This window comes from Gossypium hirsutum, chromosome D06 (genome assembly GCF_007990345.1).
Source record: "Gossypium hirsutum isolate 1008001.06 chromosome D06, Gossypium_hirsutum_v2.1, whole genome shotgun sequence".
Classification (NCBI taxonomy): Eukaryota; Viridiplantae; Streptophyta; class Magnoliopsida; order Malvales; family Malvaceae; genus Gossypium; species Gossypium hirsutum.
In genome coordinates this window covers 8,813,897-8,885,717 of record NC_053442.1, presented here as the reverse complement: position 1 = coordinate 8,885,717, position 71,821 = coordinate 8,813,897, and the positions used below count along the sequence as shown (strand labels likewise).

Genomic DNA, 71,821 nt, shown 5'->3' with positions numbered 1-71,821 from the left:
AGAATCTGGATACCAAGAGTTATCAGCAACTGTTTCTGGAGTTGCCAAATATGCTTGAGACTGTGTTGCACCAGGGACTGGCGTGAAACCTTGTGTACTCCATTGTGCACTTGGCGAGAAGGGAGGCCATGTTGTCACAGAAGGACCGGCCATGCACATATTGACTTGTGGGGGAGGCCTGTAATTATTGCTCTTGTAAGTGGAATCAAACCGATGATAACACCGATCAACAAGATGACCAGGTTTTCCACATAATTGACACTGAATTTTTGAGTTGGAATAACGTCCTCGACCACGCCCCCGAGTTGCATTTGTTGGTCGATAAGCAGGCATAGAACCATTAGAAGCAACAGTTTCAGAAGGTTGGTGAGACACAAGATTCGCAGAGCCAGAGATATCACTACTAACCACCTGTTGTCGAGTCTCAGCATCAAGAAGCATTGACACCACTCCTTGTACTGTGTAGGGCAATTGACTGGCGTAACAATAGAGATAACAAATTCGTATTCGGGAGGAAGACCATTAAGAATTGCTGTCACATGCTCACGCTCACTAATGACTTCACCACAACTAGCAAGATTATCACAACAACTTTTAATTTTCATCAAAAATTCTTTCATGTTCAAATCTCCTTTTCGTTGAGAATGCAAGTTTCGACGATAAAACATCAGTTTAGAGGTGGTTTTACTGCCAAACAAAGTAACTACAGCATTCCAGATTTTGGCACTGGTGTCCATACCTATCAAATGCGGAAGAACTGCCTGACTAATGGAAGACAATAACCACGACGCAAGGGCACTGTCCTGTTGCTCAAAACGTTCAAATTCTGGATTTTCATGTTGACCGCCACTTTCATCAGAAATAAACTGTGGAGGAAGAGTTTGTTGAATATCCAGAAAACGCTGAAGCTTGTGCGCTTTTACCGCCAAGAGGACCTGCTGTTTCCATAACAAAAACGTATCATCATCAAGAAGAACGCTAATCTTCTTTGTAGAGAAGAACCTGCTGTCAAGCAATCCATCAGAAGAGCTAGCAGCCATATCAACCAAGAAAATCTGCACAGCGGTTAACAAGAAAGAAACGCCAGGAAAGAACTTACAACTGATACCATGTTAGACTTATACAAAAATATTCAGAAAAGAAGACTTTCTTACTTTTTATTATTGCTTATTTAATGCATGTAGAAGTCTCATGCATTTATAGGCATACGTACAATAAAGAAACTGCTAGAACAGACTAACTGCAACTGATAACCACACTAACAGTCTTAACTACTTTGATAACTACTCTAACAAAGACAAAGATTAAACTAATTGGGTGACTGCTTGGTCAAGAACAAGAATGTTGTTCCATGTCTCTATTTGCAGATTAAGCATAAAGTTGGAAGCCCTTGACCGATTCTTCTTCAAGGTTTGGCTATGGTGTTTCGGTGGTGAAGATGAAAGAAAATAAAATGCTTTCTCATTCTCTCCACTTTCTACTTATTCTAATATATTTAACTAAATTTTAACCTTTGTAAAATATAAAATCCTTCACCAACCCTCCATGCAAGTTCCTAAAATGGTCTACACGTCATATTAGGCCTTTTTATTTACCTTATAAGTCCTTATACAATTTAAAAAATTCATAATAATTAACTTTTACGATTTTTCATGATTTAGTCCTTATACATTAATTAGTCGCTAATTCGGTAAAATTACCTATCCAAAATTCAATTCACCTATATCATAACTTCGTAAATATTTAATAAAAATATTTACGGGCTCGGTTTACGGGAACAAGGTCTTGATATCGCATTTTCGAAAACCACTGACTTTAATGTCAATACACATGTACCTTGACTAACTTTCCAATTAGCAAATCAATTAGACCACAATTCATATAATATTATAATTAAATCGTAAACATTAAATAATAATATTTACGGACTCAATCATTGGAAAACGAAGTTCCAAAACCATTATTTTCAGTACCACTGAAAATAGGTTGTTACAAAAACTCGGGCCAAACACTATATTTATAATAATGAATAGTCTTCTTGCTCACATTTTAATGGGCCTTATGCATTTTTTATGTACAACGGGCTTTACACATTTCTTACGTTTTATATCGCTAATGGATAGTATGCATTTTCTTATGTTTTATATTATCAATGAATGGGTTGCATCTCTTACATTCTATATTACTAATGGATGGCTTGAACCTCCTCTATTTTACATTTTCTAATAATCTCACCCACAATATATATACGAAAGATCGTCGTCGTATAAATTCGAATCCTCTAATTGACAACTGCACCACTCAAGTATATGTCATACATTTTCGGATTGTCGAGCCAATGAGCATCTACCCACTAAATCGCAAAATGAAATTTATGAGTTAACTATGAATTTAAATACCACCCACAAAGCAAATTATTAAAAGGGATAGGCATGAATTTAATTGCCTCATAAGGTATTGTATATTCCCGAGTCATTTGACCGACAAATTGTACCCTTCACCCCGCTGTTTTATTTGCAACAACTACGACCCACGAGGACAGCCTGAGGATGATCTCGAGGCACAATCACTTTATAAACTACCTCTCAATTGGGGGGACTATTGTTTTACCACCACCCAACTAGGACACGTGGCAACATGAGAAGCAAACCAAAAAGAAACCTGCAAGCAACCCTCCGCCCCTACCAAAAGGTCACTTAGTGATCGACTACTTGCATGCCTCATATCACCCACGAGAAATGATCGTTTATCCTTAACCACCTAATTGGAGCCTCCGTTAAGCCATCCTATATTAGCAAATGTGCTCTCCTTCAAGTGGAGACCACCCGAAGATAATTGTACCTCTCATCGAACTACAAATTGAAGTTTTTGGAAATTTCAAAATGGAATCATTTCCCCATACTTTCCTTTCATCAAGGGAAAATCTTCTCCTTATAAAGGTAAACCGTTTCAACTGACCACCTGTTATTTTATTTGCAACAACTACAAGACGAGGAGACATTCTGCGAATGGTCTCAAGGCACAATCACTTTTATAACCTACCTCTCGACTGAATGGGACTATTGTTATATCCATACCACAATTTGGACTCAGTTGAGTCCTAACCTATTATGGACCCTCCATTGGGCCCTCACTACTCCTACAAATACTTCAAGATACAACTTAGTAAAGGGAATCCTCTCTACACAAAACTCTAATACGCTAAGCAGTCATCCTGAGTATCTTTACTATTTGGCTCTCAGCCTAAAATAAGTGAACCGACCTCCTTCGACATTTCTCTTATCCTTCTCCACTTTTGTTGATATTATGTGTAATAGGTCAATTTAGCCTGGGCTTACAAAAAAAATCCAAAATAATAAAACAAAGTCCAAGTCCAGTCCAAAATTATATCATTTGGCCTGATCGGAATGACCCATTACTTGAAAAGGTTGAAGGTCCATCTACAAGCTTGACGCATATAGAAACATAATTTTCAAGGATATGCAATCTTAGAAGATATGATTTTGTAATCTTAGAGATTTAATTTGTAGATACTCTTTAATCTTAGTCATTGATGCAATTGATATGTACCGTTAGATTTGGGGAGCCTCAACTATAAATAGAGGCCTCTCCCTTCATTGTAAAACACTAGAGTTTGGAGCAATAATAATTCTTAAGAGCATTCACTCAAATTTCTCCCTCTCTTACATTCTTATTTTCTGTGGCTTGTTCTTATTTTGTTTTTCGTTAATCTTCGTTTCTTTTTAAGTTGCTTTCATTTGAGTTGGATTTTGGTGGAGGAATTTCGTTGAATCTTTATATTGTGAGAGTTAGGCTGGCTTAAGCGGTTTTTTTAACCTTTTTTATTTGTCCATTTAATTGTTTAATCATTAATTATTCTTTTACTTTTATTCGTTTATTTATCCATCAACTTTCTTATTTACATATTGTTCATTCATTTAACCATTTTTATCATTCTTTTATTTTCTTCCATTAATTATATAATTTATTTGTTTTTAATATTATGTCACACATGTTGTTTATTTTTTAAAAACTCGTGTTATAAATCATCCATTTTAAATTGTTTGATTATTTGCTTTAAATTTTTTTCCATATATTATCAATTGCAAATTTTTTTTATACTATCTATTTTATATACCATTTATTTTTAAGATGTTTTGTGTATAACTTGTTCTAAATTTCTTATTACACAATATTTATTTTTAAACTCATTTATATATTATTACTTTATATATTACCTATTTTCATTTTTTATATATTATTTATTCCAAACTTATACATATATTACCTACTTTTTTTAATCTATGATTTATTTATTGATTTGTATATTGTTGATTTCAAATTTCTTTTTCCCTTATTATTCATTTTCAAATTCATTATTTTTAAATTTGTTTACATTTTATTTTGCCTTATATTTTTTTATACTCTTTGTTTTAAATTCATTGGTCTTTGATTATTGATACTAGTATTTAAATAATTGCCATTATGTGTTTTATAAATTATTTATTTGTATTTTCATATTACCCTTTTTTTATCAAAGTTTTTAGGCATCGTTTTAATATTGCGTCAATTTTTCCCAATTTTAAAAAGAAAACTTTTAAAAATAAGGCAATATTCTGTACTTTGGAGCTTTGAGAAAATCGCGCCCTAACTTACTGGGTTTCGATTTTTTGATCCAAATAACCGAATATCCTTTTTAAACTTTAATGCATGAGACAAGCTTAGTTTCGAGGGTTAAAATGTCGTATCCTAACTTACTGGATGTGACATCTTATTACTTCGGGAAAAGGAGGTCTTAACATCAAATTCAATTTATTCAGGTTTTTAAAGAGGATCGCATTTTAAAATCTTTTCAAATTTTTGACATTAGGACGTTAATTAATCAATTAGGTACCAATTTTTGGGCGTCACGAGGGTGTTAATCCTTCCTCGTGCGTAACAGACTCTCGAGTCAGTTTTCTCAAATTTTGCAAACCAAATCATTATTTTAATAAATCAAAATGTTTTATTAAAATGAATAATCTTAAGGTGACCCGATCACACCTCAAAAAAAGATTGGTGGCGACTCCATTTTCGTTTTAAAAGTCGACCCCATTTTTCAAAATAAAAATAGTTTCGACAGCTTGGTGACTCCACTGGGGATTGGTTTTGAGAGTCGAGCCACAAATTGACTATCTTTTGTCTTTTTGTCAAAAGTTGAAAATTTGATTTAAATTTACGATCCTTTCATTACATTTTTATAGTCTGCATTATTGTGGTATGTTTGCTTTATTGGTTAGAGTCTTTTAATCACTGCATATTACACTGCATAACTGTTCGGTTATACCCTTTTAAGTGAGAGTGAGAAACTATTCTTTCGTGAGGTCTTCACCTTCATGCAGGATAGTGGATCACTTTTGGGATACATCCGTACCTATTCCTTCGTGAGATTTTCATCTCCATGAAGCCATAGGGAAATGTATTCCCCTGAACTGAACTCGGTCCATGTGAGCCTATAATGGGTGAGGATTGAGGAATCTACTGGTCCAGGTACCCTTTTCTTTAGAGCCAAACTGCATATAGTGAGCCTTAAGAGCCTACCCTAGGTAGAACCACTCCAAACCCCTAGTGGTCACCTAAATAGGTGCTCTATTTATTTGTTTTTGCTTACTTTTGCCTTGTACTAACCAATTTTATTTTGGTTATAATTGCATTGCATTTTTATCATAAAAAAGAGGTGTTGATTCACGGTCAGTTTCTAAATAGAGAGCTTGTCATGGAAAATGGATTTCTTGATAAAGTGGAAGACAATATGGTTGTCCGAATATGGTCTAAGAAAACGTGATAAAAGAAGGATGATAGTCTAATGGAGGACTACACGAATTCGCTTCGTTACCCGAAGATTCAAGTTGATAAAGATTATCCGAGAGTCATCAATGTCCTGACCTTTTTAAAGAAGCTAACGAGCATTACGGGGATAAGTGAGTAATGAGTCGCGGTCCGAATCAAGCAAAAAGTAACTAGTAGAGGCATCTACTGGAAAATTCACGAGATTTATTTTAACATCCGGATAAAAAAGTGATCGATGTCTTCACTTGGAGTATGAGGGAAAAAGTGTATATATTCACTTTATGTAAAAAGATTTGTTTTCTAGTGAAGTTGTTCTAACATAATTGAATCAGAATCAATGTCTCTTTTTTGCATTCATTTCATGCATTTGCATTACATTACATCATATGCATTAAAGTCCACCAAAAAGATCCTAATTGATTAAAATCATATTTTAATCTGGAAACCAACAAAAATTTACCAACCAAACACCATTACGGTCTCGAGCAAAGTTAAGAAGCATGGACCAAAGATTGGAAAGACTTGAACAATTTCAAAAGAAGATGCAAGATCAACTACAAACGCAAATACAAGAGTAGCTAGCTAAAATTCAGCAAGCTATGACGGAAAAGATGTTGGAATCTCAAAGAAATATGATGGCTCAGTTAACCCAATTACTAACTGGAGGAGTAAATAAGGGAAAGGGCCCTATGGCCAATCCTGGGGAAGATAGTGAGGAGCCGTTGTATCCTTCGGATTTTACTCTACCAAATGTACAGACTCAAGCTGAGATACACCTGCGAAGACCATCTGTCACTATTGGGACTCAACAATTTCAGGCCAGTGCTTCAATGCCAATAAATTTTCAAGCTGGATCAAGTTCAAACCCAGGAGATAACCCAACTAATCCTGTCATACCCGACTTTGATGAAGTGGCTGAGAAGGAAAAAGCGAAGGCGAAATTACCAAAGCAACTGGAGGACAAATGTAAATGGTTGGAGGAAAAATTCAAAGCCATAGAAAGTGTTGATAGTCATCATGGAATCGACGCTAAAGATCTGAGTTTGGTTCCAGACTTAGTACTTCCTTACAAGTTTAAAATGCCAAACTTTGAAAAATACAATGGAACCAGTTACCCTGGGGCTCATATCACCATGTTTTACAGAAGGATGACTGATTACGTTAATAATGATCAACTACTAATACACTATTTCCAAGACAGTTTGGTAGGGGCAGCATCCAAATGGTACCACCAATTGAGTCGTACTAGGATTGGTTCATGGAGGGACCTAGCACAAGTATTCATGAAGCAGTACAGTCATGTAACTGATATGATTCCTGATAGAATTACTTTTTAAAACATGGAGAAGAATCCGAATGAGAGTTTTAGGCAATATACACAGAGATGGAGGGAAGTTGTCATCTAAGTTCAGTCGCCGCTTTTAGAGAAAAAAATGACGATGCTCTTTATCAACATATTAAAAACCTCATTCATCACAAACATGTTAGGGAGCGCCACAAAAATTTTTCTCAGATATAATTATGAATGGCGAGATGATTGAGAATGCCATAAGGAGTGGGAAGATCAATGCCGGAGAAAATAACAAAAGGTCAACGTCGAAGAAAAAGAAAAATGAGGTGAACAATACGAGTACGAGTTACTCTAAATTGATAAAGGTGGTTGCTGGTCAACAAGGTTCATCAAGATAAGAATTTGGCACAAGGCAAGACACTGAGAAACTCCAATTTATGCCAATCTCAATGTCGTATAGGAAGGTCTATCAGAGTTTATTTGATGCACACGTTGTTTCCCCTTTATACTTAAAACCCTTATAACCTCCGTATCCCAAATGGTATGACGCGAATGCACAATGTAACTACCATGCGAGAATTATTTGGCATTCTATAGAAAACTGCACTGCCTTTAAAAAGCTAGTCGAAAGGCTTATCAGTATAAGTATTGTCAAATTCGATGATTCATCCAGTTTAGAAAATTCGCTACCCAATCATACTGATAATGGGGTAAATATGATGGGTGAAAATATAAGGAGAAGAATCAAGACAGATATTACAGAAATAAAACTCTTTTGAGATGGGTTTGGAAGGAGATGGCAAGAAGGGGGTTAATCATTTCAGATTCATGAGGAAGTTACGAAAAGATAATGAATTATTGTGAGTTCCATCATGAGGAGGGGCATGAGATCCAAGAGTGTGTAGAATTCAGGGCCTTGGTTCAAGGCATGATGGACAATAAAGAGATGGAGTTCTGTGAAGAAATTAAAGAAGAGAGAAACATATGCACAATGTTGGGAAATGTTCACATCAATGCCATATATGAAGACACAACTAAAAAGGAACCTTGTTAAATATCCGCCCTTATAAACCTGGGAGTGTTCTAAATAATTGAACTGCAGAAGAAATCCCTGTAGTATTTAAAGCCTACTTAAAGTAATATTCAGAACATACTTGTTACTGGTAATAAGAACTCCTTTGTGAAATAGGCTTATGTCTGAACGTCATTATTTTAATGAAATACATCTTTGCGATCATTTTTGAGCCAATATTCTTTCATTCTTTACGAATAATTATTTTAGATTCTTTTATTCTTTTGGATTTTATTTCAAATCATTCTTTCATTCATAATCATACCATTCAAATAATTATTCTTAAATTCATTCATTCTTTGTATATTCTTTTGTACCTACAATAAGTCCTTGGATATCAATGACATGAGTGATGCTACTACAGACTCAGAATCTCCTTTTGAGTGAGACATGTGTTTAGAGGGATCTCATGACTTTGAAGATGACATAGATTGTAGCCTATTTCCGGACTTGTTGAGGATAGTAGAACATGAAGAGAAATAAATTTTACCTCATGAGATTGTGACCTTGAGGGAATATGCATAACCGAAGAAACGAAGCAAGACCTTGTTGAGTTACTTCAAGAGTTCAAAGATGTCTTCGCATGGTCATACCAGGATATGCTCGGGTTGAGCACTGACATTGTATTCTGACAATGCATTAAATTTGAACAACAACACGATATAAAAAATTTGTAGTATGTTCAAGATTAACATCACGAACAATGTAGTGGAAAAACCTTTTACCGGGGCAATGTATTTCTCTTTAGGTTATCATAGTTTTGCCCATTGAACCCGAGTTTTCATATCTTCGAGTTTTTGTTGGATTTTATCCTGATTGAAGAGGAAGATCCAAAATTTTTCGTCATAGTAAAATTTCACCCCAGAAAGCTTTATGAGAGAAACCTGATACCAAAGAAGATCTTTCGCATACAAAATGAAAGTGGATGGGAATGATCTTATGTGAAAGACTTTATCTGGAAAAACATTGATTCTGATCGAAATGGATAATAAGGATTTGCTTAATTCTATGAGTTTCAAAAAAAATAAAAAAAATCAAAAAAAATATTTCAAAAAAATGAAAATGATGGAAAAAGAAAAGAAAAATAGAAGGAAAAAGGAAAGGAAAAGAAAAATGAGAGGCCAAAGCGAAAACCCGCAAAGGTTGTTTTGAGACCAAAAGGGATTTGAGTTGAAAACCCGAAAAGGGGGGCTCAAATTTTAAACAAAGTGGGGCATGGTTGTCATCGGGCCAATATCACCGAAGGCTTTTAATGGGCATTGCTTCATTTTTGAGGTCATTAATTACTTCGCCAAATGGGTAGAGGCTGCTTCATACACCAAAGTCACCAAATCGGTAGTTAGCAAATTCTCGAAAAATAAAAAGATCATATGCTGATATGGAATACCAAAGAAGATTATATCGAATAATACGTTGAACCTAAACAACAGTACGATAGCTAAGGTATGTAATCAATTCAAAATCAGACATCACATTTCGTCACTGTATCGCCCAGAAATGAATGGTACGGTAGAGGCAACTAATAAGAATATTAAGAAGATTGTGGGGAAAATGATTGAGACCTACAAAGACTAACACGAGAAATTACCATTCACTTTCTTTGCCTAGCGAACATCCGTCAGGACCTCCACCGGGGCAACACCTTTCTCCCTAGTTTACGGAACGAAGGCGATTTTGGCCATCGAAGTCGAAATCCCTTCTCTCAGAGTCTTGGCATAGCTAAAATTAGAGGAAGCAGAGTGGATCCAGTCTTGATATGATCAGTTGAACTTGATCGAAGAAAAGAGGCTAAAGCTATTCGATGCGAGCATATGGCAAAAAGGTTCGTCCTAGAGAATTCCACGAAGGGGACCTTGTGTTGAAAAAGATTCTTCCTTTACAAAAGGATTTTAGAGGGAAATATATGCCAAATTGGGAAGGACCTTATGTTGTAAAGAAGGCCTTTTTCGGTGGAGCATTGATTTTGAGTGAGATAGATGGTAAAAATCTACCAAATCCTATAAACTCAGATTCAGTCAAGAAGTACTTCACCTAAAGAAGGAAAAATGACCAAGATGAAAACCTGCAAATGGGGCTTTGAGTCCTAAAAAAAAGAGACCAAGGTGAAAACCCGCAAAGGGCGCTTTGAGTCATTAAAAAAGAAAAAGGTGAGGTCAATATGAAAACTCGCAAAGGGCACTTTGAGACTAAAGGGGATTTAAGTTGAAAACCCGAAAAGGGCGGCTCAAATAGTGAACAAAATGGGGTATGCAGTGATCTTGCTATACCTAAATTAATAGAAAAAGGGTATGCAACATCTTAGGGTATCGACAAAGTACTGTAGATTTCCTAAACACATGTCAAACTTAAAATGGTCTTCAGGAAGTTTGTACAGAGAAATTTAAGCTGCGATATCTGGGGCACCTAGTCTTCATACTATTGAATTTGTTGTTCTTGGAATACTTCATTCTTTTTTTAAAATACGTGTTCTTGATCAATTCCTTTTTTATTTTTACTATCCTTGATAATTTATTTATTTCGAGCCATGCTCCCAAATCAATTCTATTTTTATCCATTGTTATGATCTTTTACAAGCATGTTGCATTGAAATAATGATTAATAGACTAATAAATTTTGCATATTACTCTAGAAGTTTCTAAATAATATAGGAACCTGAAGCAGGACTATTGTTTAGAATTCACCAAATTTAAAGGTTGAAATATTTAAGGAGGAAAAGTCTAAATTAAGACTATCTCTTTGGATTTTGTTGTCAAAAATATTGATTGAACAAAATGACAAGATGCCGTGTTGGTTATAAAGCTTCAATGAACAAGCAAGCAATGATCATTGAGTAACAAAAAGAGGTTTTCTTGAGGAAGAAAATTCCACAATTGTGCATAAACATTTGGTATGACACCCTAGGAATGATGTAGGAGACCAAAGAGATTCAGATCTCGTATCCTTGAATTGCAATAGGAGAAGATTGAGAAAGAGCCAGATCTTATACTCTTAAATTACAGTGGGAGGAAAATTGTTCAAATTTTATGTCCTAAAAGTACAGTAGATTGAACCTTGAAGATTACAGTGGATTGAACCTTGAAGATTACAGTGGGGGCAATTTGATTAAGTAAAATATGAGTGTTTCTGTGGAAATACCCGCTGAACAAGATGGCGTTCTGATGTGTCAGTGATAGAGCCTTAATGAACAACGAGCAATAATAACTCAAACATTAGGGGATCATTTCATGACATTTTGCATTCATGCATATACATCTAGTTAGGAGATTTTGATTCATTCCGATCATAACATCCTAATCACTAGGTATAAATAGGCCCATGAAATGGATTCTACATGTCATGTTCCCTAGAGAACAGATCGGTGAAACCACAAATCCTATACCATTAAGGTTGCAGTGGAATGGATTGAAGAAGATGGCGAATCTTATCTCCCTAAAGTTGCAGTAGAGCAGATTGAAGAAAGCAAGTCTTATCCCCCTGAAGTTGCAGTGGGGAAGACTGAAGATGGAGAATTTTATCTCCCTGAAGTTGTAGTGGAGTAGATTAAAGCCAATAATTCTATCCCTCTAAGGTTGTAGTGGAGCGGATTAAAGTTACAAGTCTTGCCTCCTTGAGTTTGCAACGAAGCAGACTGACGATAGTAGATTTTATTTTCCTATACTAACAATGAATCAGATCAAAGACACCAGTCTTGCCTCTCTGAGTTTGCAGCGGAGCAGATTGACGATAGCAGATCTTGTCTTCCTATACTGGTAGCGAAGCAGATCGAAGACACCAGCCTTGTCTCCTTGAGTTTGCAGAGGTGCAAACTGAAGATAGCAGATCTTGTCTTCTTGTATTGGCAGCAAAATAGATCGAAGACACTAGCCTTGCCTCCATGAGTTTACAGCGAAGCAAACTGAAAACAGCAGATCTTGTCTTCCTATACTGGCAGTGAAGCAGATCGAAAACACCAACCTTACCTCTCTAAGTTTGTAGTGGAGTAGGTTGAAGATTGTAGATCCTGTCTCCCTAAGCAGTAGTGGAGCAGATCAAAGACGGTGAATCTTATCTTCCCAAGGTAGTAGGGAAGCAGATTTAAGCCAACAATCCTATCTCCCTGAGCAGCAGTGGAGTAGGTTGAAGATTGTAGAATCCGTCTCCCTAAGCAGTAGTAGAGCAGATCGAAGACGGCGAATCTTATCTTCCCAAGGTAGTAGGGAAGCAGATTTAAGCCAACAATCCTATCTCCCTGAGCAGCAGTGGAGTAGGTTGAAGATTGTAGATTCTGTCTCCCTAAGTAGTAGTGGAGCAGATCGAAGACGGCGAATCTTATCTTCTCGAGATAGTAGGAAGCAGATTTAAGCCACCAGTTCTATCTCCCTGAGCAGTAGTGGAGTAGGTTGAAAATTGTATATCCTGTCTCCCTAAGCAGTACTGGAGCAGATCAAAGACGACGAGTCTTATCTTCTCGAGGTAGTAGGGAAGCATATTTAAGCCACTAGCCTTATCTCCCTGAAGTTGCAGTGGAGTAGGTTGAAATTACCAATTCCTACCTCCTTGAAGTTCCAGCGGAGAAAATCGAAGCTAGAAATCTCTTCTCCCTGAAATCACATTGGAGCAGAAGAATCACTAATTTCTATGCCCCTGAAGATGCAGTGGGATGGAATGAGACTACTTGAAGAAGACTAGCACTCAAAGAAGTCAGAACCCAACAAGACCGAGCAAAATTAGCCTTTTTATAGTCTTTGCTCAATTCTCGTTACACGACAATGAGCAAAGAGGGGCAGCTGTAATAGGGTAATTTATCCCGGGCTCACAAAAAAAATCCAAAATAATAAAACAAAGTCCAAGTCCAGTCCAAAATTATATCATTTGGCCCGATCGGAATGACCCATTATTTGAAAATGTTGAAGGTCCATCTACAAGCTTAACGCATATGGAAACATAATCTTCAAGGATATGCAATCTTAGAAGTTATGATTTTGTAATATTAGAGATTTAATTTGTAGATACCCTTTAATTTTAGTCGTTGATGTAATTGATCTGTACTGTTGGATTTGGGGAGGCTCAACTATAAATAGAGGCCTCTCCCTTCATTGTAAAATAGTGGAGTTTGGAGCAATAATAATTCTTAAGAGCATTCACTCAAATTTCTCCCTTTCTTACGTTCTTATTTTCTGTGGCTTGTTCTTATTTTGTTCTTTGTTCATCTTCGTTTCTTTTTAAGTTGCTTTCATTTAAGTTGGATTTTGGTGGAGGAATTTCGTTGAATCTTCATATTATGAGAGTTAGGCTGGCTTAAGCGTTTTTTTAACCTTTTTTTTATCCATTTAATTGTTTAATCATTAATTATTCTTTTACTTTTATTCGTTTATTTATCCATCAACTTTCTTATTTACATATTGTTCATTCATTTAACCATTCTTATCATTCTTTTATTTTCTTCCATTAATTATATACTTTATTTGTTTTAATATTATGTCACATATGTTGTTTATTTTTTAAAAATTCGTGTTATAAATCATTCATTTTAATTTGTTTGATTATTTGCTTTAAATTTTTTTTCCATATATTATCAATTGCAAATTTTTTTATACTATCTATTTTATATACCATTTATTTTTAAGATGTTTTGTGTATAACTTGTTTTAAATTTCTTATTACACAATATTTATTTTTAAATTCATTTATATATTATTACTTTATATATTACCTATTTTCATTTTTTATATATTATTTATTCCAAACTTATACATATATTACCTACTTTTTTTAATCTATGATTTATTTATTGATTTGTATATTGTTGATTTCAAATTTCTTTTCCCTTATTATTCATTTTCAAATTCATTATTTTTAAATTTGTTTACATTTTATTTTGCCTTATATTTTTTTATACTCTTTGTTTTAAATTCATTGGTCTTTGATTATTGATGCTAGTATTTAAATAATTGCCATTATGTGTTTTATAAATTATTTATTTGTATTTTCATATTACCCTTTTTTTATCAAAGTTTTTACGCATCGTTTTAATATTGCGTCAATTTTTCCCAATTTTAAAAAGAAAACTTTTAAAAATAAGGCAATATTCGGTACTTTGGAGCTTTGAGAAAATCGTGCCCTAACTTACTGGGTTTTGATTTTTTTGATCCAAATAACCGAATATCTTTTTTAAACTTTAATGCATGAGACAAGCTTAGTTTAAAGGGTTAAAATGTCGTATCCTAACTTACTGGATGTGACATCTTATTACTTCGGGAAAAAGGAGGTCTTAACATCAAATTCGATTTATTCAGGTTTTTAAAGAGGATCGTATTTTAAAATCTTTTCAATTTTTGGACATTAGGACGTTAATTAATCAATTAGGTACCAATTTTTGGGTGTTACGAGGGTGCTAGTCCTTCCTCGTGCATAACCGACTTTCGAGCCCGTTTTCTCGAATTTTGTAGACCAAAATCATTATTTTAATAAATCAAAATGTTTTATTAAAATGATTAATCTTAAGGTGACCCGACCACACCTCGAAGAAAGATTGGTGGCAACTCCATTTTCGTTTTAAAAGTCGACCCCGTTTTTCAAAATAAAAACGGTTTCGACATTATGTATCAACACTTTGTAATCAATAATTGTCTCGTTTCCTAATTAATACAATTTAATTTCATTGGAAATAAATTTTTATATATGATTAATTTTATTAGTGAAACATAACAACTAAAAGTAGGTTAATCAATTGACGAAATCGAAAAAAAAAATTAAGTTAGTTCAATTAGATTCATTAAGACTTATATTAGTCAATTAATCAGTTAAATTTAAAAATAGTAAAAAAAATATTAAGTTAGTTCAATTAGTTTCATTAAGACTTATATCAGTCAATTAATCAGTTAAATTTGAAAATAGTCGATCACGTCCTGAAAATTGATCCAACCAATCGAAAAATTCAGCTTCTCTCTCCTATTTCCAAGTTCTAATGCTATTTAAGAAAATTGAAAACTTAAACTATTATAAAATAAGGGAACATAAATAAAATTTATTTAATAAATATAAAAATGATATAAATATATTATGACACATTTAAACATGATTAACATCATAAAATTATATGTGTAAATCATTTGATTTGATGTATCTAATAATTTTCATTCCTAATTACATTTAAGATAATTATTTGATAGAGAGTAAAGTTTTTTAATTTTACAAACATGAATAAAATGCCCATCACATGTCATTAATTGATATTTAAAAATAAATAAATAAATGGGATACATAGAAATATTTTAACCTCAGATTTAAAAAACTCCACCACTTATGTATCAAATAATATTCTTTCTGTTTACATAATAATAATAAACAACAAAAAAATGCCAACTTAAAATATGTTTTTTTAATGAAAATTAATGTTACTTGATGGTTAAATTGGTCGTATCCAATCGATTTGTCTAATTTAATTATTAAAAAAATAAAAAATTTAATATGCATTAAGGATAGAAAAAAAAAACAATTTAACCAATATTGGACCAATAATATTTAAAAAGAATGTAATTCCATAAAACCTATTATAGTGTTGTTGATTGTAAAATCATTTTGCCAATGCTTAACTCAATTGAAGAAAGGATCAGATCTTATGATACATCCAATCAATTGAATGATATCAATAATGAGCCAAAACAAAATGTGAATCATATCAAACATTTCCTCCCCAAGATAGCTAAAAGAGTTGAGGCATATTTACAAACTAGGGTTTTTTGAAAAGCAAAACGGCTGTTCATCTTCCTCACTCTTTTAGCTTCAAACTGTTGGAGGCTGTAGGGGAGCCCTGCAATATTCACCAAGTGTAATTACAATTAATTTCCCTCTAAACCCCTTAGAAGTTGGAAGTGAGAATAACATACTAATCAAATAAACGCAATGCCTCATTGTTGTGAAGTACGCCGAGCACTGCTACTGATAGCGCAAATTCCATCACGAATCCAAGTAATCCCCTAGTTCACACAATAAAGCAATTGTGAGTTTTGTAGAAGAAAAGCGCACACCAATTTCATATATTTTAAAGAACGCAAAATGGAGCACAAGAAAGAAAAAAAGAAGCAATCAGCATCAAAGCAGAACAGATTTAGCTCAACATCGATTCTAACAAATAATCCAAACCAAGAAAAAAACAAGAACTTACGGATTTCGGTTTAAGTAGTAGAGACGGAAATAGGTGGATACAAGGTCAGTCATCGGAATGGTGAGCGTATAAGAGGGACTGAATATGTTATAGTATATACTGAATACCAACATGATAAATGGTGTTAAAATTAACAAGCGGGCAATGAACAGCAGCAGCCTCTCAGCCACCCTACTACTCCTACTGCTCAAACAATTATTTAAAAAAAAGAAAAAAGAAAATTTTAATTATTACTATTACTTGATTGGAATCAAGAAAGAAAAAAAAGAAAAAGGAATTGTTTGTACTTAGTCATGTCGCCCCCCTGCATTTCAGATTCACTTCGTCTCTTGCTCTCTTCAAATTGAATCCTTCTTTCGTTCTTCGTCTTCGAGAACAAGGGAAATAGGTCAGAGGGAAATGCAGAGTAAAAAAGAGAAGCTCCTTTTCAACTTTTCTTTTACGTGGGCAGTTAGCGTAGATAGTTTATTTATTTACTTATATATATATATATGTATTTTTTTAAAAAAAGTAAAATTTTTGTTACGCTTTGCTGGAACCGTTACGCCTGCCCAAAACAGAAAATACGCTGCAGGTTCATATAAAATACAATTACAATTTCAAAAGAATTGAAGAAGGATAGTTACTGAATATAAATAATAAAATGGATATGAAAAATACTGAATATATAATATAAAATATTAATGTGAGTGAAATTAATTTCTGCAATAAACATCTATTAATCGTGATCTCTATGTCTCATTCATCAAAAGAGATGCTATTAAGATATTGAAATGGAGCATCAGTTATATTAAAACTGTAGAAACTGCAAAAAGAAGAAACCAACAGGTGGGAGAGAACTGGAGAAAATATAACGTAAACTTAAGGTTATAGCATGCCAGCTGCATCCATGGGGTATAAATATCAAAATTATATTTGAGGATGTAGCTAAGCAAAGTCAGTAATAACGTGAACTGGTATCACGCGGACGCCCCTCTGGTATGAACCTCTACCGGCCCCAAGATATCGAGACTTCCCGTTGTAGGAGTCAATTGTCAAAGTTATCAGGGTTATATCCTTCCTGTCCATCTCTAATAGCAGCGGAACCCGCAACGCTACCGTAACCACAAGAAATATTATCGGTTGGCATGGTATTAGCCGAAGCCACGCTGCTATGAGGATGATAGTTCATCATTGCCTACTGGTACTGTTGTTGGCGTACAAGAGATCCCTTTTGCAGGAACTCATTTCTGTGATTGGCAAGCCGTGCTTGAAGTACTGTTAGGTGTTCCTAATACTGATACTAGCATTGATTGCATTTATTTTCTGAAATTATAAAAATAGAACTGTTGCCACTATGCAAAACTTATGCAACATTATTGAAAACAATGTTAACCAAGGGATATCTAGGAAGAAGAGGAAAGGACATATGAGAACAAGACTGCATATGCCAGTTTACTTCATTAAATAATAAAGCTTACAGAAACAAGCATCATTTACGTTAAATAAGTTGCATGCAATCATTTACTTTGGGTGTCAATGGATTTGACACTTTTGATCCACCTCCACTGTCCGTCTGATTTTGGAGTTGGATATGGTTGATCCTTTTCAAGTATAAAACGCTTCTAGTTGCCCTTGAAATTGACCTGACTTGAGCTCCATCATCTGTGTAGATATATGCTGGAGATCATCGTCTATAAATTTGTTATTGTTTATAGTAAAAATATCACATGAAAAAATTATAAAATTAAGTCGGCGGTGTCCGCAAGTATACGGGTCAAATGTAATATAATAAAGTTTACAACAAAACACTGATAAATATTTCGAGAATCGTACCCAAGAGATTGTAGATTGGAGAAATTATTATTAAATTAATTACAGAAAGTAATTACTTATCTAATCGAGTCAACGAGTTAGTAGTGTGAATCCAAATTAATTTTTAAATTAAACAAATTAAATTAATAGACCTAAATTAACCTAATGGAATTTCCTAATCCTAATGTCGATAATGCGGACCTCTAACCTATGATCGATTAAATATCTAACCATCTAATTAAATGATTAATTATCCTAAATTGAGTTATTAATTACCCTTAGTAAGAATACCCTTCTGGCCTCATCTACGTTAAGGATTACCACCTAAGTCACCCTTCCGGTATCTTCCTAGGCATATGGGTACCCTCTCGGTCTCACCGCTTGGTACAAGTTATACACGATAGGATATCCTTCCGGTCTCACCTATCTAGATATTCTATCAGGGGCGTAACTTCCTAATACTCTAAACACTCTTGAATAAATAGTCAATTTCAGATAAATAATCACTTAACAGGTAAATTAGTTTATTAACCAAAACATACGAGATATGAGTAAAGCGCAATAATCTATTCTAATATTCGTAAAAATATTATTTGGCCAAATCAACGAAATATAAATAAAAGAATAGAATAAAAGAGATAAGAGAATGCTCATGATCATATATTGAAGCACGATCTCGAAGCAATCTTCACTCGCAATTGTCTTCATATCGGAATAGAGAAGTTCTGACTACACGATTATGAAAAGAAAATACAAAGAAAATTAAATAGAAAAAACTGTCTGTCTAAGTCTGCCCACAATCCCGGTGACCCTACGGTTGCTTATATAGGCAACAGACTACTTGGTGACCACTCAACCCTAGATACAATTAGATACCAATTAATGCAATATTCTGATAAATGCTAGGGTCCAAATAAGGAAATATTCCAAAAGTGTCGTCCAAAGAATCAACCATATTTTGGCTTGCCATCGTTGCGTCATTGTGACGTGGGAAGACTCCTTGTCAAGGCATTGCCACAATGAATTTCTTCCCCAAATCATCGCGTCATCGTGACGAGAGGAAGCTTCTCGTCACGACGTCAAGTGCTTTCTTGGCCTTGGCAGCTTCGTTGCTCTATCAGGCTTCCTTATCTCGCGGCCTGTCATCATCCCTTGTATTTTTAAACCTGAATTGACATCCTACACACTTAATTAGCCCATTAGGCACTCACGAGGCCCGAGACTGCCTTACGGGTCATCGAAATAGTAAAAAATACATAAAAATGATTATTTTATTAATATTTTATTCCTAACCTACTAATACTAAAAATGTAATAATTAAAACTAAAAGTATTAGAAAACAAGCTCCTTGAGTGTAGAAACAGACTAAAATAACTACTACATTTGACGTCAGGTCAAATACCCCCACACTTAATTCCTTACTTGTCTTCAAGCAAGCAAAATAAAAACAAAATAATAGCAAAAAACAAAACAAACTGAAAACGAAAAATAAACTTGTAAGGAAAAAATTTACTTGAGCTAACTTAATACAGGAAATTGGACATAAATATATTAACAAGATAATGTAAATAAACATATAATTCTAGAGTAATACATAATTGACTCACAACTTCTAAAATTAGACGGTTTACTTGAATAAGTTACTAGGCAAACAAATAAAATAATATTAAGTATAAGTTTCCATCAAAACATATATACAAATATACATATATGTTCAAATGAAAATAAGTGGCAAAAACATCAAAACTCAGCACAATTTCATCCACATAAGGTACTAGCTAAGTCACATAGGACTTTTCGTCTTGTAATGTTTTACGACTTAGTTTGGCTTGGAATTAAAAGAACAGACTCGACAAAATGGCTAAGCACGAAAATAGTTTGACACATTATATTATCTTCGATACTCCCTCAATTTCGAATAAAATCAACACATTATATCCACTTCTCTCACCTCCCTTTTCTCTCTATCACTAGGGACTCATATAGTATTCATGAGTAAAATCATCTGAGCTCGTATTTTTTTTTCTGAACAAATATGAGCGTAATTTTTTTCCAATTCACTTTGTTTTTTATTTTTTTTTCTTTTTCTTCGAGATTTTCTCAATTGGCATTCTGCCTTATTTTTCTACAAGTTCAAGAAATTTATACTCACTATACCATACAATTCATTAGCTTCACTCATTTTTTTCTCTTTTGAAACCTCTGTGATGTATTTACCTAATCCCTCAACATAAATGGTCAGACATCTAAATCTGTGCAAGGACCAAGAAATAAAGGATCAAATAGAATATATAATAGGCTTAAAGTTTCATTTATGGTTCATCAAGAAAATGGATTAGGGATCAAAATAGGTACTAGGGAAAATATTCACAGGATAGCTTTTTGGCTCGAAAAATTTGTCTAACAAACAATGCCTTAGGTTATCCCTAGGTAATTCTATACATGGATCAAATTAGCCAAGCCTATCAATTTCTATAACCTATAGTTCAATTAAACATGCATGTTATTATTTATCATGTGGTATACTTAACACCTTGAATCTATTCACAGTGTAATAAATTGAACTAATTAGTCTAAAAATAAATAATTTAGAATAAATTATTATCAAACTAAATTTAAAATTTATTCACAAAATCTTATTAACATTATCCTAATTAGTCACTTGTATTTCTACAAGCTCGAGCACAAACAAAACACACAAAATAAAAATTTTAAAAACTACTAAAATTTTCTATGTCACCCCTACACTTTAATCAACATATTGTCCCTAATGTGCTATAAAAAAATAAAGAAAGAGGTTACCTGATAAACTTTCAAAGTCTATTGCAAATGGTGGGATTGTCTTTTCCTTGTGGTTTTGGCTCAAAATTGTAGTGTCTCATAATTTGTGAGGTTCCTATGTTGAAAAGGAAAACACAAAAAATATAATAATTTATATATATTTTTCACTCCCTCAACTGTCGGCAAGGTTGTTAGCATTGAACTCCTCAGTGTCATTTCCGTCGTCCAAGATGGCTCTTAGCTCTTTTCCTAGAGCAGTTGATGGTTTGGCTTGTGCCGGTTAGGTTGTGCCGGATGGGGTTGTCCAAAATGGTGAAGGTTGCGGGCATCGGAACGACTCTATGTCGAATTGTTCGGCTAGATGGCTTATCACCTTCCTGTATTCATAGTTGTATACGGTATTGTACTCGAGGTAAGCCTTTATGCCGAATTGTTCAACTAGATGGCTCATCGGTGTTGTACACGGTGTCATCACAATGAGGGCTAAGTCAATATGTCAAGTCTCGATGAGGAACTCCTTTATGTCGCGATGTCGACTTGAAGTTTTGAAAATGTTGTAAATTAATCCTTGTTCGATTCTGAACTAACTTTAGAGCATACATAAGTTTGTATAAGACTTGGGAAAGGTTGTATATCATGTTTATGGTTTGAAAATGTTATGTTTGTATGCATTAAGTTGTGAATCAAATTGAATGTTAAATGTTTGTAGTTGCTCCGGGGACGAATGTGATATCCTGCAGCTCGAATCTGGAAATCAAGTCGGGTAAGAGGTGTTACAAGACCGATTGAGAATAGCAATGAAAATGGTGGTAATAGGAAACCACCGAATGGGAAGTGGAAGCCCAATAGCAAACCAAATGGGCCAGAGAGTGAGGCTTTGAAGCTTGGGTCAATGATACTCAATTCTGTGAAAGTGAAGAGGGATCACAAGTAGAAATAGTTGATGTATGTAGACATCAACATCACTAGTCAGAGGAAGAATGCTCTTATTGATACGAGGGTATCAGACCTGTTCATATCAGAAAAAGTCGTGGGTAAACTTGGTCTCTCAGTTAGTGAATCAACTAAGAAGATCAAGATTGTTAATTCCAAAGAGGTCTCTACTATGGGAGTAACATAAAGAGTTGAGCAACAGATCAATCAATGGAAAGACAAGAAAGACTTAAAGATAACTGACTTGGATGATCACAACTTTGTTCTTGGCTTAAATTTTCTTGACAATATTAATACTCTTTTGGTTCCTTTTGTCGTCTGTATGTGCATCTTGGATACTAGGCAATAACAATGTATTGTGCCGGTAAGTCGAAACATGAGGGATGGAACGAAGGTATTGTCAGCAATCCAACTAGTCGAGGATTTTCTATGAGGGAAATAACATTGACTCGGTAGATCAAAGGATTGCTACAAAAAACCCTTTTGGAAATAATAGAGGGGTGACAAACTAATATGAAGCCTATTAAGTTGTTAGTGGGGCTACCACCTAAATGAGAGGTGGGTTGTGTATCAAACTTTGGGGAAAAAGTGGTGATGCAAATTGGGCAACTGAGACGAGTAAATGAAATGAGTGAGGTACATCTCAAACACTTTGGTAGTGTTTTTCATTTGACTTGTTGGCTTGGCAAGGACATAAGGGCCCTTTTAGTGTTCGAAAGCAAGTAACCCAAAGAGTTTACAAACCAGAGTTAGCAACGAGACTCAAGCTTAACCCGGTGTTAAATTTAGGGGTATCGAAGCCTATTTGTGTGGATCAAGGAGATCCCGATTGAGGCAAGTCAAAATCGGGGCAAGTAAGAGCGGTGAGCTCCTACAAACAAGATGTACAGAAGAGAGGAATGGTTCGAATTAGGCAACGATGAAGACATGAGTCGAGGCAAATGTTCCGAGGGGCAGAACTACCCAATAGAGAGACGAGTTGGGATTCAGTCGAGGCATTGAGGCAGTTCTAAAACAAGTCCAACCAATGTCAGTCCGAGGACGCAACAATAGCGTTGCGAGAATGAGTAGGGGAGAGTGTCTTGGGTCACGGATCAAAGCCCATGACCATTACAAACAAAACTCATGGAGAAGCCATGCATGGACTAACTCGATCCGTGGAACATATGGAGAAGCCCATCTACTTGAAGCCTTGGTGGCCTAGTAAAACACTCCAGTAAAACTAGAGTTACCAGGGCAAATAGTGTAAATCCTAAAGGGATAAGATGTATAGAGTTTAAATCCTTTAGGATAGTCAATAGTAGATAGGCTATAATCTTGACCATCAATGCAACTTAATTTGTACCGTTGGTTTTAGAGGAGCTCAACTATAAATAGAGGCTTCCCCCTTCATTTGTATTCATCCCATTGTATTTAGTTAATCTTAAGTTAATAATATATTGAGAGTATTTACTCAAATATTTTGTGTACATTGCTTGCTTGTGGCTTTTCTACTCTCTTGTTGCTCTTTTCGTTTCAAGTAACTTCCGCTATATTTTTTTCGGTGTCTTAGAGGATTTTTAAAAGAATTCTCAATTTCAAGGGTTAGGTTGACTTAGACGAATTTGAAGCGAAAAAATCGCTTAAAGCCATGTGGTTTACTAGACTTAAGTTCTAGCCCCATGACACGTAACCATTCTTTCTTTTCCCCTGGTGTTAAACATGAGAGAGTAAAAGCACGATTTTGATTTTCAGTTAAAAGGTTGTTATGGTCAATGTCAAAACGTCCCGTTTTGCTCTCACCCTCAAAACTCGCCATTCCATTAAAAAACATTCCTAAACGCAACATTTTAACTATAAAGCAACAGGAACAAAGAAAGCAATAGAATTAACAACATTTTGAATGCTAAATTATTTCCCTTAACAGTATTTAATTTATTCTTTATTCGCTAAAAAATGTAATCTACATGTAACAAGTGTACTTTTCGTAGTAAAAGCAGCATCCTATGGCAGAACCAACCACTACAGCACCCATGACATATACGGAATACCACAGTTTTTGCTTGACATCTTCGTATACATTCCTACCGATCTGCTCCAAAAGGAACTTCGGCTCTTGGCCATCAAGAAGATTCTTATTCTTCAGCAACATCATCTTGCCCTTGTGCAACATCAACCGCATTCTCTTGGTCATCAACGATATCCAAGTGCTCTCTGTCTCCAACATCAACATCATTTGACCCTACCGACTCAGTCAGAAAGTCCTTAGAGTCCGAGTCTGGGTCCATTAAGCTGATTCCAACTGCACGTCGCGGCTTCTTGTTAGACTAGAAACAAAGAACAAATAAAAAAGAAATGAAATGAAGAAAGAAACCGGCAATGTGGTTCGTCTACCTCTATGCTTCGTGGAAGATAAACTCAGGGGGGGCTGCACACAGAAGAAATAAATATAAAAACTAAAGAAAACCGAAGGCAAAAATATATTAGTGAAAACCGATAATTTTCACACAAAAATATATTAACCCAATAATCTATTTTTATAATAATTCTAATATATATGTATGATATAAAAAATCGTACGTTAAAATAGTGACTTGCATCTTATTTATGTTTTTTTTAAAATTTAAATTATATTTTTAAGGGTCACTTGATGTGAAGTTTTTAGTTTTTATTATCAGTGTAATATAATTAAATCTTTTTAAAGTAACTGGGTTAAAATGTTAAATAAAAGTGCATGATATTAATCAATTTGATAAAAATATGATGTGATTAGTAATATTGGCTGATAGAATCTTTTAGGACTGATTTAAATGCTATTGTGAAATAATTAAAAATTAAAAAATACATGCATATATATTGTATTAGTGTGAAATTAATAGTTTTACTAATAAAATAACTCAATTGATATAATTTTTAAAGTGGAGGTGAGTGTTCAATCAAATCGAGTGAAAAATTTTGTGTTAGTTAAATTGACGAGTCCCATTTTATTCTTCTAACTCGATTTGAATTTTTTTCGAATTGAGCTAAGTGAAATGAAATTTGAGTTGAATCAATTGAGTTAAATTAAAAAAAATTTAAACATATTAAATTACAATTTTGTTATAATATAACTAATGTCATTTTAGAGCACATAAATTTAAAATCATATATATTTAAAAACTCTTTTAAAGCAAAATAAGAGAATAAAACAATATACTTTAGTATGATAAATTTGATTTAGTAATTTACTTCTTTTAAGTCCTCAAAATTATTATCTTGATTTTTTTTTAAAAAAAAAATTTTATATTCTTTTGAATTTCTTTTAGAATTTTTAATTTTCATAGTTTAAAAAAATTATGAAAATTTGAAAATTATTCTAAAAGTCTTGAAAATTATTTTGTAAGTTTTGTTGTAAGGGATCAAATTGCTTATTTTTTTAAATTAATAGAAACCAAATGAGTATTTACACCAATCTATTATTCAAGTTATTCGAATGGTAAAATTTAACTTGTGTCGAACTAAAAAAACGGATTAATTATTTGAATTCACTCAAACAAATCGAATAACTCAAATTAATTTACTCAATTTGAATTTTTTTAATTTTTTTGACTCAATTTCGATCCATCGTAATCATAACATCCTAGTCAAGCAAGAGAAGTCAGCATATGCCGCCACCTCCCACTTTGCGCCGCTCCCCAACACCGACTTTTTAAATTATCCATTTTCCTCAACATAACACGCCTCTCTCTCTCATTGCTCTTCTCCTTTCTTTTTGTTTTCTTGATAACTAAAATTTTGAGATTTCATTTTAATCAAAGCAACCATTTTGTTTCTTTGTATTTTATGTAAGTAATCTCTTCTTATCTTTTTCTTTTTCGTTTTCATTTAGTTTACGGAAATCTGATGCAGTAGCAATGAAAATTAAAATCTGTTTGGTTTTTTTTTCACTTGATGAAATATGTAATGAAGTTTTTAAGTTAATTGATTTGGGTTTCATCAATTAAATGGTTACTGATCTCACATGCCCATTTCTGTTTCTGTTTTGATTAATGAATGCATACAAATGGAATTCAAGAACTGCATTTTAAGCCATGCAGCAGCGAAGCTTATGAATTAGTTTGCTTTCTGAACATTTTGTTGTAGTAACAAATTTAATATTATGATGCTACTTATACTGGGGTTAGCAGGATGCAGCTGTTGACTACTTCAGATACAACAAGCTTGAGTTATTGGTTGAATTGGAGGGTTTTTATATGTTCATTTATAGTTTCAACACCACTTGTCGTATCATTGATTATAATTTGGAAATATGAAGGATTGAAACAAGTTATACGTGATGGAAAAGAAAGACATGAAGATTTAAGTGTCGATGAGTTATACGATGATGATGTTTGGAGGCCTTGTCTTCAACAAATCCATCCCATTTGGCTGCTGGGTTATCGGTTCGTTGCGTTTTGTTTAGCTCTCGCAACCATTGTTTTAAAAATCATCACCAATGGAGGTCGCATATTTTACTATTATACTCAGTAAGCAAATCTTTCTTCTTTGAACTTGCCTTGTATTAAGTTACTGATACTGTTTATTTAATGTAGCTTTTAAATTGAATGAGCTTAAATCCAATGTATTGTTCATCTAGATTAGAATCATATAGCTAATTCCGGAGGGTGTAAAACAAAATGTTCTAACTTCAAGTTTCGGTTCTGGACAGGTGGACTTTTACTTTGGTTACAGTTTATTTTGGGGTATGCCTTACACTTTTCTTTTTCCTAGTCTTTGTGCCAATGTTTCTGCTTCCACAACAAAACTGTTGTATCCATACGACTGTTTGATTTTCACCTCTTTTTTGCAGTTCGGAACATTGCTCTCTATTTACGGGTGTTACCAGCATCATAAAATGAGTAGCTGCGGTTCTAATGGACAGCATGTTAAGTTAGATACCGAGCAAGGATACTACACACCTTTAACTAATAGAAAAGATGCTGATGTACGGAGAAAAGCCTTAAATCTGCAGGAACAATGCGATGTTTCACAAGCTGCAGGCGTCATTAATTATCTATTTCAAGTTATATTCCAGGTAAATTCTCTTTCGCCATTCAAGTGAACCATACGGATACTCTAAAATCACTTTTTGTAGCACTGCAGATCCTTTGAGATTCTCATGCGGCTTTTATAGTACTCAGAACTTTTATGTTAAATCTCATTTTGATTTTTCATATGTAGATGAATGCTGGAGCAGTGATGCTTACTGACCTCATTTATTGGTGCCTTATTTTTCCGTTTCTTACCATCGAAGATTATGCATTGAATTTTGTGAGTTCTGTATCTCTTTGTTCATCTGGTTATTGTTTTCAAGATCTTGCCTGCATTATAATAGGAATTCAATCACATCCAAAGTTTAGAAATGATCATCACATCATGTAGTTCAAGTTCATAGAATCATACTAAGCTGTTCCATCTCTTCATTTTTTTCTCGAAATACCCATATTCAATGCATATCCAAACATGGGTATAAGGATATCATCCTTCAAAGACCCTCCAAATACAATCAGACACGTACACGTGTCTGACACTAGCAATAAAATCCAAGTAACACAAGTTTAGAGGACGATTTCATAGCCATTTCTCTATATCTCCTCATCTCCAGTTAAAGAAGATCCATTCATTCTATTTTTTCTAATAATACTTTTTTTTGGTACATTATTTTTCTAATAATACTTATATCAAAACTGTTGGTTGATGTTTCAACTTGAACTTGTTTTGTATTTCTTCCTTGCTTGTAGTCTACTAAGACAACTCATCTCTGTATTTCAGATGACCGTGAACATGCATACACTCAATGTCATCCTACTTCTCGGTGATACAGCCTTGAATAGCCTGGTAAAATATTTGTTGTTTTTCAATCTTGTTTAACTGATACCGCTTTTCTTTTCATCATAATAACATTGAATTGTGTATATCTATCAACTACCTTCCAGCGGTTCCCTTGGTTTCGAATTTCTTACTTCATCTTATGGACGGGTGCTTTTGTTATTTTCCAGTGGATTGTTCATGCCCGTGTCTCGATCTGGTAATGTCGGTTTTACTATTATCGTTCAAAATAACGCACAAAACTTTCTTATCCAAGACCTGTGATAATTCTCTGTTACAGGTGGCCATATCCATTTCTTGATTTGTCGTCACCTAGTGCTCCATTATGGTACATCTCTTTCTATTCAAAGTTCTACTTCTAAATGAACTTTTAAATGGTTCAAATGTTGTCAACTATACTTCATGGCATTCACATCAGTATTTTACAGAATTAGTCCTTTGGGATAATCTGCTAAGTGATTGTTGATTTTTTGTTTTAGGTACAAAATGTTAAAAGATGTATAGTTCAGGTATCTAATTATGTTAAGCTTCTCTCATTCTTTTTCTTTTCCCCCCTTTTTTGGCAGGTATTGTTTGCTGGCATTCATGCATATACCATGCTACGGCATATTTACTTTAATAGTAAATACCAAGCATTACCTGTTGTCAAAATGGTTCCCTCAGTCATACCCATGTTAATATAAACAATGTGTGCTTTGTATTTGTCAAAAGGCTGATGGACTTTGCCGAAGTTTCTCTGCAGATTCAAACAATTTTTAAGCAGATGTGTTTGCCTACCATTACTGTCTTCAAATTTTGCACAGAAACAAAATTTTGGAAACAAGAGTCAATGTATATAAAAGACAAACTCAGTTTATTTAAGTACTTTTTTTTTTCTAGTGCTTGATTAAAATTACTGAACTTTAGCCTGTTCTTGACTATATTAACACGACCAAAACGCGATTACCAGGATTCAGCCAAATTTCATTTATCAGTCTTCTGTCCTATTAAAGAAAATGAAGACAGAAAGAGCAATGAAATACTACAAAATTTCCGATGAAATTGAGAAATTAGAAAAACGCAACTGCCAATTTTGTAGTGCTGAAAGGTAAAAAGAAATCAGAGAAATGAAAAAACACTCTGAAAGCCAAGAAATGAGTCTACTTCCCTGGCTTGGTCTGTAGAGGCCAGTGAGCGGCACTGCCTTTTTGAGTCACTTGGAAATGGCTTGTCTTTCCGACCATCCTGGATAGAGCTTCCAAGATCTGCTAGATGCTTGCTGTTCTTCACCATTGAAATATCAAATTATAGCATTTGAACGGATGATGTTCCAGTTTTGGTGCTTGAAACTTTGGGAGAAACAGCCAATTCTCCATTTGCTCCACCGGAACTTCCTTGGAGTACATTGTTTTTCGCCTTTGTGCCAACTTTGGTGCCACAGGCGTCTCTGTTGAGTTCCCCAGGTTCCGGTTCTGAAATGACCATTGCATCTTTTGATGTTCCTAACGTAGCATTGCTAGATCCTGGCTGATTGTCTGAGGGCCAGAGGGCCAGTTCTTCATTGCATTGCTTTTAAAAATTTGAGTGTTTTGTATTATTGTCAAAAAGTACTTTTTAAGAATAAAATGTCCATTTTAGACATGATATTATAAAGTAACAAATATATATTTAAATAATGTTCAAATTAGTTAATATTATGATATTTTAGTAAAAATATAAAAAATAATTTATTATAACTTATTGTTAATATTTTAATATATAATATTAATTTTAAATATTTTTAAGCAATTAATATTAATTATTTATTAAATTTAATTAGAATATATAAATTTTATTTAAATATTTAAATATAATAATTAAATATTTGTAATTAGATATTGACACAATTGTATTATTATAAAAATTATTTTTTATTTTTAATTAATGCTTTTAACATATTTGTATTATTTTATTTTAAAATGTATTTGAATATATAACTCATATTAGATATTAACATAACATAGAAAACATAAACCTAACAAATTAAAATATTACATATATTTGGATTAAAGTTTTAAAAAGGGATAATATTTATATACCAAATATAAATACTAAAAATTTTACAATAGCATTAACAATTTAAAGTGAATTCATTAAACTAAAAGCTATAGCATCTCTTGTTAATTCCATTTCAAAACCACTTGAATTGTTTGATTCACCGTCATCGTCACCATCATCATCGTCGTCGTCATTATCATCACTTTCTCGACCATGCAAATTTTCTGAATCAATAATATTCTCATATGCCCAGTTAAATTTTCTCAAATTTATATATAAAAGTTATAAAGCTAATTGCAATGCAGATAAGCAACGCGATCAGTTCAGTTGGCTAACCAGCGAAATAGCAAACTACCAGGCATAAAAATTATATGTTATTAATGCAGTCTGTGCATACATTGGATATTACTAAATATAGTTGTTTAGTGGCTCGATGAAGGATCCTATGACAAGAATATAGTAAATTTGATCAAATTTACCATAAAAAATTAATCATCTTAAGAAACTCAAATTCGAAAATAATAATGACCCAAAATTGTAAAAATATTTATCTAATATTTACCTATGATTAGAGTTATTTGCTACGGACAAAACTTCAATGCTACAGAATTTATCTAATATTTAGCCAAGACTTTTAAGCACAATATCAGCAAGGAGACCTTGATGTTTTGAAATACTTGTGGCCAATATTTTTTTAAGAAGTTATACAAGTATAGTTACAAGTAATATTGTATAAAGCACAACTTAACTGAAACTGAAATATATCCTACTTGCGTCCAATACATATCTAAATATGAGTAAAGAGATATGATTCTCTAAAAACCCACCAAATACATGAAGTAGCCTCACGTTCACAGAACATATTTTGTTTAAATCTAAACTTTAGGATAATAACAATAGTTCAATTTTTGGTGCAAATCTCAGTAAATTCAACGAAAGAAACTAAAAACGGTAAACCAGTTGCAATTTGGCATGAGAATCACACAAAGCTGATTGCCGCAAATCAATGAGGCGAATTGAGCCCTTTGAACTACTATATGCTAGCATATTACAGTGGGTAGGGTGAAACTGTACTGATGTTATAACCTCTGCAATGATAGACATTACAATAACCATTACTTTTGCAAATATATTGAACAACACTGAACTTGCATATGCTTTAAGAAGTGAAAGCAGCAGACTAAAGTACCAAAATAGAATAGGCTTACCAGTTAGATCCTCCATGTTTGCAGGCTTTACATCGACAATATTGAAACTTTGATTGCTAATTTCCAAGTTCCAAAGATTTATACGTAGATCATCGGCTGATATAAAAGTTTCTCCATCACTAGGAATTATAAGAGAGACAGAGATAGAGAGACCATCAGTATATCTTCGCTCAAGCTAATATTAAATGCAAAACACTGAAATGGGAAGTGTTTTCAAACATTCACAAACATGCTTGTCACTATTTACCAGTGACATACAAACTGTATACAAGCTAAAAGCTTAAACATCACCATACGGACTTCAAAACAAATTACATGAATAAGAATAACAATAGTACAGAGACATGGTGAGCAGACAATTAAACTTCAAGACACGTACTAGATAATTCTGTGATAAGTTTAATATTTCTAGATCCAAATATTCCATGAACTAAACAATCTAATGTTTCAAGGGTTGCATTAGACGAAGTATGCTCAGTTGATATAGGCCATTAACCATGTTCTCACTCAAATGTGATGGCTCCAAAGCCTAAAAAAAATAAGAATATCCATAGCATTTATGTCCTATGGTTCAGAAGTTCTCCAGTTTTCTCAAGATTATGAATCAGCCTTCATTTCTAAAGCATGAACAGTGTCCTCCTAGACCATTTCAGAATGGCAGCTTCTTGCTCGGACATGACAACACAAGTTTAGCAACAGAAATTTATCAGGAAGGAACCATGATTCGTTATATCATTATTTAAAGAAACAATCATCCTTTACCATTACAACTAGAGAATCATATGCCTTCTCCAGAATGCAAACTTTGAATGGGAAGGGGGGAAGAGAGCCTAGAAGTGCAATCAATAACAGTTTAAATTTATACTCCAATCCAGAACCTAAACTAGATGGCATCAGTTTCTCAAGAGACATCTCATAATGATGCAGCCAAAAAAAAAACACTAATAATAATAAAGAACGAAAGGTTAAGCAATTTATCAGGCTAGAAATCTTGGTGAGGGAATTCAAGAGACTAAGCTAATGAAGACTTATTTTCCCATCAGAGAAGAAAAATGTAAGATGTGTGATTCTACATATTATCCCAGAAAAAGAATACTTCCTCTTCAATTGATTTTCAAATAATACTAACATACGGAGCCAAAACACCACAAAATTGTAATAAAAACAAAACCCACTAGCTACCTGTTATTTGAAATAGAATTGATGTGATAATCATGAGCATGGCCGTATACCCGTCGACATCTAGCCACTAGGTTGGTCTCCTGACTTGTTACCTAGATATGGTGAAGATTAAAAGTCAGTGCAGAGTGATCAAGAAGCATTTAGACAACAAAAGAAATGTTCATGATTACTCAAAAATAAAATCCTAACATTCTCCTCCTGCCAGAGAAAGAGAGATGATGGTCTCCTGAATGTGGGTTTTGAATGGGAGAAAAAAAATCCTCCAAAGAGAAGCACCGGTGGTGGAGAAGAGGAGAAAATATACAGAAAAATAATGATAAAAATCAATCTCATAATAAAGACAAACAAAAATATACAGAAGAAGAAGAAAAAGATAAACTCACCGGTGGTAGAGAAGAGGAACAAAGAACCGACAGAGGAACAAAGAACCTGCAATGAAAAGAGATGGAAGCAAAGTGCTTTTTGGATGAAAACAAAGAACCAGCGTTGTTGTGTGTTGTGTGGCTAAAAAAGTAAAAGACCAGCCCAAAAGCACTTTGTGGCTGAAAAAGCTAAAAAAATATGCTTTTTCATCTGCCCAAAAGCACTTCAAAAATGCTGAAAATTTGCAAGAGATGAAGTTCGTTCTTTATTGCTTTTCAGATAAAAGTGTTTTTACATGCAAAAGCCCATCTCAGATGCAATAAAGAACACAGCCTGATTTGTGTTCCTCGGTACAGATCCAACAGTCGGTATCAATAGACTTTAGCGTATTGATTACTGGAAATTTCTTGGACTTTTTTTCTTATGTGATCAAATATTGCTTCTTCAGTCAGACTTTTGAACGAGAAAGCTTCATGTTCAGATGGAAGATAACTTAGGGTGACCAAGTAACATTTTAAAAACCAAACTAGAATAAGAAATGACGAGTTACGTACAAAATTTTCGTAAAAATGTACTTGATTCATCCGTGAGATTAATTGTAACTGAGCTCCCAATAGTAATATGATACTTTCCGGTTAGATTGTTATTGTGATCATCAGCAATCTATTCTGTCCCTGTGGATTCTGGCAAAGGATCAAGCAATATTTGTTGACGAATTTTGCTTCTCTTGGTTAGAAGAACATTTTCTTGTGAGAATTAAGCCTCCAGGTGATGGAGAATAGGCATTGTTTGGAGTCGAGAGAGGAAAGTTCTTGGCTTCTTCTCGTATATGGTCAAATATTGATTACTCAGTGATGATTTTACAATCATCATTTTCAATTCTAGAAGCAAGCTCTCCTACAGAATTTCTTTTAGGCGAAAATGCTGCGTGAAATAGGAAAAAAGATACTAGGATATTCAATGAAAATCACAGCATATTCCCATACCTTCTAGTTCTTCATCCAAGAGGTTCAAACTGGGCTCACAATAAAAAGGGATTTAGATGACAAGATAAAAGGGTGTAACTGAAATGAGCTACTTGAAATTCAGAAGAATTCTCTGGTCCTTACATTGAAGAACTTTCCTTTTTAGATTCAATCGAATCGGGAGGTCTTTCGGCAAAAGATTTATGTATGGCTTCATTGTTATCTTCTATAACATAAACTTCTTTAGGAGTAAAAAACTGAGCCAGTTTCCTTGCACGTTTAAGATCGGCATTTGATTTGCTCTCCTTAACTAGCAGAAGTTTTTCATACCGATCAACTCCAACTGCATGGATAAAACTACAACAATGAGTCTTTAAAACTGGAATTTATGCACAGAGTATTTATGACTTTTAGGAACTTAGCTGTGTTCTTCAAAAATAAGATCAGCCTTTATGGTCATCTTTCCGAGGGGGCGTGCTGTAGGGGCTGCAAGTATAACCAAACATTCTACACTAAGTAATTAAAGACCTAGCAAATTGAACTAAATTCATTCACGAACTCAATCAAGTAGAACTGGCAATTGGTAACTCCATTGCAATTAAGGAAAAATTATTCTGAAAAAGTATTAGTTTTAAATTATTCCGCACTTGCAGCGTGGCTTCTTTCGACTATCAGTCTATCGTTGCATAATCAGTTAGTTGGGAATTCTGGTTCGTCTTATGAGTTGTTGCAGGCTCTTATGTTTATCTTTGGGTCTCACTCAAACACTAAGGCCAAGCGCTATCGGTCATTGTCGCATAATGTTCGGAAAGATGAGTTGTCCATTTCTGCCTATTTAGCGGAAACCAAGCATCTCTGTGATTCCTTGGCAGGGTGTGGTCAACGAGTAACAATGGAAGAACAACAGTCTACTATTTTGAATGGTTTACTGCCAGAGTTTGATCACGTGGTGTCAATTATCTCTACGAGCAGAGTGCCATTTGATCTACAAGGTGTCACAACTGCTCTTCTGGATGCTGAGGCTCGGCAACAAGGGCATTTATCTAGGTGTCATTTTTAGCGAATGTTGTGGTGGTGAATAAGACTGCTTCAGCACAAAATGTTCCATCGTATGCCGGACAACCGCCACTAGATATGTTTCATTCGTCACGAGGATCTCATATTTCTCGTCATGGTCGAGGTCGAGGATGACATGGTGGTAATGCAAAACCTTAATGTCAGATCTGTGGGAAGTTTGGGCATTTTGCTCGGAGATGTTTCTACAGGTATGATTTGGTGTCCAACGACGAAGGGGAAAACCCTAGTACGAGGGATGATAGTGAGCGTTCTAGTTGGGTTAGATTTGCCTCTCATGTGGGTCGAAAGCCCATTACTACATACATGTGTTGTACGGATGGTGGATCACATTGGTCTGGGTTGCAGCCTCCTTACTATGCTTCTGATCCAGTAGCATGTGGTCAACTTCGTCAGATTTAGCCTGCAATTTCTGAGATGGATTCAATTCACCGTGGCCCAAGTCATCAATTTCACATGCCTTCTGTCGTTGATCAGATATCACATAGTTCTTCTGCTTATGATTTTGACTGTGTGCATCGTCGATCTGATCTTTTATCTTAGTCATCTTTTTCGATGGGCGGTCATACTGCGAAATCGACTGGATCACCTATGCTTGTTAGTCTTTCTACAATTGTAGATCCGGTGTGGAATCCAAACAGTGGTGCCACTACTCAAATGACGAGTGACTCGGCGAAACTTTCAGATGCTCGTTTGTACAATGGAGGAGGTAAGGTCATTATAGGTAATGGCCTCTCTATACCTATTACGTATGTTGGTGGTTCAACTATCTTGGCTAATGATTTTAGTCCGTTGTTGCTTAATGACCTATTGTATGTTCCTGATGTTGGTAAGAATTTATTGTCTGTTTTTAAGTTTGCAAAGGACAATAGTGTATTTTTTGAGTTTTATCCTAACTGTTGTTATGTCAATGATCTGAAGACTTATCAGACATTGCTTTGTGGAAATGAATTGAATGGCTGTATTGATTTGATACTGTTAAATCTTACTTCACTTTTAATGTTGTAAGTACATCTCGTATAGAGTCTCTTCAACAGCAGGGGTCAGATACTAGGTTTGACAAGTGGCATCAAAGATTAGGTCATCCATCACATAGTATTGTTAGTAGTGTTTTGAATGCTTGTACTATTAGAGTATCTAGACATAATAATTACTCATTGTGTAATGCTTGTAAACTTGGGAAAAGGCACAAATTGCCCTTTGGTTCCTTTGATTCCGTGTATACTTCTCCCTTAGAACTTGTGGTTGTTAATGTATGGGGGCTAGCTTCTTGTTACTCCTCTGGTTATTAATACTATTTGTCTTTTGTTGATTCATTCTCTCGGTACACTTGGATCTATTTCCTTAAAAAGAAATCTGATGCGTTTTCTGCGTTTATGTCATTCAAGAAATGTGTTGAGCTACAGTTAGGTGTTAAACTCAAACAACTTCAAACTGATATAGGTGGCGAGTTTCAATCTTTTGACTTGTATCTTTAACAATGTGGAATTGTTTATCGTGTGTCGTGTCCGCAAACCTCGAAACAGAATAGCCTAGTTGAACGTTGCCATCAACAGATTTTTGAAACAGAACTGACGTTGTTAGCTCAAGCTTCCTTGTCTATTTCTTACTGGGATGATGCGTTTGCTACTACTGTGCACATCATGAATGTTCTTCCAACAAAGGTATTACATGGTGTATATCCACACGAGCAACTCTTTTGTCACAAACCTGATTATCGTCAACTTTGTATTTTTGGCTGTCTTTGCTATCCACTTCTCCGACCATATAATCGACACAAGCTCCAATACAGGTCTGCCCCTTGTACATTTCTTGGTTATGCTTCCAATCACAAGGGATATAAATGCATTAGTCGATCTAGACATGTTTACATTTCTCGACATGTTTGTTTTGATGAAAATGAATTTCCATTTGCTCAAGTGTCACCTTCTGTAGTATCTGTCACTGACAACAAGTCTGGTCGGTACACGAGAGCTATTACTACCTTGCCAGTGTTCAAGGTTCCTACCGCAGAGATTTCAGCGCAATCTAGAGCTGATTCTAGTCCAGCTAGTGATACTAGTGCATTGGATTCTTCTTCGAATGGTGTTCTTGGCTATACTTCAATAAGTCCAATAGGTACTTTAACGCCAATTGTTGAGCAGCAGAGGCCTACTTCAGTGAATTGTCACCCCATGATGACTAGGAGTAAAATGGGGTTTTACAAACCAAAGGCGTATATGGTAATGATTAGTAATGTGGAGCCTTAAACTATTCATGAGGCAATGGCGATTCCTCCTTGGAAGCAAGCTATTAATGATGAGCTTCAAGCTTTAATTCGAAATCATACATGGAATTTAGTTCCAGTACTGGCAATCGATCTTTAGTCGGATGCAAATGGTTGTTCAAGATCAAGAAGAATTCTGATGGAAGTGTAGCACGCAATAAGGTTTGTTTGGTTGTTCAAAGATTCTCTTAACCAGCTGGACTGGATTATTATGAGACTTTGAATCCAGTTGTCAAAGCCAATACTGTGCGTCTGATTCTTACCTTAGCTGTGTCACGAAAGTGGAAACTTCGACAGGTTGACGTGAACAATGCGTTTTTAAATGGAGACCTAGCTGAGGATATTTACATGAAGCAGCCTCTTGGGTTTGAAGTGGTTGATGACCATGGGCAGCCCTTGGCATGTAGGTTGAATAAGGCCATATATGGTCTTAAACAAGCCCTAAGAACTTGGTTTGAAAAGTTGAGGAATTTTTTAGTACAAAAATTGAATTTTAAGCCTTCAAGAGCTGATTCTTCATTGTTTTACAAGCACACAAATGTTGGAAATGTTTATTTCCTTGTCTATGTTGATGATATTATTGTTACGGGTGGTGATTGTGCTGAATTAAACGTTATTTCCTGTCTTGATCGTCAGTTTTCTCTTAAAGATTTAGGGGAGTTGAGTTTCTTTCTTATGCTTGAGGTGTTCAAACATCAGGATTGGATGCATGTGTCTTAGCAAAAGTACGCTCGTGAGTTGCTAGAACGTGTTAACATGATGAATGCCAAGCCAGTGAACACTCCTATGGTAAGTTCACCGACTCTTACATCCTTGGTTGGGTCGCCTTTGTCAGATGGTACTATTTATCAACAAGTTGTAGGCAGTCTGCAGTATTCGTGTTTAACTCGTCCTGATTTGTCCTTTTCTATCACTAAAATGAGTCAATATATGCATAAACCTTATGATGCGCATTGGACAGCTGTGAAACATATCTTGCGGTATGTTAAGGGTACAAATGTATTTAGAGGCAGTTGCATTTCAATTTTTCTATTGAAAAATAGATAAATTAACTTTTATATATTTCGAAACATGTAAATTAATTTCCTGTCAATTTTTATTTATTAAATAATGATGTAAAACGTTAATTTAAATGATTAATTATCAATTTGATTCCTAAACTATACATCTTTCTTTGCTCCCTTGTACTTTCCTTCCACCATTTTCAGCTTCATCTTCAAATTTTCTACCAACCCTTTTGTTTTCTTCAGCTCAAATGGTGTTGCAGACAGCTTGTCCTTGGCTTCGTTTGCTTCTGTTATCACTTCTTTCAATGCCAAGGCTAAATCATCCATGGCTTTATTGTTGTTTTCTTCTGCATCGGTAATGAAGAAGCTCGCTCACCTTCTTGCGCACGAACCAATTTCTCTTTGGTAAATTGAAACTCCAATTCAAGTCTTTTTAAATGGTCATCCCCCATGGAAGTTTGAGAGGAAACACTTGATGGGTTTTCCCATTTCTGCAAGTTTTCCGGGAGAGAATTGACTTGGTGCTTGGAATCTTTAAGTGAAACATTTGCTTGTTCAAACTCTTTTGATTGAGCCACATATGAATCATATATCTTCTTCTCCCATTCTTTCTTTAAATTATGTTAAAATAATTATGAAAATTATTAAAAAAACATTTATCTTAATTATTTAACACAATTTTAAATAATTTATATTTATTTTAAAGATTTTTTATTATTGTTAAGAATTTTTTTAAAAAAAATTAAAATGATATTCTAGCTATAGTTTAAGGACCAAATTAGTAAATAATCATTTAATAAAGTAAAATTTAATGGGGGCTAATCTGCACATTTTGAAATATATAAGACTTAATTTATCCATTTTTTCATTAGAGGATTCCAAATGTAATCCGCCCTAATTACAGACTTTTACTGACTTTTAGCATAAGTTTAATTTTTTAAAATAAGCATTAACCACCTTTTATAATCTTAATTAACTTTAAACATTATTGAAATTAGAATCAAGAGGATTTTCTCTTTTTCTTAGACGAAATTCAATCATTTTAAGTGTAATCTTTTAAATTTCTCTCTATAATAGTCATACTCTATGCCATCATTTTATTATAACAACAAAGTTTATGATAGAATCAATTTTTTATTTTTTTATTTTTCATTTTTTTTCATCTATAAAAAACTTTTTATATACAATAGAAACGGCCATAAAGTATAAAGTATATTCTCTCCATAACAATCTCTTCTTTCAAATTTTAGTAAAATTATTTCTATTTTTAAATGAAATAAAAATAATAAATATTAATTAAGATATTATTTTAAAACATAAATTTTACATAAAAATATATTAATCATATTTTATTAAATGAAAATAATTAATATTAAAGTTATATTAATGATAAAAATATGAAAGTTTTATAAATTAAAGTTATGTTGATGCTTTAAAAAGTTTTTACATGTATTTTCAAGAAAACTAAAAGAAAGAAGTAAAAACCATTAAAAATAGCAATTAAATGGAAGGGTGTTGGCCGAATAAAAATTAAAAAAAAATGATAAAGAAGGAAATTAGGTTGCAAATGTAGGTGGTTTTTTTTTTATTGAACCTTAAATGTGGGTTTGGATAAAAAAAAGTTACAATTTTGAAGATTTTCAGAGTGTTAACATTTTGAAATGTATCATTTCAAAATATTAGTATTTGTGTGTATTTCGTTTGGATAAATAACATTTAAAAAATAAGTTAATGAAATTTAATAAGTTAAAAAATAATTACAAAATAAAAATATTAAAAATAAATAATATAAAAATATGTCATATGGATATTATTATATTTGTAAAAAAATATAAACAATTTTAATAATGTAAAATAAAAAGAATTTTAAAAATCAACTCTCTTTTTTATTTCTCAAGGTATTTACAGGAACGAGTCTAGTAACTAATCCTCCATATGCTGTAGGCCCATTAAAGAGTAGATGCAGGCCACGAATTTTACTCAAAACTCTTTTTGAAATTTCTTAAAAATTTTAAAATATTCCATTATTTTTACTCAAACAAATAAATTTATTTTTGAATTTTTAAAAACCTTGCTAAAACTAAAATCCTCCTCTAAATAGACTCTAAAGGTACGCTAGAAAAAGTAGTGTGTAATGCCCAAAAATTATAGGGTTAGAATTAATAAATTTATTGTGAAATAAGCATTAGTTTAGGTGGTAGAGAACTTAGATATTGCTTAGAGAGCCAAAATTCAAATCTCACTCTTTTCACTTTTACCTATTTTATTTTTCAGCAACTAGGGAATAAATTCAAACTAGTATATATATTAAATGTGGTAGAAAATGGTCAAGAATAAGCTTATTGATTCAGTGGTAAGGCCTTAGCATATTAAATAAATTGTTGAACATTTTTATCCATTTATAATGTCAGTTGATTTGTTACTGTAATATTGAAATAAATTTTAAAAAAATTATGTTATGTTTCCAGATTATTCTTAATGAAATCAACTCAAATAATTCATATTTAATAATGGTCCAAGAAGCTTAAATTTCTTTTGAGTATATATGCACACAAATTTTGAGTCAAAAGTTTACTTGAAAATTTGAAGTCAAATTTATTGATAACTTTGATAGAAAAGTTACAATCTTTGGAAATTTCTTGAATACAGAGAAAATATTATTTAATTCTTCTCTCTGATTTGACTTCGATCCAAAGGTTGTCTAACTTGGTCTTGGATGGATATGGATTGCATCAAGTGTTGTGTTGAATTGTTATTGAAACGAGTTTGGACCTCATTTCTTCAATTGAAATCGATTGAAAGGCAGCTTTCTTCAAAAACGACTTTTGACTTCTTCTCCACAGTTGAATTGGATCAGAAAGCGACTTTTCTTCAGAACTGATATGACGTTCTTTAGAATTTATTCAAGTTCTTTGGCTTATTCAAAAAATTCTATAGACATTTTTGGACTTCTTGAACTTGTGAATCTATAAAATGGCTTGGGTTACCCCTTTTTATATTGACAAGTACTTGAATAAAAAAAGTTCGTATAGAATTTAACTACTCTATTTGATTGATTTCCTTTATTTATTATTTATTTCTTATTAATTTAATTAATTAAATATAAAATAATCATTTAATATTATCACTTAATTATTTTATCTTTAATTAGTGATAATATAAAATTTTAATATTTATCTCTTAATTAATTAAAATTAAATAGAAAAATTATTATGACACAAATATGATATCATCATTTGCACTTATGGTAACTCTAACTTTGGTCACAGTAATTTGGGCTTGATACATTTTTTTTTGATAAAGAATTTGGGCTTGATACATGGCACTTTGCATTTGGTCCAAAAATTTCATCATCTATAATATAATATTGAATCTTAGGGTCCGTTTGTTTGGTGGAAAATGTTATTTTTCGGATTTTTCCGGCGTTTGTTTGGTAGAAAATGAATTCCTAAAGGAAAACATTTTCCAAAACACGGGTAAATCAATTCCCAATTTCCGGAAAAAGTCTTACCAATTTGGAATTCGTAAGACATTTTCCATTCCCTTCTCTACACTCTCGATAGCAGTGGTTCTCTCTTCCTCTCTGTCCATCAGCCTCTGCCGCTCCTCCTCATCTCTGTTCGTTGGCCTCGTCATCTCTGTCGGTCGACCCTCGTCAAGTCTTTATTTTAAAGAAACCTTAAAAAATTAGCAGCCACAGGTATATCACTATCTTCTTTCTTAATTATGCTCATGCTGGTTCTCTTCTAATGGCAGATTTGTAATGCCTGCTGATTCACCTCTTCTCGTTAGGTTGCTAAAAAATTGCAACCTGAATCGTCACCTCTTCTCGCGATTCATCGAAGGTGGATTTCTACTCACATTCTTGATTGCAAGCTCTATGTAATTGTTAGGGGTTTCTGCATATTTATATTAGTATTTTATTTTTTATTTTGTTTAATTGTTGAGGTTCGACGAATAAATTAGGATTGGGATGTAAACTTGAGGAATTAAAAATTGGTAATTTTTTAGCTTCAACTGACTTTACTGTGTTAAATGGAACATTTCATTTTATGAAACTGGATTTTGTTGATTAGTCAGAAAAATGAAGAAACTGGATTTTGTTCATTTCAATCTTGGCTTGGATTTAAAATTGGGGAATATTTTGAAAGTTAACTACAGATGAGATGGATGGGAATATTATGTGGTGTAAGGGCAGCATACATTACATACATACATACATTCACATACATGTTTTCCAGTTTTTTATTACAGTAATAACATGAGCCATGTATATGTATGTATATGCTGTTGGGAGTTGGGACATATGTTCCAAATATAATAGACATGTGATATCATTTTCTTGTAAATTGTATTTCTCCATGCATTCTTCTTCTATACATTTCAGTTATAATAGCCATGTATATGTATGTATATACTGTTGGGAGTTGGGACATATGTTCCAAATATAATAGACATGTGATCTCAAACGAATATTCAGTTTTCTTGTAAATTGTATTTCTCCATGCATTCTCCTTCTATACATTTCATTCAATGGATTATTGGGTACTTTTTCTAATTCTGGGTTTCACCCTACTTCATTCTCCTTATGGTTCTTGGTTGAATTACTTGTATTTAGTGTATGGATTATTCGTTGTTTTTTTTATGGAGGGCAGTAAGGTGTTTTAGTCATCCCATAAATCAGGATTACAGAAATTAACTAGCTGAGCCTGACCATCTTTAATCCTCCCCAACATTACAATCAAGCTTAGTAAGATTATGGGAAAACTGATGTCCTAGTTGAAAAGTATGGCCAAAAACACGACCCCAAATGCAAGATCAAGTCCAAAATATCATTAAGCAAACCATTCCGCTCCTAAAAAATAGGACTCAAACTGTTTATCCTTGTTACTGCTAACATATAATCACTTTCCACTACTATATTCGAGGGTCGATATTCAGCTGCTAGTTCCAAGCTGAACAGAATGGCCTCCACCTCAGTATTGAGCACATGATCACAACATGAAGTTCTTTAGTCTTTATTACCTTAAAAAATTTATCAAGTTTTTGATGAGCTATTGTTGTTTAAAAACTTGAAAATAAATAAATAAATACAAAAAATACAAAGGTCGTGTTTGGCTTTTTTTTTTTTATACTTCTTTTTTGTTTTTTGCTTTCAAAGCAAAAAATTAAAAGTGTTTTTGGAATAGAAAGTACATTAGAGTTTTAAAATTCAAGAATAATATAATTATTTTGAAGGAAAAAAGTGTAATTTTAGTTTATATATAGAAAAAGTTAAATTATAATTAATGGTTAGTCACTTTCTCAAATTTAGCAAGTTATTATGATATTAATTTTTAAAATTCTTTTGCTTTAAAGCAACTATATCAGGTATCCTGAAGCTGGTTAAATCCAAATTGCGACTACGATGTGCCATAAGTTTTTATTATGCTTACAGAATAAGATAAAATGGTCATATAATTATGTTCTAGAAAGATAGTCACATGATATAAAAATTGTCCTCGGAACTAAACCCTATATTGAAGAGACATTAAGCCCTCAAATTAGAAGCTGCATGCTTTGAGCTCCCTTGATCAGTCATAGCTTCTTCAAAGGCAAAATGATGATTGTAGCAAGCATGAACACCTTTTTGTGTTTGTAGTAAAACTGGAAAAAGTTCCCTAGTTCTTGAACTTGTGTCCTCAGTTCTCACGATAGAGCCCTCTGCTTCTAGATTTTTTACTTAGTTCTTTAATTTATTGATTTGTCCATATGCGGTGAATGGTGCTTGTGGTTGATTTGCATCCTTGTTTTATTCCATTGGTCTCGTAGTCTTGCTCATTGTTGTCTTAAATTAGTTATGAATAATTTCAGCCTACTATGTTTCCCACTGCAATGCTTTCATTGCAACACTTCATTTTAAAATATTGCTGCAGGCTTTCTTTTGCTTTCGTTTTCAGTATTGTTTTCATTTGTCCCTGGTTGACGTCTGGTATTGTATCTACTATATAAATCCTTCCTCTTTTTTCCCTTGTTCTTTTGCAGGAGAAACTGTTTCAAAGGATTTTTAGGCAGCAAGAGGAAGGATCACGGGTTACAACAACTGATATAGTTTCATATTTGCAGATATCTTCTGTGATTTCTTGCTCTTATTGTTTTGATGAATTTGCTTAGCTAATGGTAGTTCTTTTACTTTAGCACCATTCTTTACTTAATTTATATCCTTTATATTAAACTTAATGCTTCAACCAACAGTGTGTTTCTGCACCACTCGGGTGATTTCAACTGTAGTGTCCAAACAGTTAAGCACTTAAAATATTTACACATTTACAATAATATTTTAGGCTAAATTTGTTAAATCATGACCAAATTGATGGAATATATAATTTATGATCACTGAAGTTGTTATTATACCGGTCAAATTTTATCTTAATATAAAATTAAATAAATTTTTTTGACAGGAACATTTAATTTCTCAAAAAATTATTAATACAATTATAATTGTATGCACTTTAGTCATGGTAACTTTTAGTCATATATGTGATCTTTTGAAAATCTTGCATCTTTTTTTTTAGTGATCAAATATTTGTGTGGCATAATTTTGTGTAGATGGATCATAATCAACATCAAAATGCAATTTTCGGAGTCGTGGCTTCAGTTTTAGCTTTTGGGACTCTTTGGATTAAAAAATTAAAAACTAGGAAGAAAATTACTTTTCACCCTAGTGTGAATCGAGATCATGAAAGAGAAAATTATATTAATAGTATTTTATATAGTGGTGACCAGCATTGTATTGATGTGATAAGGATGAGACCGATCAACTTTTTTAATTTGTGTGATTTCTTAGTAGGAATAATTTGTTACAATCATCTAAATCTGTCAATATTAAGGGGCAAATAGTTATATTTTTACATATAATTGGTCATAATGTAAGGTTTCGAGTGATTGGATCTAGATATTACAGATTAACTGAGACAGTTCACCGTTACTTTAGGGTTGTATTGAGAGCTATTTTGAAATTGTATAAACTAGTTATTAGATTACCTGATGAGGCAACTCCTAGTGAAATCAGAAACAATCCAAGATTTTATCCTTATTTTAAAGATTGTATTGGAGCATTAGATGGAACTCATGTTCGTGCATCCGTTCCACTTAGCATTCAAGGAAGATTTCGTAGCCGTAAAGGAGGGACGACAGAAAATGTATTGGCTGCCATTACATTTAATTTGAAACTTTCCTATGTTCTAACTGGTTGGGAAGGTAGTGTACATGATTCTCGTATTTTAAGTGATGCACTTTCACGCCCAAGAGGATTAAGAATTCCAGAAGGTAATAATTATCATTAAATACCAAATAGTTCTAGTAAGCTCATAATTTATTAGTATTAATTATGTTTTGTAAAATTGTAGGTAAATATTATCTTGCTGATGCTGGATATGGCATCCGAAATGGATATATTATCCCATATCGTGGTGTCTGATATCATTTAAAAGAGTTTAGTGCTCAGGGGCCTGAAAATGCAAAGGAACTCTTTAATCTTCGTCATTCATCATTACGAATCACTATTGAACATGTTTTTGGGATTTTGAAGAAACGGTTTTGTGTATTAGATGTTGAACCATTTTGGAATTTTCAAACTCAAGTAGATATAGTTTTGGCTTGTTGTATCATTCACAATCATATAATGGGAGTTGATCCTAGTGATAATGAGAGTTGATCCTAGTGATTTACTTAATCAAAGATTATACGATGAGCATGAGTCTGATTTGATAATACCAACTCTTACGGAGCGAGAAGAAAGAGAAGAAGCAAGAGAATGGTCTGCTAAGAGAGACGAAATTGCACAAACTATGTGGACTAATTATATGGTTAGAAATATTAGGTAGGTTTAAAGCTTAGGGTTATTGTTTCTATGTTATGTATGTTTAGTATTAAATTTTCTTTTTTTGTTAATGTTGGCTGGATATTGAATTTATTATGTTTTAAGCTTGTTCGATATTGAAATGATCGGAAATGACAATTATTAATGTAGAATGGGTAAGGGCAACAAAGAAGGGACCTCCAAGCAATTCAGGTGGACAAAACCGATGGATCATCTTTTTCTTGAAATTCTAGCAGAGGAGGCCCAGAGAGGAAATAAGCCTTCTAATACTTTCAAAACAGTTTCTATTAGTCGAGTTGCCGAAGCTATTTCTGAAAGATTTCAAGTCCAATGCGATGCGAAGCATGTGGAAAATCATTTGAGGACTGTAAAAAACCAGTGGTAGATTATATGCACAATTCGGGGTGAAAGTGGTCTTGGATGGGATGATAACATGAAAATGATCACATGTGATAGAGCGACATATGATACAGCAATGATGGTAATATATGTGTATATATATATGTTAAGCATATTTCAATTGTTTTTTACTTGTCGTTCTAATTGTGTATAATATCCAATAGGCACACAAGAAGTATGAGCCATTTTTGAATAAAAGCATTGATCATTATGATGAAATGACTTTGGTTGTTGGCAAAGATATGGCAACAGGGAGTTTTGCCAAAACATTTGCTGACATAGATTTGGATGATGGTAACCAAGATTCAGTGCCTGTAGATTGCGACAATGAAGAGGCTGAAGAGGTAAGAACAAATGTATCTTTATCTGGCACATCCAAACGTAAAAGAAAAATGTTCAAGAAAGTGTCGTTGATGAACAAATTAAATTTGTGGGTGAACAACTTGGCAAAATTGCTAATGCTTTGGAACAATTTACTGCGGATAAGACACTACATCTTTACGAAGAAGTGATGCCGATGGAGGAAGAAGGATTTGATGATGACTTCTTGTGTTCTGTGTTTGATTATCTAGTGAGTCATGAATCCGAGACCAAAGATTTTTTAGTTAAAAGTAAGAAGCATAAAAAAATTTGGCTTTAAAAAATTTCTCAAGGTTGAAGATATTGATACTTTTATGTGGTGTAATATTAGTTACACTAAGCTAAAAGCAAAGAGAAATCATTACAATTAGTTAAATTAAATGCTTGTTCTTCATTTGGGTAAAGAAGTGATTTTTTTATTTTCGTTTGGCATGGAAGATAAAATTAATTAATTAATTCAATTATAATTGTAAGAAATTTTATTTGCTTTTAGCTTAGCATGAAAGACACAATACCATATAATTAAAAGAAATTTGAGTTTATAGACAATTATTAAAGTTGAGTTATTTGAGTTGATTTTAATTTAGAAATATAAAATAAAATTTCAAAATTAGAAGAATATTAAATTAATTAATTTCAATATTATGGTAACAATTTGTGTAATGGCTCAATTTTTAATGGTACCAAAAAAATGCGATTTTGGAACCCCTTTTTCGTAAATTGAGTCCATAAATATTAAAAATAAATATTTACAAAGATAATATAAAAACATATTAAAGATTGGCCCAATAATTTTGTCGAATTGATAGTTAATTAAAGCTCAGGGACTAAATTGTAAAAGTTCAATCGCTCTAGATTTTTAATTGACAAAAGACTTGGGATTAAAACAGAAATTAACCAAGGGTCCAAAATGGTTATTAAACCATTTATAATTGAAATTTGGTAGATGATTATGTGAGAAATCTTTAACATTAGTTAATATTAGATTAAAGAAAATTAAACTTAGTTAAGTTAATTAAACCAAATTAATTAAAGTTTAATCAAGGTGTAAAAGCAAAAAATAATGGAAAAAGATGTCATCTTCTCCATTTTGTTTCTTCTTTTTGTCCATGGGAGGGAAAAACCTAAGAAAACTCTAAAACATTGGGCCATTAATTCTAAGGTAAATTCAAGTTCTTTTCTTGTAATTTTTATAGATTTAAGGTCATAGAAGCTTGATTTAGCTAGCTCATGTACAAATTTGTAAAACTGTTAAAGCTTTTGAAAGTTTCTATTGTTGATTTCTTGAAGAATTAGGCTTGAAATTGATAGATTTTAAGCTTGATTATGAAAAGGACTAGACTGTAAAGTTAATATAACTTAATTGTTAACTTTGTATATTAGGGACCAAATTGAGTAGATGTGAAATCTATCATAAAATTATATTATAAATGAAAAGCATAACGTCTCTAACGAAAGTATGTAAGACCAGATTTTAATTTGAAGCTAGGAATTTAAAGTTATGCTTATCTCAAGTTTAGAGACTAAATTGAATAAAATATAAAATATGAGAAAAATTGAATAATAGAATTATATTGAATCATGCATATCATGAAATAGTATAAAAATGTTTGGAATTGATTTGGTATATAAAATAATTGTATAGATCAAGAATTGGATTAAAGTGGAACAAATAAGGGAAAAACTAAAATTACAAATTTGTCCCTAAAGGATCCACTCCTTTTGTATTTTGAACAGGTAAGTTCATATGGAACTTACTATCTTACTTAGTATTATATGTGTGTTTTTATTTAATTTAGTATTTGAATGTTTTTATATAATTGAAATGTTGTGGAATTTGGTATAATTGGCTAATAATGGACTGATTTGAAATATTGAAATAAGGAGCCACTGTACCCCTAGTGCAAGTGATCTACCGTAATTTGATATGTCAAATTAGGCTCCCCGTTAAACTTAAAGAGTTATTTTCAAGCAATTTAAAGGTCTTTTTCATATTTTTTGCTTAATTTTAATTCTTTCATTTTAATAAGTGTTTAATGCATTTTATGCTCATTTTGAGACCCAAATTGGCCAAATGTGCCATTTGGACCCTAACAATCAATTGAGTGTTGTAGGAACTCGATGATGGCTTAAACTTGAGGAAAACATCACCAAGGAAAGCGGTATCACAATACCCTTGACAGTCCTAAAATGAAGAAAATGGAGACCATCTACAAAAATATCGCAATACCAGCCTTGGGTATCGCAATATCCAACCCCTGAAGGAACACCCCTTTTTTGAGACTGTCGACAATATCACAATATTCATACCCTAAGTATTGCGATATCACTGTCGCGGGGAGACAAAAATTGACATCAGGTGTAATCTTTGTCCAACCGCAACACTAATAAAAAAACACACAATTAGGGGCATTTTGGTCAAGAAATTATGGTTTGCTAGTTGTTAAAAAAAAGGCCAAAAATCGGCTGGAGAGAAAAAGGAGGCATTAGACACAAGTTTAGGATAGTTTTCTTAGTTTTTGCATCATCTTCTAGGGTTTTAGTTTCTCCTCTCCATAGTTGTATATTTATTTTTTTGCTTGTTTCTTTGTTTTTCTTCACATTCTTAGTGTTAGTTAAGTTAGTTAGCACTATAGCTTAGGCTTATTTACATGTTTAGTACCTTAAATTTGTTTGTAATGACATTTTCATCTCTAGTTTAATGTTATTTCAGTTGATTTTCTTTTCATCTGTTAAAAATCTCAATGTTATTGTTCTTATTCATTTATCTTGTTGCTAGTTGCTTTTCTTTTAACTTTTTCAAAGTAAAAACTAAAGCTTTCATCTTTTTGTTGAAGTTTTATATTAATGGCTTTCAAGTGCGTTTCTTTTATGTTCATTAGCTTAGATATGTTAATAGGTAACTAAACCTTAGGAGGTTTGTTGATGGAGATGTGGGTAAACTAATTTTTGGGTTAGGGACTAAATTGGACTAAATTGAATGAACTTCAAAACTTAAGAATGATGCCCCTAAGGCTATATCAAGATAAGTGAGTCTGAGAGGTAATCTTATTAGGTACCAATTCATTATTCCCAGGTTAGTCGGGTGAGATCAAGAGATAAATTGGACTAATTTGTCTAAATTGGTAAAATTGAGACTGAGAGGTAAAATGGAGCCACTTTAGGAGTTTAAGCATTTTAGATCCCTAATTCGATGATTAATGAACCACATTGAAGTCAACCAACCACTATTTTTATTGATTAGATAGTTTTACAACTTTGCATGCTTTATGATTTAGTCTTTTTTTAGCTATTAGTTTGTTAATTAGCACAATTACCCTCAATTATTGGCTTTTTGAACTCTGCTATTTAGTGAGTAGTTAGTTAAACTCTTTAATTACATGTCATTAGCTAGAATTCACTCAATCACCGACTCCTATAGGTTCGTTACTCAAATTACTCTTGTACCCCATTGTACAAATTATATTACAACTTACATGTCACTCTTGCAGACTTTGCATGTAGTTATTCTGATTTGATTATTGTATTAATGTTGATGTATCTCTCCTTTACTCGCCCGCAAGGAAGAGACAGGGATAGACGGTTAAGTCGATCCAAAACTTTGACCCTAGTAATTTTCACCTAATCTCTTCAAATCCAACCTCTCTATTATTCACAGTTTAAAACGAATCATAATTCTTAAACCGTTTGACTTGACCTTTAAAAGTTTCATTGCTAAGTTGATCTAGAGATATCAGTTACTATAGCATAGAATGTAGTAAGTAATCTTGACCTTCAAGTTCTTTGCTTTTGACTCAAAGAGAGAGGGAGTTCCATTTAACTCCATTAATGCTCATAAATAGAAAATTTGTAAAGAAGCTGTTGAAAAAACAAAGATGCATTTACAGTAAAGAAAAAAAATAACACCAAATCATTTTTTAGACTAATATTATAAATTTCCATTTAAGCTTGTTTTTGTCTTAGACTTTCTTGTACTTCTATTAATCTTTCATTGTTCTTTGCAGGGTTTTTGAACTTATAAATAAACGCACACACACACTCCTACAGTAATGATCATTATATCAAAGCTTACGTTTTCCTTCAAGTGTTTTCGAGTACTTGGGCACAAAATAACTTTGAAAAAGAGGTTGGATTTGAAGAGTTTTGGTGAATATTACTGTGGGTCAAAGTTTTGGATAGACTTGTGGTGGGGGTACAGTGGCCTGAAATTTGTTGGTGTAAGATTTTGGGTTTAGTTTAACTTTTCAATCCCCTGTGAAGGGAGCAGTAGAGGGTAAAGGAGAAAGAAGATGAATAGATGGTTTTTATTGGTGTAAAACACACCGTTTCATTTAACAAGGAAATTATGTGGAAATTATAAAATCCACATGGCATATTTAGGTGGATTAAATTTATTTTAGTTAGTGTCACATCACCATCCGTTAAGAGTTCACGAATTAAATTTATAGTGCATCGTGGAATGCCTAGATGGAGAGGAGTCCTCGGTTGGATTCATTTATTTTTAATTTCACACGTTTGGTCTACTATCAACGTTGGTACATGGAGTTTATTTAGTGGCCAGTTGATGGTAGTCTTGGGATAGAGTGGTCTTTGTCTCGAGCTATCTCGAGACATGGGCACATCAAAGTTATATTCATTTTGTCATATTCCAAGTCTCGAGACAAGATTTCATTGTCTCGAGATATCTAAACATCAAAACTAAAATACGAAAATAGTGAAAACTTGTCTAGAGTCTCGAGACATAAAAGATAACAATTTTTCCCAACTAAAATCACTTTTAAGCTCATTATGTTTTTTTCCCGATTACATTATAAATTTATGTTTAATTTTAAGTTTTCAAATATATTCTACTAATAAATTTTTTGTTGAAAAGGATTTCCTAAATAGGGCCAATAACCAATAAAAGCCCCTTTATTTTTAAAATCGCCAAAATGGGCCAGGTCTGAATTAATTATTGAAATGGATCATTTCCCCCAAAAACGCGTCCATGTCAGCGTGTTGTCAGGAGATAAAGTAGGAAAACGCTTCCTTGAGAAAGCATTTTCCCTGTTTTTTACGATTTAAGGTTTTTTGCAATTAGAGTTAGGGTTTTAGGATTTTTGAGTTTTTAGATTTTAGGGTTTTAAGGAAAAAATAAATAAGGGTTTTGGATTTAGGGTTTCTTAATTAAATTAATTATAAATTTTAAAAAATTAGATTAGGGTTTAATGTTTATGGGTTTTAAGGAAAAAATCAAATAAATTAGGGTTTAAGGTTACTTGAGTAAATTAATTATAATTTTTTTAAAAATAGATTAGGGTTTAGTGTTTAGGGTTTTTGAGGAAAAAAATCAAATAAATTAGGGTTTAAGGTTACTTGAGTAAATTAATTATAAATTTTAAAAAAATTAGATTGGGGTTTAGTATTTAGGGTTTTTAAGAAAAAATCAAATAAGCTAGTTGTTATTCGTTATATATTTTAAACTCTTCTAAAAAAATAAACTAATAAAATTAAATTTTTTAGTAAAAATTAAATTTTTTAAAAGAATTTTTTAATAATAAATTAAAAATAAAATATATAATAAATTTTTGTATTTTTAAATTTTAAAATAGAAAAAGAGTTTTTTATGAAAAACAGAAAAAGAGTTAAAAGTTTATATATATTAAATTTATCTTTTTCTCTAATTTTAAATTTATAATAAATTAAAAATATTAATATAATATAATATGCAAAAAAATACATGAAATTTAATATAATACAATCATATTAATAATAGAATATTTTAGGGATAATAATTCCTTAAGGTCTTAAGATCATGGGTAAATATTTATTGATTGTTAGTGAATGCTTTATAAATAATTATTAATAACTTTATTTAATGGAATTTAACATAAATTTTAATATTTTAATATTTAATATATATTTTAAACTATAGAAGTTTAAATTCAAAATTCGAGAAAAAAATATAATAATTGTAATTAATATTTAACTATATTTAATAATTTTTTAAAATTTATAATTAATTTAATTAAGAAACCCTAAACCTTAAACCCTTATTTATTTAATTTTTTTCCTTAAAACTCTAAAATCTAAAAACTCAAAAACTCAAAAACCCTAACCTTAATTGCAAAAACCCTAAACCCTAACAAACGGGGAAAGGGAAGCGCTTTGTTCACGTGGACACAAAGTGCGCCCTCAAGGAAGTGTTTTCTGTCCACGTGGACAAAGCGCTTCCTTGAGGAAGCGTTTTCCTGCTTTATCCCCTGACAACGCGCTGACGTGGACGCGTTTTTGGGAGAAATTATCCATTTCGGTAATTAATTCAGGACATGACCCATTTTTAAAAATAGAGGGACTTTTATTGGTTACTTGCCCTCCTAAATAACATTATAATTTATCTTTCATTTTTTCTTATTTTATAACATTCATTACACAAAAAAAAATATTATTATTAATGTAAAACTTGAAAGATATAATTTCTTTTTACTTAGAGAAACATCTTGCTTCCTTTTTTTTGTTATTAATATCTTTTCTTTCAAAAATTTTACTTATAATTAAATGGTTTAAATTTTAATCATAAAATTAAATTTATACAAATTATAAAATAATTTTAATATATATTTGTTAACCATTTCCTTTCCACTGTTCGCACATCCCTGCTGCCAAACAATCCCCTCACCACTATCACTGTTAAGTCTCTTCTTGCTCTCAAGTTCCCAATAGCCCAGGACATTGAATAAGGTAATCTTTAAAACCCTAACCTTACCTTCAACTTGATGATGACTTCTACTTGAGTTGTGGGCTTTTGAGTTATTGATGCCGCTATCGTAAAATAGCGGTGGCGGACGGCCCCTTTCACCATTTTAATCTCTACATCCTCCTAGGGTTTTTCTTTTCTTGAGACTGAAATTAAATATCTTGTAAAGAGTTACAGTTCCAATTGCTAATATCCGTTTCATTGATCTGTTCTTACTTATAGTTAATACTTTTGTGATTATGTTATTGTTGTATACAATTTTGGGAGTTTGATGATATTCTAATTGGGGGTTTTCCATGGTTATAAGCTATATCCTTAATTTATTATGTTATGGTTGAGTATGATTCATGGAACTTGAGGATATCTTAATTTGGATTATGCAGTATTAAGTATGAAGGTGCGAGCATCAGTGAAAAAGATGTGTGAGTTCTGTAGAACCGTTAAGCGCCGCGGACGGGTATATGTACTATGCACTTCCAACCCTAAGCATAAGCAACGACAAGGCATTTCCACTTTTGCTTCTGAATGCACACTGCCCCCTGCGTATGCCTCTCTCCTTGCAGTTACTTAATCTTTTGGTTTTTTTTTTTTTTCAGCTTAGATTTCAATCCTGTTAACTGCCATTGTTCTGCAGATACTTCGACCAGTTTAAAGTTTAAACAAATATGTTATTTGTTATCTGAATTTGAATGCTGGTATTTTTCAGTTATTGTTATGTTTACTTGTTAGCTTCATTTTGATGAAATTACACATAATTGACTTGTTTTCAAAAAAGCTGATGTATTACTTTCAGTTTGTTGTGATTTATTTTTTCTTCAAATATGATTTCATAATCCTTAATTAAGTAGGATACATGCTTCTGCAACGGAACATTTTTACCTTGCAAGTTTTTTTGAAGCTTCTGTGCTCTGAGCAGCAAGCAGTTCCTTGGCCGTCCTGTCCAAAGTATTGCCTACCATGTGCCAAGTACATGTTATTTCATTGTTTTAAACAACACCTAATGGGTGGATTTTTTCTTTTTTTTTTCGGAAGAAGGAAGGATTGACTATCTTTACTCTGGTAAAATTTGACCAGTTGATTTAAAGCCCATTAGCTTCTTATCTAGTTGAATGGGGACTTGATATTCAAAGAAGATAACATAGGAAAGTTGTCTTTAATTTCTTAAAATTTAAAAGGGTTTCAAGTGACATCTTCAATCGCAATGAATCTTTGTTTGAACCAGAAGATCTCAGTACTTGGAGAATGGATAGCATTATGATTTGGGCTAATAAGGACCTGTTTATCTAACTGATGATATTGCCTGTTGCTCTGACGCTCTTAAAGCACAAAACTTTGGCATTAATCTTTACTGCTTGTGAATTTAGCTCCCTTAAGTAACTGTTGAGGACTTGCAGTGGTATGTCTGTTGTGGTTACTGATTTTATACTTTTATACAGGATTTACTTCAATAAATGCATCGAACTTTTAAATAAGATATAAAATCAAGCAATGCTTTGGTGATTTGATAATGTGCTTGTTCAATCTTTTCCAGGACGGCAGAGACAAATGTCAAGCATCCAATCATTCCCAGTTACAGCATGCGGCCAGGACTAGCATCCCTTATTCCTAAAATGCAAGAGCCATCTTCATCGATTATTGGGTGGAGGGCTAACCTGGCATCTCTCATATTCAAACGCGGCAATTAGGGAAACCACAAAAAGAGATACATTACAATCGCCTACTTAATATTCAACTGATTCTGCGGGATCTAGGATTCTATGATTTTGTTTTCAATTGCAATTATATTGAGTAGTGATGATAATTTGGAACCATGTTTGGTATTTTGTTTCATCATGATGCTATACATGATGTTGCATTCCTAAATCATCTGTTGGAACACAGGTAAAGTTGAAAAGGCAGTGCCTTTCTACTCTTTTGATGCATTTATACACCCCAATAAGAACCAAGTGTTGCCTCGGATTATTGAGAAATTGGTAGTGTGTTCTGAAACCGATTGTTTCTTTGACTTCTTTTATCCTAAAGAAGCATTTAAGAGAGCAAGAATTGTGTTAATTGCATCAGATATTCCCAAATTATGACCTCGTTTTAAATTGGTCCCCAACTTTCAAAACATTCTAATTACATCCCAAACTTCAAGTTTGAATTTTTGAAGTTTATATATTGCATATACAAATAATTATATTTATTCAATGTAAACATAATTTGATATATTTATTTCTTTAAATGTATATAATTTAATTAAAATTAAAGTTTTATATATATGTTTGAGTCGCAATCAAATTTTTATGTGTATAATTGTACAAATTAAAGTTGATCTATTAAATTACAAATTTAATTAAAGTTCATGTGTAATTTTGAGTTTTATCCCAATATGGGGTGGGTCTAGGTTTTAGTATTCAAAATCCTAATTCAAGCTAGCTTGAACACATCATATGTATTAATTTTTTTTGATCATTACGTATTAACTAATTTATGTCATATTAAATTTAAAAAACATTATACTATAATTTAAAATTTTAAAATATTGTTTAATTTAAAAATTTAATAAAAATGGTGATAGTAAAATAAATTTATATATAATTAGTATTTAGTAATTACTAAATATTAAATAAAAATAGTTTTATTTTAAAAAAATACTAATTTAGGTATGTTTAAATATGTCCATTTTAGTCATTTATAAATATGAATATATTTGGGCAATATTAAAAAATTATATTTGCATTGAGTTGGGTTTGAGTGATTCTCTATGATATTAATTTTATATGGACTTGGCCCAAGTTATGAATCAATATAATCAGTACCATACTAGTGGATGTACTTTTTTTTGAAAGGAAAGTACATATTCATTAGAAAAACAAAACCGAACATAACAAAAGCTCATAGGGGGAAACAAGTTAAACCTAAGTCAATAGGCTTAACCCATACATCCAGTCTTATTCGTCCCACTAATAATAGGTAACAAAACATCCAAAAGAGCCTCAAACTTATAAAGAGATGCATAAGACAAGGCCATCCGAGCTAAACAATAAGTCGACTTATTTGTATCCCTTTTCGCCCAAAGAAAGGACAGATCAGTAAACTATGAATGAAGAAAAATACATTCTTGAACAAGTAATCCAAACTCAGACATATCAACACCTTTCTTATTCAAAGCATTAATCGCAACCAAACAATTTGATTCCATAATTAAACCGTCCACATCCTTTCTACAGAGCCATAATAAAGCCTCTCTTATAGCATAAGTTTAGCTAATCTAAGATTCCCTATGTGATTTATATAGCTTGTCAAGCCTTTCAGGAACCTACCATTATGATAGCATAATACAACAACAAAAATCGTACATTGATTTGCGGAAACGAAACAACGTCAATTGCAACACCCCTTGCTTGACTCGATCGCCGAGTCTAAGCTACAAGATGCCACATTCATTGCTGGAACAACTACTGTTAATTACATTGTAAATAAATCATTCAAACATACAATCATGTCATAAACACATTCATATTATGATACCCAATTAAATCCGAGCCCTAATTGAGCTTATGAAATTTTTTTGTTATCGGAGCATTAAATAGGACCAAATTATAAATTTCCAAAATTTTGGGGCCAGCATCATGATGTCACTTCCTCCACGTTGTGACGTCACCAAACAGTTTGTCACGTTGTGACCTCAGGCCATTTGATGTCACGACGTGATTCACTGCCAACCTACGTTGTGATGAGGAAGATTGCTTGTTGAGACATGGACTCTACTTTAGGTAAAATTTGAGCCATTTGGTACCTATTTCATGTCTACCTTTCCAAAATTTAAATTTGGTGCATATTTGCACAACTTTACCTCCACAAAAATCATTCCAAACACATCGAAACACGTATAAACATCCGTAATCTTTACATCAACTATACTACTAATTCAACCACTAAACATGACATTCTAATACCATGGCATTCAAACTAATCCATTTGGAAATTACCAAACGTTTACTTAAATCAATGCTTCTCAAAACATGCCAATTTACATTCAAAAGGGCCATTTCAAATACCAAACCAGTTACCAAATCATACCATTTCAACTAAGCATTTACATTGTTAAAATCAAGCATTAGAAAGGTTTGAAACTATCATTCAAGACTCAACATGTAACACCCCAACCCATACCCGTCGACGAATTAGGGTTACGGGGCATTACCGATTATACCACTGTTCATACATAAAAATATCTTTGCTTCAAAACTCAAAAATTTTAATCACATCAATTATTCGTAACTTAATCACTTATTGAATCTTAAGATCATAGCATTTCATAAATAAAAACATATTCTGACATATATCAAACATCTCATACATAGAACATATAACAAAACAACTATTTCATTAACTGAATATCAACCTATTTTACATTAGATATTTATATAGTCAATTTTCAAATCAATTAACATACCTTTTAGACATACAATATATATATGCTATATAAATACATAACCAAAATCATATTAAGTTAAATTTGATAATTGAATATACCATCATATATATATATATAACTCATTCCATACCAAACATGAAACTATCAATTTAATAATAAATTACCAAATCCCAAGCAATCATGACATAAAGCACAAGTATTTATTTAACTCATCATTAGTCGAATATTTAAGTACATAATTAACCATATAAACCCATATTACATGATTATATATTCACAAACTTTTACATTCATAAACTAAAATTATAGACTAATTCCCATGTTAAAATTTATACATACTTAACAACGCCATTCCTTGATTATTCGGCTACCATAGTTAACCACATAAATAGTACAAATGATGCTATTCAATTGTAAGTTAAAATATACCATTTTATTGATCATTATAAAGTGATTAATTCACAACCAACAAATTCATAACATAGAACATTAATCAAACTTATAAGTAGCCGAATACTAATTTGCATTTTAATTCATTATTTAACTACTCATATACCAACACACGACATGTTTAATATATAATCATGATATCAATCTAATTCGTTCTAATTTGTTCTAATTCATAAATACTAATGCCAAATCAAATCGTGTTTATTACACTTATCATGCATTGTACCAAAATCTCACCAAAAAGAAAAACTTGTTTCTTACTAATTCGGCAAACAAAATTTAATCTAAAACACTTATTCAAAAGTTGATTATTAACCAAAGCTATATAGCCAATTCATATTCAATAAATAATCATCATATCAACTCATGCCAATCCACACAATAAAATCATACAATATACCTCACATTGCCGAAACAAACATACAACCACCACACATTTTATAGCATAAAATGCATGTCCAAAACAACCTTAAAACATGATCGAATACACAGAAGCCATAATATTATAATTCAGCCATATTCACATGGCTTTATAAATATATACAATTTCAAAATTCCATCAAAACAATTACTAGCCTATACATGTCATATGTTTAAAGTTTCAAATTTTCAAAATACCGAGATAGAGGTCGATAGTGTGACGGACTTCCTTAGCGATCCCTGAGCTCGTAATCATCTTTCAAAATCTATAAAACAAAGAACAAACATACATACATTAAGCTTTTACAGCTTAGTAAGTCATAAGCAAATGAGACATTTAATCTTATACGTAATTTAATCTAAATAAACAATAAGAAGCCATCATAATTTCATATATATATATATTTCCAATTCATAATTTCATATATCAAACATATATAATTTGCATCATTTTTACTTAGGCCGAATGCATAATGAACCATTAACATAATCAACCTTTGCTTCTACAATAATAAAAATAAACATCATTTGGCCGAATATATATATATTCACATATACATACACATAATTCACATTAATAAATGATATTATATCATCAAGTCATACATTCAACTTACCATATTTTTATAACTTGAATAAATACATACCTGAGCCTTTCTAATCTGAATTTTTATACTCGATCTTAACTTATTATAGCCCGTTGAACCATTCGGAAATAAAAAGGATACTCAAAAAATTAAACGTTTCGTACAACGCCATCATCCCAGATGTGGTCTTACATTTAATCACATATCGATGCCACTGTCCCAGACAAGGTCTTACACGTAAATCACAAGTCGATGCCAACGTCCCAGACGTGGTCTTACATGACAACACATAACAGAATTCTATGTCATGACATACGTATCCTAGATATTCCTAAGGTTCATACGGGACTTTTCGACATTGTAACTCAATCGAAACAATCTCGTAACCATTTTTCCTAAGTTTATACACTTTTGGCCAGTACAAATTATATCCATAAAATTTAATTCAGCATATAAAATTTCGTATATTCGAAATTAAAAATATTTATATGCTTATAAACTTACCTCGGATATCGACGGACGGAAATAAACGACTATTCGATTATTTTTGTTTTTCCCCTATCCAAATCCGATTTCTTTGGTTCTTGATCTAAACATATTCAAATTAAACTCATTCAAATATAATTCTACTAAATTTAACCCAAAAACACAAAAATGGGAAAATTACCATTTTGCCCCTGACATTTTGCACTTTTTACAATTTAGTCCAAATTGCACAAAACACAAAACATGCAAAATTTGCACACAACATGCTTAGGCCGAACCTTCCTCATGTTCATACCAGTCCATACATTTCATTTATTTCACATTTTAGTCCCTCAAAATTTTATTTTCATGATTTAGCCCAAATTACTCAAATTCATCAAAAAAAATCCAAAGACAAAACATTATAAGCTATCACATATCTTTTATTTTATAACAACAAATAACAAAAATCACAAACTATCATCAATAACAAAACACAAAATCATTATCAAATTCAAAAATTAAAACATGAGCTTTGTAGATTTCATAGCAACGATCTCAAAAACGTAAAAATTATCAAAAATCGAGCTAGTTAATACCTTAATCAAGCTTAGCTATGGCCGAATGTGGCTTTATTTTTCTTTTCTTTAGCTAGTTTCGGCTATTCAAAGATGAACATGCATGTATATTTTGATTTAATGTTTTATTATATTATCAAATTAATATAATTAGTAAATTAACCTTTTTATTTTCATTCAAAATCCACTAACCATTTGTTTTTATGTCCACACAATATTTAAATGGTATAATATCAACAATAATACCTCCCAATAAAAGAACAAATCAATTTAGCATTTTAACAAATAGTTAGCAACTTTTACTTTTTACGCGATTAAGTCATTTTATTAAATCGGACACTCAAACGATAAAATTAAATCACGAAAATTTCAAAGATATCAATTGACATATTATAAAATCGAATAATAATATTTAAAAATTTTTATGACTCAGATTTGTGGTCCTGAAACCACTGTTTTGATTAGGGTTGAAATCAGACTATTACACAACAAGTGCTTAACACCTATATACATGACACAAAATCGAGGTTTAAAACGGTTGAAAGACTAATGAATCAATAACGAGATAATGTGAGCTTTTAGTTGATTTGCTTGACACGTTCCAAAGGTTGACAATCTACAAGGAAAAATGAGGCAACAGAGTAACCATATTGAATGCTTAGTAAATCCATAAGAAATTATTTAACTTACCTTGACATTACAACAATTTAAGCAATTAAACGCATTGGTATATAACATGGCATCCTTATAATTTCATACGCATTTCAACAAATACAACCAATAGGTTAGTTCATTTACATGTCAAGAACTTATAATGCAAATCATATATATATACAACAATTTCCATCTAGTAACATATATCTTTCAATTCATATGCAATTTGAAAGTATATGTAATCCAATTCATGTTCATATCATTTCAACAAGTTCGTTTCTATTAGGTTATAGTTTTCTCACCCGAGAGAACCTTAGTAAACTGAAGTCAGATACATAGGACTACACTACTCACACAAGCTGACAATGATCAGGGTTGCTCACACAAGCTAACATTTATGAATTGAAAATCCGTAACAAATGCTGGATCTCATATAATCATGTAATCCCTGATTGATTTCATATTAGACCCTAATGGCATGCCATATGTATCCTAATCATTTACTAAATTTACACGGGCATTATTATTGCAATCGTATCAATCCAATCCCTGTGAACAACATATACATGTCATACCATTCATATAAACATTTCATTTTCATTTTGGTACCTTGTACCTATTCGTAAATATCATAGATTCCATACTTTGCAATTTGGTCCAATTGATGCCAAAATCAACCAATTCATATTTAAATAAACTAATAAACAAAATAAACAATTAAAACATAACATGAAACAAAATAGTAAGTTCCGTATGAATTACCTGGAAAAACAACAATTGAACAATTCTTTAATCACTAATCAACAATTTCCTTTTCACCGATTATCTTCGTTTGATTCAATTCCCGATCTATACAATAATTCAGTTCAATGTATCAATTTCAAACATCTTATAACATCCTATTTTATGCAAGAATCAGTTCCATTTCATTTTTCGAATGCCCCTACAATTTTGCATTTGATTCAATTTAGTGTCTAAAATTGAAATTGCAACATCTTTCAAATTTGAGCTTCGAGTTTGAAATTGACCTCAATTACATCCTTTTAGGATCCTCTATTATCTAAAATTACAAAAATTTCACACCAAAAAATCAATTTATGCACTTTATTCCTTTTTGAAAAAACTAACAATTACACTTTACAATCTAGTTCTTTTTCACATCTAAGCTTAAAATCAATCAATTTAACACCTATTTCTTCAAGAAGTCATCAATGGAAACTTTCAAAAACTTTAACAGTTTTACGAATGGTACATGGGCTAGCTAAATCAAGCTCCCACGACCTCAAAAACATAAAAATTACAAGAAAATGACTAAATTGAAATACCATTCAAGGGCCAAAAGTTTGAAAGTTCTTAATGTAACAACCCGTTTTTTAGTGGTATAAAAAACAATGATTTTGAAACCTCGTATTCCGATAATCAAGAAAGTAAATAATATTTATTAATATTTACAAGTCTATTATAAAGTTATATTGAGTATTGATCTGATAAATTTTGCTAATTGGTCAATTAGTTAAAGTACAAGTGGTTTGACCCTAAAGTTAGTGGTTTTGGAAAATGAGGTATCACGACTTCATTTCCATAAATTGAGCTCATGAATATTTTTTGGTATTTAGAGTACAAGGACTAAATCATAAAAATTGTCAAACTTTAATTACTATTAATTTTTATTAGTTAAAAAGCTTAAATAGCAAATGTTAAGGGAATTATGTGACAATTAGTCACTTTTTTATTATAATGGACGGTTGTATGTATGGGTTTAGTTGAAAAATAAATTTATTGTATTATTAAATTAATAATAAAATATGTTAAATTAGTAAAACATGAATGTCATCATCTTCATTTGTTCTTTCCACCGAAAATAGAAAACAAAAACTCCATTTTTAGAACTCAAAGTTAGGCCAAGCTTGTGCCATTGCATGATAAGCACTCGAAAACTCATTTTCCGTAATTTTTTTATTTTTAAGATCGTTATAGTTTAATTTAACTAGCTTGTATCTCTGTTTTTAAAACTGTTAAAATTTTTAAAAATTACCATTAATGAATTTTAGATGTTGATAAAAAATGATAGATTGAAGATGTTTAAAGATTATTTTATTAAGTGATTTTTGTTAATTTTGTATGTAGTGACTAATTTCTGAATATGTCAAAATTGAAATGAAATTTTTGTAAATTTAAAGTTTAGAGGGATATATAAAAATATAATAATTGAAAATGGAATGAAAAATGAAGTTAAATTGTGAAAATTATAATACTAACAAGACTAAATTGAATGTGGAAAACTTTATATGCAGATTCCCAATTCCAAGCAAGAATTTATGTTTTGCATTTGAATTTTGTATATAAGCATGAACAGAGAATGGACAAAATATAGCTTTTGAACAAGGGCAAAATGTGGAGCAGCATTGTTACAAGACGAACAAATGGGCAGAAAAAGCGGCTGACATAGATATACCAAGTGGCCATAGTCTTTTCTTTTCTTTTTTTTTAAAGAACTATCAATTTGTAGAAAAAGATAAAATAAATTTAAAACGATGAGAGTAGTTGGGAAAAAAGTTCTAGTTTAAATACTTTAAATGTGAATTTGATTCGCTGAGACTTGTGAGTTTATTGTTTTTAAATGTTTTCATAAGAAATTAAATAAATTTGTTTTTTATTTGTTTAACCCTTTCAAAAACTAGACCATGTCTGGTGGAAATATCGCATGGGTTGTCTAGACAGTTTGAATGATGTTGATAATGTTGTTGCTCATCGATTGACAGAGGTAGGATTATAATGGAGGCACTAATAATCTAATACTCACTTGATTGGATTGTTAGATGATGATATTTATTAATAACTAAAGGATTATGTTGGTTTTTAGTTGTTTGAAGATGACATTTATTGATAACTAAAATGATTATGTTGGTTTTCAGAAGTACCAACCTAATCCATAAATAGGAATATTCATTATCAACTTATTTGTTTCTTTTTCTTTTATTTTGAGTACTACATTTCATCTCATTTCTATAACTCACAAGCTTGGATAAAAACAAGTCTGGTGCATATTAATTGTCAAAGGTTAAAGAAGGAACCCAATGGAGGACTACAAGAATGCCTCTAAACACATAGTGGTATTGGCTTTCCCCTTTGGCACCCATGCTGCCCCTCTTCTCAACATCATCCATCAACTATCGGATGCTTGCCCCAACACCATATTTTCCTTCCTTAGCACCCAACAATCAAACAACTCAAGCTTTCCCAACAAGTTTCACAAAATCAAGCCTTTTAATGTACGGGATGGATTACCTGAAGGGTATATATATAGGGGGGATCCTAATGAGCCCGTCGAGTATTTCCTTAAGGCAACACCTGGCAATTTTATAGAGGCTATAGGTGCAGTTGTGGCTGAAACTGGTAAGCCAATTGATTGTTTGATAACAGATGCGTTTTATGCATTTGGGGGTGATATCGCAGATGAGCTGAACATCCCTTGGGTGGTGCTTTGGACGGCTGCGCCCAGGACACTTTTCGTTCATGCTGAGACCGATTTTATTCGTCAGCTTGTAGGAATTAATGGTACGGATGAATGAATGAATGCATGCATGCATGCATACATATTTTATGTATTTCTTTATAGTTCTTTACTAGCTGTATGCTTAACTTAAAAGAGTATGATTCATTTATTTATTATAATTTTGTCATTTATATCTCATGATGTGCACGATGTTGCTTGAGTTGATGAGACGAACAATTCTAAGAATATTCTTAATATTGTAGGTTCTCAAGACAAATCACTTGATTTTTTTCCTGATTTTTCTGGTATACGTGTTTCTGACTTACCTGGTGGAGTAACTTTTGGGGACCTAGATGCCCCCATGGCTGCAATGTTGTATAAAATGGGATTAGAACTGTCACGCGCTACTGCAATTGCTGCAAATTCATTCGAAGATGTAGATAATAAAGTTGTCAACATGCTTAAATTAAAGTTCAATATGTTTCTCAACGTTGGTCCCTTCAATCTAGTATCATCAGTTTCTAGTTTCACAATTGATGACTCGCATTGCTGCTTGGATTGGTTGAGCAAGCACAAACCATCATCAGTGGTATACATCAGCTTTGGAAGCGTGGCAACACCACTGCCCCACGAGCTAGAAGCATTATCGGAGGCCCTAGAGGAAAGTGAGTTTCCATTTCTTTGGTCTTTCAAGGGAAATCCTGAAAAGCAATTGCCACCAGGGTTCCTAGAAAGAACGAGGTCGAGAGGGAAGATAGTTCCATGGGCTCCTCAACAGAAAATACTACAACATCCGTCGGTGGGGGTGTTTGTAAGTCATGGTGGATGGAATTCAATCTTGGACAGTATTGTCGGAGGGGTTCCTATGATCTTTAGGCCATTTTATGGAGACCAAATATTGAACACTCGAACTGTGGAGGTTGTATGGGGATTTGGGTTGGGGTTAGAGGGGGGAACATTGACAAAAGAAGGAACAAAGAAGGCCTTGAAGTTGATACTGTGCAGCGAACAAGGGAAGAAAATGAGAGAGAAAATCGGAATTCAAAGAGAGCGGGCTTACACGGCAGTAAAGCCCAAAGGTAGCTCAGTTGAAAATTTCAAAACACTAGTAAAACTTGTCAGTGACATCTAGTTAAGTGATCAAGTGCTTTAAGAGTGAGTTTGGATGGGCGGTGTGTTTACCTGTGGTTAGTGTAAAAATAGCGGTGGCGGTGAGATTAGATACTGTAGTGATACTGTAGTGTGAGACAAAAAGTAAACTAAACGCACCACACCGCACCCAATTGCCCATCCAAACCCACGCTAACTTTATGTCAAGTGTTCAAGATGAACATCATTTTAGGTTCCCTCCCAAACCGCATTCACCATTCTATTTGTGTTTGATGCTTGTCTCGGTTTAGGGTGGGTTTGGATGGGTGATTGGGTGCGGTGCGTTTAGTTTACTTTTTGTTTCGCGCTACAGTATCTAATCTCACCGCCACCGCTGTTTTTACACTAACCGCAGATAAACTCACCGCCCATCCAAACCCACCCTTAGTTTCGGTATCCTGTGCCAAAATTTTGTTTTATTAAATTAGTCTTTGAGGTTAGGGATTGCAGTTGAAGCCTTTCCTCTGCCAACTTTTCTTTTAAGGCAAACCATTTTTTTGTATGATGTGTCATAAAAAAATAATCATGAGTGAAGTCATATGATAAATAATAATTAAATTAATATGAGATAATTAATAAATAAAAGAGTTTGATCTTTGTGTGATCTCTTTTACTCAAGTGATTGAAACTTTAAAAGGAGTTACCTCTAAGCTATTCTATACACTCGCAAATTCATAAATCTAAAAATTCTTCAAAAAAAAATTTTACAAACTCGAAACTTTTTTAAAAAATATCAATAACACCATATCAATTACAATATATCGTAACTTTGTTTTAGCCCAATGCCCATTCCTATACCCAAACCCAACCCATTACATTTAAACAAAATAACACAATCCAATCTAACTGATTTTACAAAAATCCCTTCCCAAATAAAATATTCAATTAATTGAATTTCTAAATTAAACAAAACAAAAACCTAACCCATAATAAAAACTATTGATGCAACATCCCAGTTAGCCAATCATTGTTGATGAAACTCCAGTCAATGCAATTACTGTTAGTTGCTTGGGTTGTTAATTAGTTAGGCTATTGGGCTGTTATCACTTGGTTTCCACCGACTTTAGTCTATTGCTGACTATAAATAGGTTAAAGTAATTGTTATTAGTAAGTTTTGAGCTTGATTTATTCATAATGAGATCAGTTTCTTTCTTATTACTTTGTTCTTGATTTTCGTTGATTCTTATTGTTTTTGTGATAGTTCATCATGGAATCAAAGCTTCTTGTTTGTGTGCTGTAATCCTTCGAATGGTGCTTATTCTTCCTAATTCTAGCTTCATGGCCGTTGAATTCGTTGTTACGTTAAAGGTGAACTGGCATTCACCACCATGTTGGTTTTTTATCTAAGAAAGAAAAGATGGACAGATCAATTTTAGCAATCAAAATTGACTGCTTTATTTATTTATTTATTCCAAATCATATGTTTACATACAAAGTATACACTTAAATAGGAAAATTTTATCAACTACTACTTGACAAGTTGGCATGTCTAGGTACATGGGATCACTCATTGGTTGATTTCTGTATAGCCAGCATCGATTACATTAACCTATCAAATTAAAGATAAATAAAATAATTTGACAGCTTTTTAAACAAGTTGACAACTTTGACTTGTATCAAAAGTTTTGGACAGTTCGCAGTTAGACTGTCCGCCACTTTGGCTTTCACTTAGATTGTCCGCCACCTTGGCTTGTACTTTGGATTGTCTGCCACTTTGACTTGCACTTTTGCATCTCGTCAAGTGAGAGAGTTGTTGCATGGATTGCCAATTTCTAACATTCCTCCTTGGCCTTCATGTTCCAGACATCGATTTGGTTTCTCATACAACTTTTTCAAAATGTGCAGGCTCCAATACTTCTAAGTCACATCTATGAGAAGCTTCAACAATAAGCCTAGTGCCTTTAACAAGAAGATCATCAAAGCCTTTATCTTCAGTTTCATCTTCAACTTTGGCCATCTTTTCAACCAAGTCTGACTTGCACAGCTGACTAAGGGACTTATAGTGCACATGTCCTTGTCTTTTGTGCCAAATATGTGATTTATCCACTGAACTGGTATAGGCTCTTGAGGCTACCAAGTTCCAGTTCAACACAAAACTTCTATCATTCATTGAGACTGTAACAACTTCTTGTCCCAAGAAGTCTAATATAGTGCAACAAGTATCTTTAAACACAACATTATAATTTCTCTCAAGCAATTGATGAATACTAAGGAGATTATGATCTATTTCAGGCACTAAAATAATATCTGAAATTACTTTAGTACTTGATGGCATATTGATCAACACATCACCTTTGCCTTTAGCCTCAATAAATTGGTTATTTCCATTTCTGACTTTTGAAATGCAACTTCTGTCAATCTTTTTAAAGATGCCTTCATCTGAGGTCATGGTTGGAGCATCCACTATCTATCAACCAACCTTTTGCGACTCTGCTTCTTGATATAGAGCGAGAGGAAGTAAACATATGCTCCTCTTGAGCTTGTCTTTCATCAACAGTCTGAGCTTGAATATGGTTCTGCTGCTATTGTTGTTGTTGTTGCCCCTTATCCTTGCATACCCTCTCTATATGGCCAAATTGTTTACAACTTCTGCATTGAATGTCTAGTCTGAACCAGCAATACCTTTCCAAATGAGTGGTCTTTTTGCACTGAGAGCATAGTGGAATTTTCTCCTTGTCGTCATATCTCTAACTTTTCGCTGTCTTGTCTGTGCAAACTTTCTTTCCTCTGTTATTTGAGGAGCTTGAGCCTTCCATATTTCTTGCTTGAAAGGCTCCCTCAACATGCTCCTCATGCCTTGCAATTCTCTATTTTTTTAGCGTACAGGGCATTTATAAACTTCGATAGAGAGATTACAGATAGGTCTCTCAAATTTTCAAGAGAGGTTATTTTGTATTCGTACCTCACAGGAAGTGTAGTGATTACCTTCTCAACTACCCTGCTATCAGGAAACTGATTTCCAAGCAACCTTATGTTGTTTACAACTGAAATGATTCTGTCAGAGTACTGTTTAATAGTTTTGGACTCCTTCATCTTCAGGTTCTCAAAATCCCTCCTCAAGTTGATAATTTGTTGCTGCCTTGTCTTGTCTGTACCTTGAAACTTTTCATTTAGCTTATCCCAAGCTTGTTTTGGAGTCTCACAGACCATAATTCTGGTGAAAATTACATCAAAAACATCATTCTGAACACATGAAATTGCCTTGAATTTTTTAGCACGATCATCACTATGCTGCCTAATCTGTGTTATTGTCGAGTTGGCTCTCAACGGTGGTGGCTCTACATCCGCATTCACAACCTCCCATAAGTCATAAGCTTGTATGTATGTTGCTTATCCAAATATGGTAGTTTTCACCATTAAAGACTGGTGGTAGAGGAGGTGTAAAACTAGCTGAAGACATTTTAGCAAAAAATAACAAGACAAGGGTTGTTCTTTCTTTCTTAACAAATTAAAGGCCCTCAAATATGACTGACTCAAGATACAAGTTGTTGGTTTTTTATTTAAGAAAGAAAAGATGGATAGATCAATTTTAGCAATCAAAATTGACTAGTTTTTTTTCATTCCAAATCATATGTTTACATACAAAGTATACACTTAAATAGGAAAATTTTACCAACTGCAACTTGACAAGTTGGCATGTTTAGGCACATGGGATCACTCATTGGTTGATTTCTGTCTAATAAGCACCGATTACATTAACCTATCAAATTAAAGATAAATAAAATAATCTGACAGCTTTTTTAAACAAATTGACAACTTGTTGGCTTGTATCAAAAGTTTCGGGATAGTTCGTAGTTAGACTATCCGCCAGTTTGGCTTACATTTGGACTATCCGCCATTTTGACTTGCACTCTAGACTATTTGTCCACCATTTTGGCTTGTATTTGGGCTGTCTACCACTTTGACTTGCACTTTTCCATCTCATCAAGTGAGAGAGTTGTTGCATGGATGGCAATTTCTAACACAACATACGAGTGAATGGCAGTCTTGATGAAGGGAATTTTTTGCTGTGGAAACAAGTAGTCTTAATCATGGTGCGAAGGCTATCTTGATGATTCTATTATTGTTTCGGCAAAAATGGTGCCAAATGTTGATGGGAAAAGTGGGAAATAAGGCATATGCAAATCATATTCAGCAAGACTGCGCTTTAGCATCCTGGTTATTGTTGACGGTAAGTCCTCATATTTTATCCCAATTGGCTGCATCTAACACCTCTAAATCTATTTGGAGTACACTGTTGAGGCTTTTTCAACTCTATCCACAACAAAATTGTGAGCCTTCATAACAAACTAAGGGCAATGCGCAAGAGAAATTTGGTTTTGAGAAAGTTTGTTTCAAGAATCAATGTGACACTTTGGTCGTGTTGAAGTTAGTTCCCATGCAACAAGCTGAACTTCAAAGATGGCCATGCACAAGAAGGGTTAGCAAGCAGTCGAGCCTTGCTGTGAAGCAGCTGAAGCTTAAAGTTGTTGTTTTACTTGTTACATTTAGTTGTTTTAATCCTTTTGTAATCTAGTTCATTTTGAACTTAGTAGGTAAATGTTTTGATGTAATTTTGATGTTAATTGACTGAACAAATCAGCAAAGCAACATGTACAAGTTAATTTTCAAGTTTCAATGTAAATTAGTGGTGTTAGGTAGTTGATTAGGTGATAACTTGTTTGCTTTACAAGTTGACTGATATATGTAATAGCTTAATGCCTTATCAGTGTTGTTAATGAAAATATTCAGCTTGTTTTAGATCAAACTATCTCTTTTCTTTTCTATTTTTCCACTTGCAAATTTTCTTTCTGCTTTTGCTTCTTTTCTAAGCCACGAGGCTTGCTGTTCAAGCAAGAACAAAGAAGCTTACTACTACCTTAAACACCAACAATTGGTATCTAGAGTTGTATTTTTAGAGGACCTGTTGTAGTTCAACATCAGAAACCATGGCTTCATCAGGCTTTTCACCAGCTGCACCACCAGTTTTCAATGGTGAAAGTTTTCACATATGGCTGGTTAAGATGAAGACTTACCAGAAGGCCTTTGATCTGTGGGAAGTTGTTAACACAGGTGCTGAGCCAGCACCATTGAGGGCCAATCCCACAGCAGCTCAAATCAGACAACATGCTGATGAGAGGGCCAAGAGGCACAAAGCCATGTCCTGCATTTAGAATTGTGTGTCAGATGTCATCTTCACCAGAATTATGGCCTATGAAACTCCAAAACAGGCTTGGGATAAGCTCATTGAGGAGTTTCAAGGCACAAAGAGGACAAGGCAACGGCAGCTGTTGAATTTAAGGAGAGATTTCGAGAACTTGAGGATGAGGTAAGAAGAAACAGTGAAGCAGTATGCAGATAGAATCATGGCAGTGGTCAACAGCATAAGGTTCCTTCGTGAGCACTTTGATGAGGCAAGAATAGTGGAAAAAGTTCTCTCCAGTTTGCCTGAGAGATATGAAGCAAAGATATCCTTTCTAGAGGACTCAAGAGATCTTGCTAGTATCTCTTTGACTGAGCTGAGTAACTGTAACACCCCTAACCCGTATCCGTCGTCGAATTAGGGTTACTAGGCAGTACTGAACAAAACACAACAATCTCAAAATCAATGCATATACATTATATATATTATTTAAATATAATAAACTTAGTCTAATATTAAATATGTAAAATGTTAAACTTCTATTCTAACCATTTTTAATAAACAAAGACATTATAATCCAACTAGTAAAGACATTACAAACTAGCAAATCCATAAGAAAATAAACCATTTTCATATATATATATTATAATCACTTACTCTATTACAAAATACGATCCACGACTCATTTATCTAGTCTGTACATGCCATATTTAGAATTTAAACATTTTAAATACCGAAACAACAGATAGGGTGATGAACTTGCTGACGGTCCCCGAGCTTGAAGCTTGATTTTTTTAAACTATAAAACAGAAAGACATAAACAAATAAAGTAAGCTTTTATAGCTTAGTAATTAAGTCTATAGCATACCCAAAAATATAATAATTAAATATTACATCAATATTAAATAATTTCCTGATTCCATAAATATACATTGCAACCTTCACATGTCCTATTATGTAATACTTAGAATCAAATATACATACACATCAATTGTGTATAACCGAATGCTTATTTATATACGTATATATTCAATAATTATTAAAATCGAATATACATATGTATTTATACTTATACATTTAAATATCAATCTAATATAACAGAACACATCTTTACTTGTCAAATTACAAATCACTGGACGCATAGAAACTAATAATTATATATATACGAAATGCATATATATATTCATATGCTTAACAAATATAAAGATTGAATAGGCACAGGTATTTATCATAAACATATAACTAAAGGTATATGTGTACTTACCCTGTACATATACTCAAATATAAATATGAATATATTAATCACATTTCATAACCCATCATGCATATTTGTATATTAATCATAGATTTTAACCTAACTCATACTTA

The 71,821-nt window shown here is 32.8% G+C and overlaps 6 protein-coding genes and 1 long non-coding RNA gene across 17 annotated transcripts; 5 read left to right on the top strand and 2 right to left on the bottom strand.

Moving 5' to 3' along the window:
- Positions 1–15,790: 15,790 nt before the first annotated feature.
- LOC121218279 (uncharacterized) lies at positions 15,791–16,777 on the bottom strand. 3 transcript variants are annotated; one of them, XM_041095241.1, is made up of 4 exons: positions 16,626–16,777; positions 16,339–16,521; positions 16,061–16,150; positions 15,791–15,984 (listed from the first exon to the last, which is right to left on the bottom strand). In XM_041095241.1, coding segments are annotated over exons 1-4 (297 nt in total). In that variant the 5' UTR covers positions 16,649–16,777; the 3' UTR covers positions 15,791–15,983. The 3 variants fall into 3 exon arrangements, with proteins under 3 accessions (XP_040951175.1, XP_040951174.1, XP_040951176.1); XM_041095240.1 differs by having other exon boundaries at positions 16,081–16,150; XM_041095242.1 differs by having other exon boundaries at positions 16,081–16,150; positions 16,339–16,437.
- An 8,742-nt stretch (positions 16,778–25,519) lies between these two features.
- On the top strand, positions 25,520–28,550 carry LOC107901298 (uncharacterized). Of its 2 annotated transcripts, XM_016827231.2 has the most exons (9): positions 25,520–25,649; positions 25,992–26,330; positions 26,513–26,546; positions 26,654–26,878; positions 27,025–27,114; positions 27,616–27,681; positions 27,780–27,871; positions 27,953–28,000; positions 28,239–28,550. In XM_016827231.2, coding segments are annotated over exons 1-9 (1,008 nt in total). In that variant the 5' UTR covers positions 25,520–25,647; the 3' UTR covers positions 28,351–28,550. The 2 variants fall into 2 exon arrangements, with proteins under 2 accessions (XP_016682720.1, XP_016682721.1); XM_016827232.2 differs by having other exon boundaries at positions 25,551–26,330.
- Positions 28,551–29,732: 1,182 nt separating this feature from the next.
- LOC107901299 (serine/threonine protein phosphatase 2A 55 kDa regulatory subunit B beta isoform) lies at positions 29,733–36,811 on the bottom strand. 6 transcript variants are annotated; one of them, XM_041095237.1, is made up of 7 exons: positions 34,054–36,811; positions 32,996–33,892; positions 32,462–32,507; positions 32,268–32,338; positions 32,079–32,170; positions 30,897–31,015; positions 30,353–30,776 (listed from the first exon to the last, which is right to left on the bottom strand). In XM_041095237.1, exons 2-7 carry the CDS (start codon positions 33,023–33,025, stop codon positions 30,631–30,633), a joined length of 504 nt encoding a protein of 167 aa, XP_040951171.1. In that variant the 5' UTR covers positions 33,026–33,892; positions 34,054–36,811; the 3' UTR covers positions 30,353–30,630. The 6 variants fall into 6 exon arrangements, 3 of the variants coding, with proteins under 3 accessions (XP_040951172.1, XP_040951171.1, XP_016682723.2); XM_016827234.2 differs by lacking the exon at positions 34,054–36,811 and having other exon boundaries at positions 32,996–33,456; positions 33,551–33,794; XM_041095238.1 differs by lacking the exons at positions 30,353–30,776; positions 34,054–36,811 and adding an exon at positions 29,733–29,912 and having other exon boundaries at positions 32,996–33,321.
- Positions 36,069–37,332, top strand: LOC121218278 (uncharacterized). Its single transcript, XM_041095239.1, has 2 exons — positions 36,069–36,272; positions 36,401–37,332. The coding sequence occupies exons 1-2, from the start codon at positions 36,128–36,130 to the stop codon at positions 36,727–36,729; spliced, it is 474 nt and encodes a 157-aa protein (XP_040951173.1). The 5' UTR covers positions 36,069–36,127; the 3' UTR covers positions 36,730–37,332.
- A 3,799-nt stretch (positions 37,333–41,131) lies between these two features.
- Positions 41,132–46,754, top strand: LOC107901300 (uncharacterized). Of its 3 annotated transcripts, XR_005914468.1 has the most exons (6): positions 41,132–41,453; positions 41,546–41,598; positions 43,778–45,061; positions 45,142–45,614; positions 45,765–46,095; positions 46,178–46,754. It is a non-coding gene; the product is annotated as an uncharacterized lncRNA (long non-coding RNA). The 3 variants fall into 3 exon arrangements; XR_001685216.2 differs by lacking the exon at positions 45,142–45,614; XR_005914469.1 differs by having other exon boundaries at positions 43,778–46,095.
- A 6,202-nt stretch (positions 46,755–52,956) lies between these two features.
- On the top strand, positions 52,957–55,079 carry LOC107901301 (uncharacterized). Its single transcript, XM_016827237.2, has 3 exons — positions 52,957–53,093; positions 53,493–53,652; positions 54,641–55,079. Exons 2-3 carry the CDS (start codon positions 53,501–53,503, stop codon positions 54,792–54,794), a joined length of 306 nt encoding a protein of 101 aa, XP_016682726.1. The 5' UTR covers positions 52,957–53,093; positions 53,493–53,500; the 3' UTR covers positions 54,795–55,079.
- Positions 55,080–63,763: 8,684 nt separating this feature from the next.
- LOC107899989 (flavonoid 3-O-glucosyltransferase) lies at positions 63,764–65,314 on the top strand. The gene is made up of 2 exons (XM_016825721.2): positions 63,764–64,244; positions 64,446–65,314. The coding sequence occupies exons 1-2, from the start codon at positions 63,764–63,766 to the stop codon at positions 65,312–65,314; spliced, it is 1,350 nt and encodes a 449-aa protein (XP_016681210.2).
- The last annotated feature ends 6,507 nt before the right edge of the window (positions 65,315–71,821 follow it).

Coding starts and splice junctions, on each gene's coding strand:
- LOC121218279 (XM_041095240.1), bottom strand. CDS start 16,648: ATGCAGGGGGGCGACATGACTAA. Junction 16,522..16,625: donor CAGGGGGGCGACATGACTAA/GTACAAACAATT, acceptor TTGTTTGAGCAG/TAGGAGTAGTAGGGTGGCTG. Junction 16,151..16,338: donor TACTACTTAAACCGAAATCC/GTAAGTTCTTGT, acceptor TGTGTGAACTAG/GGGATTACTTGGATTCGTGA.
- LOC107901298 (XM_016827231.2), top strand. Junction 26,331..26,512: donor ATATTTTACTATTATACTCA/GTAAGCAAATCT, acceptor GGTTCTGGACAG/GTGGACTTTTACTTTGGTTA. Junction 27,682..27,779: donor ATACAGCCTTGAATAGCCTG/GTAAAATATTTG, acceptor ACTACCTTCCAG/CGGTTCCCTTGGTTTCGAAT.
- LOC107901299 (XM_041095237.1), bottom strand. CDS start 33,025: ATGAATCAAGTACATTTTTACGAAAATTTT. Junction 32,508..32,995: donor TACATTTTTACGAAAATTTT/GTACGTAACTCG, acceptor TTTTCATTGCAG/GTTCTTTGTTCCTCTGTCGG. Junction 31,016..32,078: donor AATTCTATTTCAAATAACAG/GTAGCTAGTGGG, acceptor TATAATTCCTAG/TGATGGAGAAACTTTTATAT.
- LOC121218278 (XM_041095239.1), top strand. CDS start 36,128: ATGTTCTTCCAACAAAGGTATTACATGGTGTATATCCACACGAGCAAC. Junction 36,273..36,400: donor CGACACAAGCTCCAATACAG/GTCTGCCCCTTG, acceptor CATTTGCTCAAG/TGTCACCTTCTGTAGTATCT.
- LOC107901301 (XM_016827237.2), top strand. CDS start 53,501: ATGAAGGTGCGAGCATCAGTGAAAAAGATGTGTGAGTTCTGTAGAACC. Junction 53,653..54,640: donor GAATGCACACTGCCCCCTGC/GTATGCCTCTCT, acceptor AATCTTTTCCAG/GACGGCAGAGACAAATGTCA.
- LOC107899989 (XM_016825721.2), top strand. CDS start 63,764: ATGGAGGACTACAAGAATGCCTCTAAACACATAGTGGTATTGGCTTTC. Junction 64,245..64,445: donor TCAGCTTGTAGGAATTAATG/GTACGGATGAAT, acceptor TTAATATTGTAG/GTTCTCAAGACAAATCACTT.